At 38.2% G+C, this 72,089-nt stretch overlaps 1 protein-coding gene across 8 annotated transcripts; it reads right to left on the reverse strand.

Moving 5' to 3' along the window:
* Nucleotides 1-17,044: 17,044 nt before the first annotated feature.
* hnf4b (hepatic nuclear factor 4, beta) lies at nucleotides 17,045-34,710 on the reverse strand. Of its 8 annotated transcripts, none has more exons than XM_079866253.1 (12): nucleotides 34,482-34,616; nucleotides 33,883-34,022; nucleotides 30,260-30,443; nucleotides 27,510-27,604; nucleotides 26,529-26,629; nucleotides 25,169-25,318; nucleotides 24,985-25,072; nucleotides 23,662-23,814; nucleotides 21,520-21,783; nucleotides 20,083-20,202; nucleotides 18,075-18,181; nucleotides 17,051-17,830 (listed from the first exon to the last, which is right to left on the reverse strand). In XM_079866253.1, exons 2-11 carry the CDS (start codon nucleotides 33,995-33,997, stop codon nucleotides 18,081-18,083), a joined length of 1,371 nt encoding a protein of 456 aa, XP_079722379.1. In that variant the 5' UTR covers nucleotides 33,998-34,022; nucleotides 34,482-34,616; the 3' UTR covers nucleotides 17,051-17,830; nucleotides 18,075-18,080. The 8 variants fall into 8 exon arrangements, with proteins under 8 accessions (XP_079722377.1, XP_079722373.1, XP_079722376.1 ...); XM_079866248.1 differs by having other exon boundaries at nucleotides 34,477-34,616; XM_079866252.1 differs by having other exon boundaries at nucleotides 33,883-34,249; nucleotides 34,477-34,615.
* Between the last annotated feature and the right edge of the window lie 37,379 nt (nucleotides 34,711-72,089).

Here is a 72,089-nt window from a genome sequence, read left to right on the forward strand (position 1 = left end):
CATTTCATGATGAATTTAACATTGTCTCTCTGAAATATTAATTTAAACACAGAGAACTATCATGTTTAGTAAGGAGAAACAATTTATTGTTCATAAATAAAATAAAATAAAAAAATAATAAAATAAAATACAAAAAGATTCTAAATCAGTATTTCCATTCCAGTAAACAATTTAAGTCCAGCTATTAGTCTATAAATAAAAATGAATGATAACCAAAATCTCAAATTATTTTGTATTAATTAGTAATTTATTGATTTTTTTTTTTTTTTTAAATGTTATAATTATTTGGATGTTACTTTATTTCAGAACCAATGCCTATAACAAAGGACATTAAAAAAATAACTATACAAATATCTATAAAAATATTCTTCTGAATAAGAAATAAAGCAGCATAAAGATTTTAGTTTGAAAGAGGTAAGAAAGCGCTCAACTACAGTAAATGGGGGGGGGGGGATGTTTTCAACTACAGTTTTGCCCCTGTATCACCCTGACCATTTTGTTCTTACAGAGTTATTTTGATTTACACATGTTTCCCCTGACTGCCTTGTTTTTCCACAACAGTAAGTCATGGTTATCTCCTCTGGTCCTCTGAAGAGAGCATTTTACTCGGAAGAATCCTGCAGTTTAAGCCTTTTTCCTGGCTCTTGTACAGAGCATCTTATAGCATCCTGACACATTACTGTTGTCTTTTACTTTTTTCATGCAGTATACTGACCTACAGTTTGTTTGTTTAAACATCTTTAACATACAGTAGTAATTTAAAAATCTTTGAGTAATGGCTCCTATATTTTCAATGTCATTTTGAAAGTTTGGAGTTAAAAATTGTATTGCGTGGTCTGACGAAAGCAAAAGAGATACTTTTCACATATTGTACATTTTTCTCCTTTGGTAAAAGAGCCAATACCTGTTCACAAAAGTCTCAAGGACTTTGGGTTTCAAGTCAGTGTGTACAGACTCATCTGGCAAGGTTCTGTTGTAAACACGTTCCTCTAAGAGAGAAGGACACTTGTGGAGAGACAAGACGTGTTCTTCTTTTTTTTTTATAATAAGCCCAAGTTTTGTTCTTCCTCTTTTAAATCAAAATCATTCTTAGGAAGTTCCAACAAATGCTGCCAGATCTTTGCAACCCCTTAATTGAAACACAATGAACCACACAGCTACTGTAGTATTGACTAAGAAAGTCCCAATCCGTGACTGTTAGTCAGTTTAGCTACTGACTTAGCCTATATAAACCACTGCACAGTATTGAAGACATAAATAAATGTGCGCTGCTGTGAGTTGTAGTATTTGTTAATGGTTATTTACAGAACAGGGATCATCGGTCGACAGCTTCTGTACTCAGATTGACAGCTAGACACTGAGCTGTTGTGCTAGATGACAGATGATGTCACTCTTGTTTAGTCTCGGAATGTACTGTGAGATTTTTCTTCTTGCTCAACAACAGCAAGTATTTTTCTGAAACTTGAATGAGTACCAACACACTCCAGTACATGAGAGTTCAAAACTCATGTGCGCTACAAAACATTAGGGTATACTTATAAAGAACAAACTGGGTACTTTACATTAACTGTACTTTAGAAAGTACAAATTGAGCTTTAACCACAAGGCTACACTGCAGTTTTTATTCCTCTAAACCACTGGTTCACAACTTTTATGATTTGAAGAGCCACAATTGTCCAACACAATATTTAAAATCAATCCATAATGAGGTAAGGTATATTCCTCCTGTGTTAAGTTGCTTGTTTTAAAGGGGTGGTAAAATGCCCTTTTCACAAGATCTAAAATAAGTCTCTGATGTCCCCAGAGTGTGTGTGTGAAGTTTTAGCACAAAATACCCCACAGATATTTTTATATAGCATGTTAAAGTTGTCACTTTTTGAGGGTGAGCAAAAACACACCGTTTTGTGCTTGGCCCTTTAAATGCAAATGAGCTGCTGCAGAGGGTGGGGTTTCAAGAGCTCATGTGTGTTAACAGCTGCGATTACCTCACGCAGACACACTAAAATGACAGAAACTGTTCTGCCTTTAATGTTAAAACGGAGTCAGACAAAGATGGAGAGACTCAAGAAGAAGTGACAACAAGTAGAATGCAACAGGACGTCTCTGAATGGTTAATTGATGAATTTATGTTGCTGATGTGGAGTTAACTATCTTCAATTAGCATATTCTGTCATGGTAATCTATAAATCGCTCATATAGGAACTGTTGTGAGATGCACACAGAGACATGTGAAAAGACTGATGCTAAAGTTTGAGCTGACTCACAAATGTACTCTTATACAACTTTTCCTCTTCTCAACATGGACTGCGTGTTCCCGGGGGCGGGGTTTATGTAAATTTTAGGGTTAGTGATGTCACTAACCCTGGAGGAATGTTGTGTAGTCCCTACCAGCCGTTTGTTGTAGTCCTTTTCTTTAAAAGCAAATATCTCCCTTTGCTTTGAACTTTGAGCGTTGTAACTTTGCAGATGTTGTTTATGCTCAAACAGCAACATTACACACTAACTAAAGTTAGAAAAGTGAAATCATAATCAACCACCCCTTTAAACGTTTTATTAACATTGTGTTTATAATTAAGACAATACATTCAAATAATACGGTAAGAAATACCAGTTTGCAATATCAAGCAGCATAACGAGGAAGCGAATGACACCTGTAGCCAGACACATTACATTTACAAATGGCCAGGCGCCCGCTCTTATAGTTCCCGAGTTTACACGTTCATTAAATCAGATATAGTAAATTATGCTTATTTGGCATGCTGTCCGGGGGAGGGCTCCAAAGTCCGTACCAGACTAACCCCCTTTGACTGGGATAGGAACCAGTCAAGAGTGAGTCGACCTGAACGTGCACCTCACAAACTTTGTTAAATAAACTTAATTATGAGAAAAAATGGTGGATGTGTTTACATCACTTATTATCACCGATCCCAGATCTCTGAAATACTTATTGGTCAATTAGTGCCATTTATAAGTCCGCTCATCCGGATAATTGAACCGGTGCTACTTTCGGATCACACACCAAAGACTCTTGTGTTGCATAAACACATCTGGCACCATCTTCTGTCTCCGTTGTGGAGCAAAGGCTCATAGATGAAGGCTATCCCATCTGGTCCGAGCCAACAGAAGGTTACTGTGGTACATGTACTTTTTTTTTTTTAAATAATGGCAATGGGAGGAATGTGCCACAAAACTTTGCTGTGTAGCTGCGTAGGAAGAAGGATGCCTGGTCTGATGAGTCCCATTTTCATTTACATGACGTGGATGGCCTTGTATGTGTGTCATTTGCCTGGGGAAATGATGTCACCAGGTTGCACTGTGGGACGACGACAAGCCGGTGGAGGGAGTGTGATACTCTGGGCAATGTTCTGCTGGGAAACCCTGGGTCTGGCCATTCATGTGGATGTAAATTTGACACGTGCCCCTATCTAAACATTGATGCAGACCAGGTACACCCCTTCATGACAATGATGTTCCCTGGTGAAAGTGGTCTCTTTAAGCAGGATAATGCACCCTGCCACACTGCACACATTGTTCAAGAATGGTTTGAGGAACATGATGAAGAGTTCAAGGTGTTGGCCTGGCCTCCGAATTCCCCAGATCTCAATCCAATTGAGCATCTGTGGGATGTGCTGGACCAACAAGTTTGATCTACGGCGGCTCCACCTCGCAGCATAGAGGACTTGAAGGATATGCTGTCTTGGTGTCAGAGACCACAGGACATCTTCAGGGGTCTTGTAGAGTCCATGCCTTGACGGGTCGGTGCTGTTTTGGCAGCACGCGGAGGACCAACTGAATGTTAGGCAGGTGGTCACAGTGTTTTGGCTCATCTGTGTATTGTCACAGATGCCAGCCAATACTGTCTGTTATGACTTACATAACAATGAGAACATTTTTTAGAGCATTTATTAATATCATTAATAATGTTAAATAAGACTTTCAGATTTTCTTTCCAGTTCCGGATGATGTAAAAATGATGGAAACTAATCTAAATACAGTTACATAGTAATCAACTGCATTAGGTTAGATTATTTTTGACAGGTAATTCTGTACTAGAATACATCTAAAATGTAACCCTCCGAAACTGGCTTACAATTCACTGTTTGAGCTCTAAAACAAGCTTTCATGAGCTGCTGGGCAGAGGCAGCAATACAAATGTGACACGAGAAAGAAATGACAGATTTTATGTACTTTGCAAATGCCATTTGAGAGAAAAAAGCTTCTGTATTTAACTGGATTATTCTACATTAAGTAATGCTATTGCTTAATATTAGAAGTGGTCTTTCAGAATCAAGCAGACACAGTTATATCAGATGAGTGGAAAAGTACTCTCCCGCCTGTGGCCTCACTGCTTGTGCACATTTCTCCCTCTGGGGTCGCTCTGTATGTAATCAGGTGCGCTAGAGGCCTCAATTCAAGCCAAAGTACAAGGGCTGCCAAGACTTGCCCGTTTGCTCCTTATTTTCAATCAAATCTCAGCCTCGAGAGCCAGGCTCCATGTGTGAGTGTGCGGTTCAGGGTGAAAATGTGAGCTGGGGGTTGCAGGGAGGTTATTCATCTTCAGATTTTCTACACTGAAAGATCAGTGTCCGAATTGTACAATAAGCTTGAGAGAAAGCTACACAGATTTGGCATTGTACTGGGATGCTCCATCGTTCATTATAAGAGAGATTCATGCCATGCAAATACTGGTATTGTGAATGATCTAGCTAGACAATAAAGACAAGGCTGGACACACATTCTGGCTCTGTCAAATCAAACACAGCTGCCCATGTGCCCTAAATAACCCTGCTCCATTTTTGTAATTTATAGTGCCCCAGATCCTAGATTTCCTCTGGACAAACATAGGCAGAAAGACATACTATTAATTCAGGGAGCCATCCATAAACATAGTCAAAAGGGAAGTCCAAAGAGCTTCTCCTGTAAAACAACATTGACAATGACAACTCGAGGCATTCTGAGGAGGCTGTGATAGTTGCCCAGACCCTGTGAAATTTGGAGTTATGTGCTATAATGCCTGTATTGCCAGTTTCATTGCACAAAAACACTTCTCTAAAAGAGGTTTTTACAGAGATGCCACAGAAGAACCATTTTGGGTTCCCTATAGAACCTTTCAGTAAACAGTTCTTTAAAGAACCAATTTTGAAGAACATTTTATAATATAAAGAATTCACGATTAAAAATAAAGACATCAATGGTTTCAAGAAGAAACTCCGATCTCTATGAAGCCCATCTTTCCGAAAAGCGCAATCTGCTCCGATTGGTCGGCTGGACGAGTGTGCGTTGTGATTGGTCAACCACTTTAAATGTTTGGGAAATGTAACACCCCTTACCATAACCACGAGTTTCAACACACTACTAATGCAACTCAATCAGACCTCGTCCATTTATTTTGCGTATACCTTGGGCGGGAATATAGCCTGACAAGCCAGACCCACATCAAGATGTTGGGTCTGGGAACACACCATTGGTAGGGCTCAATCCGAGGGGCGGGATAAACGGTTGTCTTTCAAATTCCCTCTGCACTCAATAGGATAGCGCTACAACCAGAGAGTTTTCCCACCAGCAGAGCTAGTTGATAGATTAAACTTTTGCCGTATCCGGTCGGCAAAACTACGAACACATCTTCCTGTTTTAAGAATGACTTAAGTGCCGTTCTTTGTTCTTTTCTGAAAGAACAGCAGCATCTCTTCTTTGTTTTCAAGTAGCAGGGAACTCACGTGGAACCGTCACATCTCTGCCGTCATTATGTTAAGCCCACCCACCGACTCTATACACGATGTGATTGGCCTGACTAGAGTTTGTTTTTTCCAGTTTGTTGAACATGTAAAAGTTGAACATGTAAAAAAGCATAATAGGATCGCTTTAAAGATTTTTCATAGACCTACAGATACCAATAAAGAACCCTTAATTGAGGGTGATTCATAGTATGGATAGACGGCAAACAATAAAGTAAGAATATCACACCTATATAATTAGATAAAGCCACTTGTAGCTATCATGTACAAGAACTGGTAATGATGTGTGATGTACTGTACATTAAGGGAATGGCATGACAAGGGATTTAATTAAGATGATAAACTGTGACCACAACTGAAAGTCATTATGCATTACAAGTTAATCACATAGAGACTTTCAGTCTCTGATTCATAATGTCATAACCATATTTGGTTAACAAAAGATTGTTATTATACAAAGGCTTCTAAGACTTTACTGTTGAAACACTACTGAGAGGCCTAACGTACATCAAGATGTCAGACTTTGTTTTTATGACTAATCGCTGGCTCAGCATACTATTGTGCTTTGTTGATATACATCTTATTATAAAGACTGCAAACAGAAATGGGCTTTGTTTAAATCCAGAAGTTTTAAACATAGGCTTTGATGAATCTGCCTTGTCTTTTCATCACCAAATTCAAAGGTGCATTCAGCAGTTTGGTGCTAATTTAATTTTTTTTACACTTTAAGAAATGAATTGTGTTTTTTTTTGTGAAGAGTCATCTGAATGGTGTACACTCACATGAGAAGAAAACTACTATTATTTTCTATAAAAAGTGTTTTAATGTGGGCCTTACTTCAGAGCCTACATTTTAAATCTTTGTATTTTTAATAGCCTAATCTTTTGTTGTGCCTTAAAGAAGAACTCTAATTTTGATGTGTTGACAGTGTACGTTTACACGACAATGATGTACTAAAAATGGAAAAGTTCAAAATGATTCCTGTTCACACGAATCTGTGAAAACGAGTAAAAATGCTGTATAATGGTGCCAGGCCAGTAGTTGGCTATGTTACTCTGTAAAGAAAAACTATGCACCTATAGATTGAACACTTACAGTAACAGGCATGTGCATGACGTCACCATTTTCACAAATTCGCGGAGACGATAACAGTATCGTTTTCAAAAACGTTGAAATGCGTTCTCAAATGTTTGCGTTTTCAGGCCCCCAATATGGTCAAAACACATACAAATAAATTTTAAATGTCCGTTTTTAGCTGAAACCGGTATCATTTAAACGGTTTTAATTTTACATTTAAAGTCCATATATTTTAAAATTGCAACTTTATCATGACAAATGTGCAATTACAAATATATTTAAATACATGACTTGTAGATCTATTATATTAAAGTATTATATAAGGATATATTAAATTATTATATGCGTATATGTATCATAATACAATATACAATCATAATATATTAAGTTCTATTTTAAGAACTTTAAAGGGGACATATCATGAAAATCTGACTTTTTCTGTTTTTAAGTGCTATAATTGGGTTCCCAGTGCATCTACCAACACAGATGGTAAAATTTTGGTAAGTCTTTCTCTGCAAGCATTTAAAAAAATAAGCCGATCAGATTTCGCTCCCGTTCTGAAGTAGGAAGCAGATCTTGTTATAATATTACCACCCCTATATTTGCACCCACGGAGCCGCCATTTTGTTTTCACAAGCGACAACAGTGTAACCAGTTCTAACTCAATGGCAAAAGTTCGAGCTATGCAAACTGCTCTGTCGTCGGCTGCACAGACGAGCACTGAACACTATTTGACCAAAAAATGTAACAGCTGTCTTATAAAGACCTCAGGGAACTGTGTCAACTTGTGTAAAAGTTAAACATGAGGTAGCCTACATGCAAGTCCATGAGATGAATCTATAACTCCACAACAACTACATAAATGTATCCACTAACCATTCAGAAACGTCCAGGTGTGCCTAAAAGTTGCAACCTCTTCCTGAGTCTCTCCTGCACTCCGCTACTGGTTATTTGTGAGATTTTAGATGAGTATCCATTCCGTAGCTCGTGTAAAAGGATCGTCCGTCTTCTGAACTGAGGTGGGGAAAAGCAGCTCATTTGCATTTAAAGGGACACACACAAAAACGGCGCGTTTTTGCTCACACCCAAAAAGTGGCAACTTTGACAACCTATAATAAATTATCTGGATGGTATTTTGAGCTGAAATTTCACAGACACATTCTGGGGACACCAAAGATTTATAATACATCTTGTGAAAAGGGGCATACGTCACCTTTAACCTTATTTCAAAGACTTATGAAATAACATATAAAGATGTACTTAAAGCAACACTATGTAAAAAGTTTTCGTGGTCCAAAATCGTTTCAGTGGTTCACCAAGTCGTAACAGGGTGAAAGGCACAAATCCCTCCGCTTTGCAGTCCTTTATCTGCTATAACCACACTATGTAAGATTGCCAGATCGGGTCGCGTTTCTGTAGTTCTTATGAGACATAAGAAAACTACAAATTTGACTTGCTTTACGGCAAGCGTTACAATAGTCATTATTTTGTTTTTCTTCGTTTCTGATGTCGCAGTACATCATACTTTCATAAAATCATGCATCATACTCTACCTTGTCTGTGGACATCGTTCATTCCAAAGGATAAACAGTGGGCGTGCGTGCGACAGTAGGCTGCGGTAGGCTAAATGATTTACGACAGCGGTAATGGACAATTCCGCTTCCAACCTGTAGGGGGACCGCAGAGGAAAAGTTCCATAGTGTTGCTTTAAGTCCTACTTAATTTCAGTTCACACTTTAAGTATATTCTTTTAAAGTATATTATTTCTGCTCTTTTTAAAAGTATGCTAAAGTGTACTTCTTTTTCACAGGTACACAAGATGGAAAGATTTGCTGAAAGAAAAGTGATGCCCAAGTTGCTAATGCTTGCTTTAAATCTACAGAATGCAACATTAATCTGCAAACACATCACAGAAACCGGCACAGGCTGAGTTAGTAATTAGTACTAATATGTTTCCTTATTTCAACCCATTTTTGGCTTGATCGTTATTTATTTATCTATTATTAAGAGTAGCAATGACCTTTTAAGAAGTTTGAGGCCAATAGCTTTAGCGTCTGTGCAAATGCTTAATTTAAGGAGCCTGGTTTCCTGTCACAAATTCATAAATTAATTTGCACAGTGGAGGCTGCTGTAATTTATGACAGAGCAAAAACAGCTGACAGCTTGCAACTCCATTATAAACATATGGGCAGATGGGAGGTGCTTTTGTTTTGTGCTCTCGCTGCTGTTTTTATAGTGGCATATCTTAAGTGGGCGAAAAAATTAGGAATAACTGTGTGGTTTAAATGTACTGCTCTGCTGGTCCTTTTGCTTGTCATCTCATTCCATTGCTGTTGGGTAATTGCAGCTACATTAATTAGATGGAGACAGGGAACTGTATTTTATTTTTGAAGACTCGAAAGCTGACTTTCAGAACGTGATGGTTGTGTTATTGTGGGCACAGTGTCTGTGTGGAGAATATCTCCAGAGCAGAGCTGTTTATGACACGGATCAGCAGAGTTTAATGAAAATCAGGCCAGGCTACAGGCTGACCATTCTGTCTTTGTCTGTGTGCTCTGGTCCTTGTCTTTCCATGGCACCTGGGAATGCTTATGACAGGCGCCAATTCCACCATGGCTTCTGAGGTTTTGAGATGCTTGGCTTCAAGTGACAGGTCTGCACTTTACTTCTCCCCACTTCTCTCGTTCTTGGCTAGTAAATCAGCATCTCCTCCCATCTGTGATCACTATATTTTCAAGGTTGTGTCGTCATATTTGCGTTGATATTTTGAGCTTTTAACCAACAACTTTTCTTTGATTAAAGAATTACAGACAGAGACACAATAATTTTCCCACTGTGCTCAACCACAGTGTTGTCTTGACATTTGGGCTCTAGTTTTGATGCCCTCACATAAAGTCTGTATAGCACCAAAACACTATTCTTAGACGTATTCAACCGAAAGCAGGCTTTGCAGTGGGTAGTGATGTTAAGCTTTTTGGTTTTGGCTAAAGTAAGTGCAAACACAACACAAGTGCCAGCAGTCGTTTCTGAAGAAAAATATGGCCAAACCTCAATTTTGGAGAACAATATGGATTTTGTCACATTTTAGAAAGGTAATGCATGATGAAAAAGACTGGTAAACATTGGGTCTCGTTCACGTATAATTGCATGATTTAATATTTGTATGGGAGGATTTTTTTTAAATTTCCAACAATAGTAGCCAATTTCATAACAATAGTATGCACATGAATTTGTTCTTAACCTCGTTCTAATGTTAATGAATTTAGAGTATTCTAGTCACATGTCAAGTCAAGTCACCTTTATTTATACAGCGCCTTTTACAATACAGATTGTTTCAAAGCAGCTTTACAGAGATAACAGGAAAATAATGTAACAAAGTTACATAAAAATAGCGTCACAGTCCAGCTTAAGTAAGTTCAGCGATGTTTCATTGTTGTTGTAAAAAGTTACACTCATTCTAAATGAGTGACTGCATGCCAAAGCTTAATCATTTGCATAAACCACGCCCAAACAATATAAGGGTGTCCGTTTCCCACACAACTTTTTCTTGTATGAACATTTTCATGAACTAATTATGATTCACCATAAGTTTCTTACTAACATTTATTCTAAATTCAATGTAGAAAGAATGTAGGAACAACTGAAACCACACGTACTCAAAAAAAAGTAGCATCATACACCCAAAAGTTCTAAATAGAATCTTAAAGGGTTCTTTCAGGCGCTTTCAAACTACCTCATAGGCCTAACCAATCACGACAACTTGTGATTGTCAACTAGTGGATCTCTGAGCTCCTCATGGGGGTTGTCATGTCGAGATTACATGACCAGCTGCATATATTTAGTACTTTTATAGTACTTTTGCCTCTCACTTTTAACTCAGTAACCCTGTTATTGGACATTTTCAATAAATTAATCATGACAGACTGCTAGTATTTCTATATATGCTGCATCCACATCACTAGGTGTCGGTAGGTCCAAGATGACTGCAATATCTGTCAGCACTTTTAATCTTTCAATAGAAGTCGTGTAACATGTAATGTCACGTAGTCTAGTTTCAGTTTCGTGTTTTAATATATGCGTCTGTAGGTAATTTGAATTTTAATTTACTTTGTGACCATTAAAATTATATAGTATAAATATGTGTAGTATGAATGTAATCCGGACATACTACATCCACCATTTTGTCATTATCACATGACCTTCCAGCATCAGTTGCGTCGCTTCAACACCTATTACACGTAAAAACAATGTACTCAACAACTACCCATGAACCACCACATGTATTCAGCTGCATTTCACTGGAAAAGATTATAGGAGTAACGTCTCAAGGTAGAAGATGAAGTTCCAGGCAAAGATCCAAAATACTCAATATTTATTTAAACTGAAGAATATACAAAACAGTGTGCGTGCACAGACAGAAGAGTGCTAACACATACATTGACCGACAACTGAATGATGAACAGGGAGAACTAAAATACACAGACAGATGAACACAAGACAGGTGATGCAAATGATGATGATGAACAGGTGGGTAATTGAGGGAGTGAGTTCAGGTGTGGCGTGAAGTGTGGGCTCGGCTGGACTGGCGTGAAGTGCTGGGTTGGGTGGCATTCCTGACCGGGGCGCAACGCTCTCCAGACACCGGATTACCGTCTCTTTCCAGGATAATCCAGTGGTGTCTGGGAGGTTGAGGGGACGATGGAAAGTGGCCCCGATCAGGAATAGCGTGCAGAGGGTTTCATCCTCCAAAGAGCTTGTGAGGGCGAGCTGAAAAAACTTCTTGGAGAAGTCAAGGAGATCGTGGTTCTTCTGAGCCACGAGGATGAAGCTGAGGCGTTCATCCATTTGTTTGGTCGGTCAATCTGTAACGTCTCAAGGTAGAAGAAGATGAAGTCCCAGGCAAAGATCCAAAATACTCAATATTTATTTAAACTGAAGAATATACAAAACAGTGTGCGTGCACAGACAGAAGAGTGCTAACACATACATTGACCGACAACTGAATGATGAACAGGGAGAACTAAAATACACAGACAGATGAACACAAGACAGGTGATGCAAATGATGATGATGAACAGGTGGGTAATTGAGGGAGTGAGTTCAGGTGTGGAAACAAGGAGGATTCTGGGAACTGTAGTGAAGACAAGACGATGACGGACGGTGAATGTGACAAGGAGGGATTTGAGGCAAAAGTGATTTTTCTTTTTTTTTATTCTGATATCTCTGAAAACAGTCACTGGATTTAAGCTACTGTAAATCTTTATGTCATGATCCAACTGCAGACACCTGTACAGTACTGCAAAATCCAGGACAGATCACTAAATCCAGATATGGATAACATCTGTTCTGGATAGCAGTACGATTTTGAAGACGGGTTGTGGTTTGAAGTTTTCCACATGCTTTATTTATTGAGAAATGAGAGAATTTGGATTACCGTCTATGCATCAGTTTGCTTTGTGTTCATTTTGATTCATCATTGCCACTCTTGTTGTTCTTAAACGTGTACAGCTGTTTTCTGCCCTTTTGTTTATCTGAAGCATATGAGCATATTTATTCTCCAACAGTTTTTGGCTACTGTGCTGGAATTGCACGCTTAGACAAACTTATGGAAACTGGCTTTTAATACACTCAGATTGAGCTACAGTGACTGGAATGTAATGAATCACAGGGTTAGTCGAACTGTTATTTGCACAATCGCTGTAAAATCTGTTACAGAAGCAGTATGAGGAAGTATTTCATTTACTGAACATTCCCTAAAGCTATAGCAAAAATGGATAAAAAACTTTTTCTTTTTTTTTTTTACAGCAAATTGTCAAGGAATATTAAAACATAAACACCTTATGGCTGATATAATGGGAAACCACTCAAACTCTTATCAATCTACTGATGCCTTTTTTTAAGGCACTGAATCCAGTTCCCACTAATTTCTGACTGTGTCATCATCATTATGGTCATTGCCAGTATATGAAAACATGTACAGTGTGTTTCTTTTATTGAAAATGTATAAGACACATGGCAATTGTTGAGATTTTGTAAGTGCAAAAATAAGTGTACTTCAAAGCATGACAAAAAAGATCAATGTTATGTGTGGTTATTAAGCGCATAAAGACGAGTAATTCACAGAAACAGTCTTTAATCTACAAAACTCACTGGCAAACAGACATAACACACCTTAACATTGACGGAGACGGGACAAAGAGCAACTAGGGGAACTAATGAGCTAATTAACAAACCCGCTGAGAAGCTGGGTCACAGTGAAACAAAACAGAACATAACCCTGACATTTAATTAAAACAATGATTTTAAATGTAATTGAATGCAACATTTCATTTTAAAAGTGCACCTATGTGTGTTTTAAAAAAAAGTATACTTCTTTTTTACTTTTAGATATCTACATGAAATTAATATTAAAACTAATAAATAATGTCACTGACTTGCCAAAAGTAGTGGCAAAATCAAGTTATCCTTCCAGCAGAAACTCACAGGCTCTGCCAATAGTTACAGCAACATCCGAAAAACAAGAAACCTGGTTTTACAGGTTTAACAGAAGCAAGACTTCGGGTCAATAAGTCCAACAGCAATGCTGAAAGACCCGGTCTGTGCTAATGGGGAGTGTGCGGTTTGTCATTTATTCACCCTGTTTTCTGACGACAGCAAAGTCAGGACTGAAGCAGCATGGAAAAGCCCAGAGAAAGGGTTGTGAAAGGCAGCCAGCTGGAAATAAGTGGAGCTCCCAAAGTTCTTGGAGAATGTTGAACGTCTCTTCAACACCAGTCAGCAGCCCTGTACAGCCTTGAAGAAAGAGGTCTCTATCTGCTTGAATGAAACCTGTGGTTCATTCTTAGCAAAAAACAGAATAAACCTTTACAGTAAACGGAAAAACACTTTATTTTGCTGTTGTACTCAAAAGTGATGGCAGGGCGTGGAGAGAATGATACTGGGTGATATAAGGTGTCATATTAGATAGTTTGGATTGTTACAGCAAAAAATAGGAATATTTACTCTTGATTTGTTGAAGAAATTGGTAAAAACCAATGGGTCAAGATTTGGCAGGTAAGCATATTCAAGTTATCCCCTGCTTATGCTGTAACTACATCACTTGGTTAAAAAAGTTTCTTTCTCCATTGAGCGCTGCAGAGAGGACATGTTTGTAAGTCAAAACCCAGAAACGAGTTAGCATTTTAACACTTCCTGTTCCATCGTTCTGCAGTCAATGTTTTTTGTTTTTAATGGGCTTTTGGTTAAATGCCTGAAATAAGGTCTGCGGTTGACACAAGCTCAAGATATATTCACTTTTTTATTCTAAAACATTACATTTATTAGTAATACCCCATTGAGGTTATGTAAAGCTTTTACTTGTCTTGTAAAAGTCTGTTGCTAACAAGTGGCTAAATAGGAGGTTGTCGGGGACATTAAACTCATCACTCACTAGTCGGCTTTTACAGCATTGTTGAGTTTATAATGGTGCTCTTACAAACTATTCTAACTCAAACTTTCACAGAAAGTAAGGGTTGTTAGAGTAGTCAGAAGCTTAATGGTGGTGACGTTGAAGTTATGTGACCGTGCGGTGTAGTTTATTAGATTGTTGAGCTTTTTATTCTGGCAATTGTATTTAGGTTTCAAAATTCATAAAAGTTTGTGATGATTAAATGTTACATATTTTTATGATGAACAAAACTTGTAAGAAGCATACACTTTTGTTTGTCACAGTTTTACAGTCTTTTCTACAGTAACCCAAAAGCCAATGGAAAAATCATGGCCTAAAAATTAATCTTGACAGCCATTCTAGTTATGCATTCTGACCAGTGTTGGGTAAGTTACTCTAAATCCCATTTCAATCTTGACCAGTTCAAACAAAAATACAAGGATAGACATGAAACTGCTCTTTTAATTCTTTAAAATAAATATATAATTGCATAATTCTTGAACTGACCAAAGTATTTAAAGGGAGAAGGTTACATTTTAACATTAGATGTTAAATTTTAATGTTAAATCCACTATAGTTTTACATTGTTTTTAAGGACTACAGCTGGTAGGGACTACCCCGACATTCCTCCCAGGCTAGTGACATCACCAACCTTAAAATTTACATAAACCCCGCCCCCGGGAACACGCAGCCCATGTTGAGAAAAGGAAGAGTTGTTGTAGTAGAGCACATTTGTAAGTCTGTTCAAGCAGTCGCATCTGTCTTTTCACATGCAATACAGTACCTAACACAAATGCAATAGCATGTCACTCTATGCATCTTACAACAGTTCCCACACGAGCGATTTATAGATTATTATGACAGAATATGCTAATCAATGACTTGAAGATAGTTAACTCCACATCAGCAACATAAATGTATCAACTAACCATTCAGAAACCTCCTGTTGCATTCTACATGTTGTCACTTCTTCTTATGTCTCTCCATCATGGTCCGACTCCAGTTTAAACATTTTAGTGCGTGTCTGCGTGAAGTAATCAGAGCTGCTAACACGCACAAGCTCTTGAAGCTCCGCCCTCTGTGCCGGGAGCAGCAGCTCATTTGCATTTAAAGGCACACTTTTTACTGACACTTAAAAAGGGACAAAAACATGCTGTACAAAATGATCTGTGGGGTATTTTGAGCTATAACTTCGCATACACACTCTGGGGGCAACAGAGACTTATTTTACATATTGTAAAAAGGGGCATTATACCACTACCCTGGTAATCCAGAGTTCTCGCGAGAGCACAAGTTGAATTTGCTCAGCGAGTTACTCTGGTGTCGAGTAATGATGCTCATTAAATATGCCCCTCGATCTGAGCTGCACCAATCACATCGGGTTATCTGATATAGGTGTGCCAGAGGCGAGCTAAACAGATGACGACAGCGCTGTGACGTCGAAGTCATTAGTAAACATTGCAAGATGGCTATGGATGAACACCATTTGTTTGAAACGGCTTTGGCCGCTACAATGAACGAGTTAGACTTGGCTTTTTATCTAAAAGAGAAACAGAAGAAGAGTTCTAAAAGAGTTCCTTTGCAAGAAGGACGTTTTTTGCTGTTTTGCCGACCGGATACAGTAAGAGTATAATCAGAGAATGTCTAATAAGGTTAGCTCCGCTGGTAACTGGGGTTTATTGTTGTGATTGGTCGTAGTGTTATCCAATTGCGTGCAGTGAAATTTTCAAATGCACGCTTGGTGCCGCCCCTCGAGCTGGGCGATTTTCATTAGTCGACGCCAGACCATTAATCTTTTAGATTTAGGTCTGGATTCCAGGCTATTATACCACCCCTTTAATGATGGAACCCCAGACAGCAACATAGTGTCGGGCCAGATCCGGGCGGCATCTGGAACATGAGGATTCCATGCGTACCAGATGTGGGCCGAATCTGGGCCGAAACTATGTTGCTGTCTTGGACAGTATTCTAAAGTGCCACTTAATTACCTTATATTTTTTTTATGTTAAAAGCATGAAATTAATAATTATATCTGAATCTGAACTGGATTACAAACAGGCTCTCAAAAGGTTATTACTGCTCACTGACAAAATATGTGACCTACTTACTGCTGTGATAAAATATGTTTTCAGGGAATTCACAGACGTATTTTCCTGTCATGATTTATCATTCTATTATTGCATAAATGCATCTAATTCACAATGCCTACGGAAACACCATAGTAAAACAGTGGCAGTTTTTTTTGATAGCTGCATGGGGACATGTCTTCATAGGTAAGGACATTCTTTTTTTATTAAACTTGATGAAATGAAAACAATGAAAGAATTACTCATCCATTAGCTATGATTAGTTTTGCAAGTGTGTGTCTGTGTGTTTATGAAATCATTGGTTTGACAAAGAAGGTCCTATTGAATAACTGTTAACAAGTGTGGTTCTTACTTATTTGGACAGATCCTCACGTTGTGGCTACTGTTGCCAGGGGGGCAAATATTTCTTGTTCCATCTCTTTATTGATGTATAGCCGCCCACTAAGCCCCTCTGCTGCTGATGAGTCAGATTATCCCACCTGAAATCCTGACCAACACAACTTTAACTTGTTTCTAACCTACTGAGGAATGGAGAAATCCAGAGATTTGCTCTTAAATAACCCGTAACTTCATACACAGGCAATTCAAGAAGTGGAGTGATGGTAAAAATTATGGTAAAAGGCACCTTCTCTGTGATGATCTGAAATTACTTATCTAAAACTACTTAAATGTATTCACATACATTGTACAGTTTTTGTAAGTAAAGTTTTTTTTTTTTTGTATGGGTTAAACTCAATTCATAATTTGTTAAATTGCGAATACTTGATTTAATTGTATATTTGTGGAAAAAAATAAATAATACAATTTTAAAAATAAAACATGAAAGCATAACAATCACCCTTCCTGTCATGGGAAAAGCTTTTGAAAATAGTAAGCATTTGGCGCCCTCTGGTGAATATTTTTAAGTTGGATATTTTTAAGCTTGCTGTTTTTCTAACTTCGTCCTTTTAGTTCCAGTTTAACAATGTAAATTCAAATTTCAATTCAGTGTCATTACTTCAAATAGTAAATTATATGATAAAAATAGTCACTGATATTCACTAAACGTAAGTCTAAGCAAAAGTGCAAAACTTTTTTTTCTGCTAATTTTTAAAACAAATGAGAGACATGTACATGATATTATAACACAACATAGATGTTTAGGTCTAGAAAAAAAGTGATATTTTGAAGTGGAAACCAACCACACAGACCAACTCTCATGTGTTTGACATCTGGTATCTGATTGAACCATGAACCCATGAGAGTTGTTGAATTGTAATGTTTATGTACGCGCCCTGCCATGTCACCTTCCAATAAATTAGACAATCATTTACCAGTGATCTCAATACAAAATACAGCTTGGAGGCTTTTTATTGTCTGTTAATTTTTCACTCACATTAAAAAGTTAACACTGTTAGATTTTAACACAATTATTAAGCAGTTCTCGTTATATGTAAAATACAATGACTCCTCGTCCCCAATTTTAGTTTCTGTGTGCAATGCACATGTGTGTCAGAGGTGAAGGTCTTAAAGGGATGGTTCACCCAAAAATTTTAATTTTGTCATCATTTACAGTTTCTGGTCCCGATTGACTTCCATAGTTTGGTTACCCATATTTTTCAACATATCTTATTTTGTGTTCAGCAGAAGAAAGAAACTCATACAGATTTGGAACAACTTGAGGGAGAGTAAATGATGACAGAATTTTCATTTTTGGTGAACTATCCCTTTAAGTGTATAAAGTTAGTCATGTCTGGATAACCTTTATACATGTGGTTAAAGGCATGTGTGTACAGTTGGCATGTCTGCTGCTTGTCCATGTGTGAAGACCTCAGGTCCAGTGTGTGTGGGTATCAGGGGATCTTCAGACAGACCTGCTGCAGACAAAAGTCACATTAATAATGCAATTTATATGTAATGAAGTAACATTAAAACATGCATTTTCTGTGAAGCTGATTTAAAAACTATATGTATTGTGAAAAACACTATACAAATAAACTTGAACTGAATTAAAGTGAATAACTAATAAGAAGATGCCTATAAATCAGCATTCCATCACTTATTTTGACCAGAGACTAGATTTATTTATGGGAAATTATACAGTGCCAGATTCCACCTGTTCAAGTATACTTATCTGAAAACAAAGATTCTGTGATCGCACAGAGCTATTATACAGAATGACTTCAAAATACTTGTAATGTTGCTCACAAGTCATATTCACTATGTTTATGCACTGTAAGAAAAAATCAGTAGAAAAATGGAAAAGGTACAAGGCCTAAAATGTATGTGAAAGATATTGTATATTGTTTCATTTATACAGTGAAGACTTTGCTGTCATGGTTCATGGATTCATTGACTCATTCTCTCTCCCTGTGTGTGTGTGTGTGTGTGTGTGTGTCCTTGTGGGTGTGTCTGCTGATTGTGCTGATCAGCTCATTAGCGCCAGCTGCGGCTCGTCAGCTCAGCTTTTTAATATCTGTGTATTCCGTCCTGTGTTGTCAGATTGTTTGGTTTCTCTTGTGGTCGAGTCCTGGTCCCGGTCCCCTGTTTTCCTGTTTGGAGTTGTGTCCCTGGCTGCCTGCTCGTTCCTGCGGTGACCCACGGAGGATCGGTTTTGCCCATTGCGTCCCTGCGCTGCCTTGTGCCTGTGTTACGTGCCTCTGTTACCTGCCATCTCCTCGGATTCTGATCCATTCATTCACCACTGTTGTTATTGTTCAATACACAGTCTTTTAACTCGTTACTGAATCCGCCTCTACTTCCAGACATATGCAGTATTATTTTACATTTTATTTCTTTATTTAATTTCTGTATACAGAAATATACCTGAAAACTACTGTTAGACCGACAGTACTTACTACAGTACAGAAAAAAGTGTAAAGCACTGCATTTCATTTGTATTCTATTGTATTTACTTATTAACTCGATTTTCTGTTATTGTATTACTGTTCACTTGTCTTTAAATTATATATTAGTTAGGCTAGTAGGTTTAGCTGTGATATGGTAATTGGAATAGAGGTATTATATATTTTGGAGAATCTTTTGGTGTTATGCTGCCTGTTTTTTCAAAAACAAAACTGGTAAAAAATATTTATGGCCGGTAAATGTGCTTGGCAAAAAAAAGTTAGTCTTTTTTTTTTTAGGCCCTGAACTGGTAATTTTCCGCTATGACATTATCCATTAGATTTACAGACATTTCCTTTAACTCAGGGTTCCTCAAACTCGGTCCTGGAGGGCCGCTGTCCTGCAGAGTTTAGCGGCCCTGCCGGACAGAGTTTGGTGACCTCTGCTTTAACTAAAACACAATCAAAATACAGCTAAAATGCCTATAAAAAGTCCATATGGATAATTCCTTCATATTAACAGGATACTGGCCCCATATATTGGCAAATATAGTAAATAAATCTAACTTTGTGAATTTCACAATTATATATATATATATATATATATAAACCCCAGCTTGAAACACATTGAATTAAACATGAATTTTCAAAGTAGAAAGAAATTATATATATATATATATATATATATTATTATTATTATTTTATTTTTTTACAGTAAGCAGCACCTGATCACTGCTGTAATTGTATGGAAAAGTGCAGCATGGACATTGTGCAAATTATGTTCTTTTGTGTTCCAGAGGTACACAAATCCATCCAGGTTTGGAATGACATGATGCTGAGATGCTAAATGATCTCAGAATTTAGATTTTAGGGTGAACTATCCCTTTAAACTGTATAAGATTGACAGCTGGACTACTCGAGCTTGCAATACTCACAAGAGGGTACAGGAAGGATCACCGATGTGAAGTTATGCATTGGGATATGCTCCGTCAGTATTCCTCTGGAGAGGACAGACTCTGTAGCTGTGCTGAATATGAGTGGCTCAGGATTCGACTCTACAGAAAGACAGAAAAGTTACTGTTTTATTCCATTTCCAACACATTCATACTTTAACTGCAGGTAAGTCAGAAAGAGCCTCAACTCCCTCAGAGTGCTAATGGTGAGTCTTATCTTTAGCTCGAGAGCTTAGACTGAGACAGATGGACTCTGGATTGAGATCTCCTATGGAATCTTAACCAGCTCTGAGTTCAATGAAGTTTATGCTGGAAAAAGTTTACAGTAACTCTCTCCATAATGTCTCAGGACCAGCTCTGCTCACCTAAATCCAAGAGATTATATACAGATCCCAAATCAGCAGTATGGCAACCCTAGACTAGAGGAGAGTTTATGAAATTCTCAGATATCTTAGACTTTTGATTGAACTTTGTCTCAGATGTTTCTCCTAAAATTCCATGGGAGAAATAAACATTTAGGTTTAGGACCATTTCTGACATAGAATATGAGTATAGAGCTAGAAGTGGCATATTTTCAAAAAGAGTACTTAATATGGAAATAATACATATTCTTAAATGAATATATTTAAGTGTGAACAGGCTAAAGTTTTCGGACACTTAATTGCATGTTAATTGCAATCAAATGAACATGTATTATAGTAGTTTCAATTTATATTAAATGCAATTAGCTTCATAATTCTATTGTCTTAGAAATGTGGAATGTATTTATAGTAAACTAAAATATACTTGAATGTCATTTCCATTGAAACTTGTATGTGACTTTTTAAATATATTTGTATTTACACATATGCAATCATGAACTTAGAACATTTTAAATATATTAACTTTAAATGTACTATTGAATAACTCAGTACTTTAAATGTGCTTTAGTCTGCTGGTCAAATTAAAAAATGCACTTAAAAGTGCACTTAAGTGTGTTAAGAAACAGTCAGGCAGGTCTACTCTAAGTAGGCTACACTTAAATGGCTTTTTATTTCATTAATATTATATTATATGCAAGTACAATAAGTTTGAAAAAATAGACATTTAAGATTTGAAGTACACTACAAGTGCATTCAATACAATTAAGCACAAGAATTTGATGAGAAATGAGATCTTCGATTTGTAACTGCAGTCTTTGATCTCACGATAATCTGACCAGTGTCTGCGACATTAATGGAACTCTCTCAATGGAGACAAATCTGAGATTCCTGGTGTACTTTTGTCAGGAGAAAGATCTGGGACGCTTGAGACTTCAGCAAGTGTCTTAATTTGCTCTCCATTTATTCTCACTGCTGGCTAGAAGATATAATTTAGATATTAAAGAGATCTCACTTATGATTGTTCTTTCCTTCGGGACAAAGCCCATTGGTTTTGTACCTGAGGCCGGCAGTGCTTCAGGTCCTCTGGTTGCTTCTTCTCCCAGGAGCATCTCCATCAACAGGCTGTCCACATTGGCTTTGCCCAAGAGACGCATGAGCTGCAGCTGCTCCACCATCTGCCAGGCCACGCTCTGAAGTGTGGTCAGCAACAACAACAGCTCCCCAAACCGCCCTCGCTGCTCACTAGTGGACTCATCCAGCAGCACCTGGGCCTGGAATCGCAGTCGGCGCACTGCCTGAGCGCACTGCAGTCCAGGGCAATCTGAAACACAGATCGGTTGCAAAACAAAGCTCATTGAGAGATGTTTTGTGTTAAACAAAATGTTTAGAGCATGGAATGGATGACAGATTTTTTTATGTGCAGTGTTGGTATTTCTGTGAAAATGTCTTTTGTTATGAGCAACAAACTCAGACAAATTGTTAAAGTCTTTGGACAAATGGCTGGAACTGGTTTAAGGTGGGGAAATCATGCATTCCAACTCATGAATTGAAAGGAAGCCAAAACTTCTGTTCTGAATTCTGTCCAACTCTTTTATGCAGTTGTTTCCTAGCTAACAGGGAATGTGCTCAGAACGATCTGGCAAGGTTCTCTCAAAGTTATGAACAAATGTTCTTCCAGTGATGCTAATAGAACATCCGTTCAGAGTTATCTGGTCTTTAATAATGTTCTCAAAATATTGGCACAAAAACTTTACATCGTTCAAAATAGCAGTATTTTCTTTGCACTAAGTGTAAATATTCTATTTATATACAGTAGCAAATACTATTTGCAACTCAGCATATTGTAGTACATTGCAAAAGAGTATGCAATAACAACATATTCAGTGAATATGATTATATTTATTAACCCTAACCCATAAATGGATGCTAATGGTGGGCAGAGCTAGTGTAAATAGCTGTTGCTGGATATTTGCATTTAGTGCAAACAGACACCCTATTAAATTTTTTAAAGAAAATGTGTTTTGTTTAAAATACTTTTGAGTAGAGAAAGGAAAACAGGCCCCACTTTATATTGTGTCTTTAACTACTATGTACTAACAATTAAATTAATCATTTGGTACAGTGCACTTATTGTGTACATGTTTTTACATTGTGCTTATATTTAAAAATACCTGCACATAATTACATCTATAATCTACTGTATGTAAATCTATAATTACACTATTGACCCTTCCCTTACCCAATAACTCACTCTTAAACCTACCCATACCACCGCTAACCTTACCTGTATCCCACCTCAATAGCAGCACAAGTGTTTTGCAATACAACAAGAACACAATAAGTTCACTGTATCTAAATTTATTTTTTAAGTACAGAGTAAAGACACCTAATATAAAGTGTGACCAGAAAAAGAAGAGAAAATACCTGTAATACAGTATATCTTTAAAGTCCCCCTGTGGTGAAAATCAAGTTTTTAATGTTGTTTATATGCCTATATGGTGTTTTTAATATGGTTTAAGACAGACCATGTGCAAAGTCATAAGTCAATACCATTGCTAAATATTTTCTCCTTAAAACTGCAGTGAAAAAAAGACAAAAAATGCGGTTTGAAATCGCTGGTGTTTCTGACGTCACAAACTACCTTGTAACCAATCACATCAACTTCAACGAGTGGATCTCTGAGCTGGTGTGAGTGAGTGGAGGCGGGGCAAATTTGCATATTCATAGAACCGCGTATGCTAAATGAGGCAAGGGTGTAGAGTTACATTAAAGCTATTTTAAGGCACAAAGGAATTTTGTTTTCAAGGAAAAAATGCTTAAATATGTCATTTTGGTGATCAAAGATGAGTTTTAAGGGGTAAAAAGATTGACTACAGGGTGACTTTAAAAAATCAGGTTTTTAGATTTTTATGTTAAACACATGAAGATAAAAAATTGGCAACCTCTGCTCAAACCAAAGTAAATTAAACAAAGCAATTCTTACTGACCAACCTGGCTCCACTGTTATAATCAGACCTCCAGGCAGGAAAGTCTAGAACTCAACAATCCACACCAGCATGTCCCAGATATTAATAGATTCTCATAAAACATCATGAAACCAAAGACGTCAGTACAACAAATCAGTGCCAGGAACAAGCACAGAAGCTCCTGGCACAGACAGTGTGTTTGACTGGGAACAAAGCGATGATCCCTGACTAACCTGGGGCGAAGAAGACAATGGTTTTGAGACAGACAAATTCTGTGTCTGTGATGTTCAGCTCTTTCAGAGGTCTCACCAGCTCTTCCAAGATACGAGCTGCTACCTTGGACATCTCCTGCTCGGTGCCTCTAAAAGGTATGATGAAGTCGTTTCCTGTACAAACACAGTATAATGACAAATCATGCTCATGTACAAGGTAGCCATTTTTGGGTCATTCAAATGCATTACCTTGTGAGCTCTGTACCTTTTAAAAAATGTATATTCCTATGTTGTCATTAAAGCACATAGGTGTATATTTCAGAAATAGTTCTGGTACTGAAAATGTGTTGATTATAACTTGATCAATTATTTCTAACCCTTTTCCCAATATACACAATATGAATGGCACATTTACAAGTGACCACACACACACACACACACACACACACACACACACACACACACACACACACACACACACACACACACACACACACACACACACACACACACACACACACACACAGGGCCCTATTTTAACGATCTAAGCGTATGGTATAAAGCGCACGGCGCAAGTGCACTTAGGGTATGTCCAAATCCACTTTTGATAGTTTAACGACGGGAAAAATGGTTTTCCCTATTCTCTTAATGAGTAATGAGTGTGTTTTGGGTGTAACATGCAATAAACCAATCAGAGTCTCATCTCCAATTCCCTTTAAAAGCCAGTTGCGCTCGCGCCTTGTCGGATTCGCAATTTACATGGCAGAATGCAAGTGGAAAAACTGAACGATTCTCTAGCGAGGAAATGGATCTGCTTGTGTGCGAGGTTAAAGCGCGCGAGCAGACCATCTACAGGACAAGCCGGATTCCACCATATCTTTATGCACACAATATTAATCTTTTACATTGTAATACTTTTATTTTTAATGTTTGGCATGTTTATATGCTGCTGTACCTCCCTGTGTGTGTGATAAGCAGAGAGTACGCGTTGTGGACCCGCCTATATAGGCGCACATTACTAACGCGCCCTTTAAATACCCAAAAAATACTGTGCCATTGACTTTAGACCAGGATTTTGTTGGTCAATTGCACAGTCTATTTCAGTTGCCTCAAAATAGCAATGCGCCAACAATGCGCCCGATCACACCTCGTTTTCAGACCAGCACATCAATGGGTGCACTGATGGGTGCAAATACATTTGCTATTTAAACAACGGCACAGGATGTGAAAATGATAACTGCATCAGGCTGAAACTAGCAAAAAACACTTAAAAAACACACACACACACACACACACACACACACACACACACACACACACACACTCACTCACTCACTCACTCACCCAGCAGGATGATGTCATTGTAGGGAAGTGAACGTCGTGCCACCCCTAAGATGAGGTGCTCTGCAGAGTGAGCCCTCAACAGCGCCACCTGCACACACACGTCAACATACAAGACACTTGGTGCCTGCCATATACAAGAAGTGATAGCTCATGATCAAACAAACACAGTTGGGAACAGGCCTACCCTGTCATCCACCGATAGCTCACAGAATTCAGGGATACGCTTGGCCCACTCCACTAGGAGGAGGAGCTGCTGTTTCATGGACTCACACACATCACCCACGCAGGCGATCTTCTTGCTGTCGATGTCCCTCATGAGATTCTGGGAGGGGTTCTGTAGACAGCAGAATAAGTACAGTTAGTGGATAAAACCATAAACTGAAGCTGAAACAACTCAAGAAGCAAAATGTATGAGGTAAATAAGTGGTTCTCAACCTTTTTGGCCCGGTATACACCTGGTATTAAGATGCGTTTTGGTCGATCGGATCACAAGTGGACGATAAATAAATACAGGTGTAAACGGGGTCTAAAACGTTTTGAGCTTGTCCACTTTCGACCTCTTCCAGAGGTAGTGGAAAACGCATTCAACCGAATTGCTATTGTAGTGTAGACATGTGGTCGAATGTGTTAAATAGCCACAAAAGACCGTCTACTCTCCACCTACTGACCTAATGCATAAACCTTATGGGAAGCGCTCTAGCCAGATGGGATTTAAACTTTGTTGGTTTGGTTTGAAGATGGAAAACGTATCAAACACAATGTTCTCTCACCATTCCTGATTACACAGCGTTCAGTGTGGTCTTACGGCTGTCAGAGCAGAAACGAAAGCTGCTGCTCTCCGTGTGTTTTTCTGTTGTCTCTGGTCGTGTTCATATGTAAATTACGTGAGCTTATTTCGTCCATTAGATCGAAAGATCTGAAAAAGCCCATACCCGCACGCACATAGACCCTCCCCTCGAAGAAATCAGGACAGAAGTGGTTGAAAGTGGACAAAAGAGACGGATTAAAACACCAGGTATGTGTCTTTTCATCTACTTGTGATCCGATCGACCAAAACACATCTTAATACCAGGTGTAAACAGGGCCTTTGACTCAACTCTAGTTGCCTCAACTCAGGCACTCTAGTTCTAGTTTTGTTTTCAAATCTTATTTTAATCTGTGAACACTCCTCGTTTCTGTAAATTAAAATTAAATGAATTAAAAAATTTAAATAATTAAACTTCAGATTTCCAGATGGTTTAGGAGATGAATGGTCTTCAGTGTTCATACTCTTTTTAACCAATGTTACATCAAGACAGTTGTTGAGAAGTGATTTTTAGAAGTTTTAGCTTATTTTCATGCTTGTTTTGTCCATTTTAAGTCATGGGGTCACCTTGAAATGTTGTTGAGGCCTCCTAATCGTTGTCTCACTTAAATAGTGGTTAGGTTTTATCATTTTATTCAATACATATAAGGTATTGTAAGGTATTAAAGTGTGTTTTGAAAGAAAGGAATATTGTTCACAAATGTGAATGTTTTGAAAGTAAGTTGATCAGAAAGCTCACCTGAGTGAAAGCCTCTGCCTGCATCAGCACATCAATGGTGAGAGTGCCCATGGCTTGGCCTTCTCTACGACAGCTGATACGGTCGCGCTCATTCTGAACAGCTAAGAGACCAGTGAAAAATGATGATAGCAATTTACCAGTGTTTCCTTATAGAAAACAGATACTGTCACAGTGTAACACCGGAAAAGAACTTTGCATTTAATATTATTAAACTGCAATTAATATAATTGAATACATTTCATTTTATTGCACTTAACATGCAATTGAGTGTATGAAAACATTACATTCAGATTGTACTTAAATATATTATTTTAAAGTATGTGATTTCTGTAATAATTACTTTTTTTAAAACTATGAGACAAGGGCTTTTTACAAGGGCAGGTATTGTGTTTATACAGTTAACTATATACCTTTTTTCAATATTAATCTGAAGAACAGTCCTGCCCAAAACAAAAAGAGTAGTAAGTACTATTTATTAGATCTTTTCAGATACCATCAGGTAGATCACTCAATGTTACTGTATCTCTGGAGCTGTGTTACTTTTTTTTTTAAATGGATGCAGCTTCATCCTTCGGACAGTACATTCTCTATTCCAATAAATGGAAAGGACAAAGGACATTAGCCATCACTGTGAAACTTTAACAAGATGTCTTAGGCTCATGCATGGAGCAGACCAATACATTTCTAAAGATTTTAATCAGTGGCCCAGATACTTTTATATTGTTTCTTTGCTTTTCACCTTGACAGTATATTAAAATTTATATGATGGTTTTGGGAATTGCCTTATTGTAATAGTTTGAGCTCACCCAATAGTTCAATATCTTGAATTCACAGAGGTATGCAGACATTCATAAGTATTGGGATAAGTCCAAAAACTCAATTAGTTTATATGTAGGCCTAGTCCAGATCTGTGACCTTGAAGAAAGCCTTTAAACTCTGCATCATAAACTAAAATGAAATTGACTTTTCTCATACTTTTACCTTCTTTCCTCATGCCGGCTCTGAAACACTTTCGAAGTCTGCAATATCGACATTGGTTTCTTTTGTCTTTGTCCACCACACACTGCCTGCTGAACCTTCAAACAAAGAAAGACAGAAATACATAGGCTACTATAATTCTCACATTTGAAGAGATCCAATGAAACACTTCAGGTCATGCTCTTCCAGCTTCTGATGAAGGTGTTTTTTTAATATAAGACATAGACAATATGTGTCAGTCAACTCCTGTGGAGCTGTGAAATTACATTTGTGTTATAAGCTCTGACATCAACTTCTGTTGTATAGGATTGCATATATAGAGAAATTGTATATAATATACACTTCAGTAACGTTAAAACAAGGTCTTATTTGTGAGCTAAACAGAGAGCAATGTATTTACAAAAAATAATAATTTATTAATCTTTGTTAATGTTAAAAATACAATTGATCATTTGTACATGTAGTGCACAGTAACTAATATTAACAAATTATCCACCCGGTTTCACAGATGAGACTTAAGATAGTCTCAGACTAAAATGCATTATTGAGCTGTTTTAACTGAAAGCAACTTGCACTGACACATCTTAAAATATTAAAGTATTACAAGTAATTGTATTACAATTGTAAATATTACAATATTACAAGTATTGTTTGGTCTCAAGATGCACAACAGTAATGTTTCTAAGAAATGTTTATAAAAGCTACTTAAATGTCCAAAAAATTGACCTAAGGCCTAATCCTGGAAACTTAATCTAAGCCCTGTCTGTGAAACTGGGCCACAGTTTTTTTTATTTTTTATATTAAAAATATATTAGCACATGTTTAAGTTAAAATAAACTAATAGTAATATATGTTGTTGAAGGATTGTTCAGTACATGTTTACTAATGGAGTTAACAAAAAATAACAAATGAAACCTTATTGTAAGTGTTACCCCCATTTGTATTGGTTGTATTTCAACATTAATTTAATGCATAGCCTATATTATGTATAATCTGTATTATTGTAAATTATATTTTGTGAAGGAGAAAATGCTATTAATATTTTTATTGGTTGATTTTAATTCTGCTTTCTTAAATTATGAATTCTTTTCCTTATAAAGGTAGCCTACAACGTAACATTTTTGTTCAAAATTAACAACATTTAAATAAGGAGTCAATACATCATCAGTCATTTTTTAATCGTGTTTTCTGATTCATTAAGCCTATTATAAGTGTTTATTTTGCGTACATGCGTCATTCGCGTGTGTGTCTCGTCAGAAAGAAGTTGCTCAGGCTACTTTGACGCTTGTATGGTGTGGGAGTTGCATAGTTGTCACAACCAGCGAGAAGGTTGACATGAAGCACGCTAATTCTTAAACCTTCGGGAGATCACCTGTTTTAAACAAACGCCGAACAGGGGAGAGTCTGCTGGCAAAGAGAGAACGCGACAGAGCTCGAAATAAAACGAGAATCAATCAACAGTCGGCGCAATGGCTCGGCGAGAACTGAGGGATTTGAAATGTTGTAAAAGCGACGAGGAGATGACATTTCTATTACTCGACAGGTTAGTACGGCATTTTCTCAAACAGTGTTTGTTGTAAAGCATCATTGTGAAGGGCCATATCATTATGATTCTAGGTTACTGGTATTTTTTTAAGTACCTTGTTGTTTATTAATGGTACAGTAACATCTTCAGCTAGTCAGCTTGAGATCCTTTCCATAAACCTAGGACTTGTAAACATTTAATAATAATGAGCAGTAGGATAACCATATTCATCCGCACAGTCACGCAGAGCCGAAGCACAACCAAAACAACATTCTTTTTCAAAATACATGCATTTTTTTTTTAACTTCAAAAAGGGCCATAGTGTACCTTTAGTGGGGTGGTATAATGCCCTTTTCACAAGATGTAAAATAATTCTTTGATGTCCCCAGAGAGTGTGTGTGAAGTTTTAGCTCAAAATACCCCACAGATATAGCATGTTAAAGTTGTCCCTTTTTGAGGGTGAGCAAAAACACACTGTTTTTGTGTCTGTCTCTATAAATGCAAATGAGCTGCTGCTCCCGGCACAGAGGGCGGAGCTACAACAGCTTGTGTCCTTTTACCTCACACAGACATGCAGTGAAAATTTCAAAAACTTTTAGCCTTTTATGTTCAAACCGAAGTCAGAAAGATGGAGAGTCTCAAGAAGAAGTGACAACATGTAGACAACATTTCTGAATGGTTAGTTGGTGAATTTATGTAGCTTATGTGTAGTTATTTTCTAGTCATTGATTAGCATATTCTGTCTTGATAATCTACAAATTGCGTTTCCGGGGGCGGGGTTTATGTAAATTTTAGGGTTCATGATGTCACCCGGTCGTGTAGTCCCTACCAGCCGTTTGTTGTAGTCCTTAAAAAGCAATTTCTTTAAAATAAAATATCTCCCTTTGTTTTGAACTTTGAGCATTGTAACTTTGCAGATGTTGTTTATGCTCAAACAGCAACATTACACACTAACTTGAGTTAGAAAAGTGAAATCATATTCAACCACCCCTTTAAATTCAGTGAAGGCCTGGGTCACAGCCAATGTCTATGTGATCCACACTGGCTGGCTTTCATTGTGGTCTCAATAAGTAACAGATAACAAACAGTATCTGAAATCTTAATTCATCTCAAAAGTGGATTTTCAAACCCTTCTATTGGTTACTACACTAGCAGGTTTAGAGATGAATTAAAAATGAATGGTAAGTGTGTAAAGCGGACAGTTATGAATCTGAAGGTGAATTCTCACCTGCATGTGTAGGCATGGTTCTTGCGGACACTCCTTCTAAAGAAGCCCTTGCAGCCATCACAGCTGGAAGCACCATAATGTTTTCCTGTAGCTCTGTCTGCACAGATCGCACAGAGATTCATGCTGCTCTGCTGCGGCGCAGGCACTGCGACTGATGGAGGTGCATGGCCTGGTATTAGTGGATCTTCGTTGGAAAAAGAGTGGAGAAAACAGATTTTGATGTATGAAATATCAGCTTAACTACATTTAAAGTACTGTTCAAAAGTTTGGGTTCTGTAATTTTTTTGAAAGAAGTCGAAGCTTACCGAGGCTGCATTTGTTTGAGAAAAAACAAACAAAAAAACAGTAATATTGTGAAACATTAGGCTATAGCAATTTAAAATAACTGTTTTCTACTTTAATAGGCCTATATTCAAAAATGTGATGGTAAAGCTGAATTTTCTGCATTATTACTCCAGATAGTTCACCCAAAAATGACAATTCTGTCATACTCACCCTCATATCTTTTCAAACCCGTATACTTTCGTTCATCTTCGGAACACAAATGAAGATCTTTTTGATGAAATTGAGATCTTTCTGTCCCTCCATTGACAGCTACACAACTACCACTTTGACGCTTCAAAAAGTTCATAAAGAGATCGTAAAACTAATCCATATGAATAGTCCAAAATTTCTGAAGAGATGCCATCGCTTTATATGATGAACAGATTGGCTTTTATTTACATATAAACATTCATCAAGTCACACATCTGTTGTCATAAACGAAGCTCAAGCATGTTCGCTTGACACGCGAGAACCAATGAGGTTTGTTCTCGTGTTACGCAGCACGTTTGAGCTTCAGCAAGAACCAATGAGGTTTGTTCTCAAGCGTCAAGCAGGTTCAGTTGAGCTTCTGCTTATGTTCGCTGATCAATGTTTATATGTGAATAAAAGTTCAATTAAATCTGAATTAAAGCTGTTCATTGTAAGCGACTGAGTCTCTTCAGAAAATGTGGACTGAACTCCATTCACATGGATTAGTTTTACAATCTCTTCATGAACTTTTTGAAGTGGTAGTTGCGCAGCTGTCAACGGAGGGACAGAAAACTCTCAGATTTCATCAAAAAGATCTTCATTTGTGCTTCGAAGATGAACAACAGTCTTTAGAACAGGGTTTGGAACGACATGAGGGAGAGTAATTAATGACAGAATTTTCATTCTGGGGAAAAATATCCCTTTAATATATTTAATACTTTTAAACACTTTGCACACATTTTCTATCAGCTAAACAGCAAAATAGTGAATCTGGTTGTTGGAGGCTTTCTGTAGCAATTTCTGTGAAGTGGAAAACTGAATGGATCCAGTGGTCTAAATTTGACCGTCTAATTGAGTTTGTCTGTGTATAATCAGTAATTATCACAGAGCTCTTTACTCAAAGGCAAATCTATACAGATTAATCTTGTCTGTGTATTTCTTCATGTAACGCAGGGGTCTTTAACCTTTATTTATGCAAATTAAATATTCATTATTGATGTACAGTCACATATGCACATTTCATTTTAATTTTACTTAAAGTTGATGAAACCAAAGTTGTGATTGTCTTGCGTATTGTATTGTATTGTGACATATATCTGAGATAAATTGCTTCTCGAACATGAAAAAATGTGTGGGTCCATGGGAAATTGATTGGATGATTGGATGCTTGTGGTTTGCTATTGGTGGATCTCATGTGAGCGACAGGTTGTCCCGCACTCGTGCTATTAAACACATCATCAGAGAAGAGATAAAAAAATAAAACCTGTGTGATTTTCATAGTGACAATAACACTGAACTTATCTGAACTTTAGCCTCATAACTATATTTTTGGTTGTAGTTAACAATATTGCATTTTTTTTTTTTCTACATTTGAGACTGAGATTGAGATAATTGGCAGTCCCCTTGTACAGACACCTGATGTAAATGATTGCAATTTTTAATCAGCGGAGGAAATGTGTCCAATAACCCAGTGGGTCATCCGCTCCGAGTCAGAGTGTCTGTACTTATTACTTTGCGAAAGAGAAACTCCATTTAATTAAACGGGTCAGTGAAAAGACTCAGTCTACATCTATTTCCTAGGTAATTTCGCAGTGTTAGCTAAAATTTAATTCAATTCCCTCATGTGTTGCATTAAATCGGGCTCTGTATTTGATTGCCACCAGTTTGCATCCCAAGCCAGTGAACGTCACATCTTCACTTAGGCGATGCAGGAATAAAGCCTAATGTATGCAAATAATAACCTGCACTTTAAACCCACTCAGAGAGGTAATATCCTCTAACATACAGAACGCCTCTGGGTTCAAAGGCCAGTTATATTATATTAAGAGTCTGCAACGCTTCTGGCACCCACGCATGTGTGCTTTGGTAAGATGGATCCAGTATATCTGAATCAGCAGCGCTTCTAATGATTATAGAAAATGAGATTATAATGGAAAGCAGGAACAGGTTGAAGTGGTGTGTGTACAGGCTTTTGAAAAGTCCTCTTATGGCCAGCTAGTAATTGAAATAGCAGCATCTCATGCTATAGGGCCTAATGTCATTGTGAAGTTACTTTTAGTGCCCTGCTCTGTGAGCAAATGGCCTAAACACTCAAGTATGGAAGAGTTTAAAAATGAGAATGGTTAAACACATGCTCTACTTGGCTTGCATTACAGTTCTCCATGTTCATTGGCAGCAGACATGCATACAAACTGCTGACAGACCGCTTTTAAACATTTATCTTTGTGTTTATGTTTTAAGTCAGCCGTGCATGTAGTGTATATGCAACTCAAATGCAATATCAATCATATTCAAACAAGTCTCCCCTGCTGAAAAGGCCAACTTTGCTGGTCAACAGGATAAATTGTGTTTTGGAAGCTGGTCACGAGAATGGGATATGGTGCACCAGGATAAGTCAATGACAGGGCACTTATGTTTTTTTATCTATCAATTATTATTATTATTTTTTTTTTTCAAGAATGTCAGGGCAAATGTCCTGATATCATAATGAAGAAAATGCCTCATTAAAATAATTATATTCTAGTTTTTTTAATTTTTTATATTATAATGATGAATCCTAGAGAGAACCATTGAAGACCCTCATGACTGTATGTCAAGGACAATACGCCTTTTAATAAAATATAAATACAATATTTTAACTTTTTAACATGTCAAGGCAAGATTAGTTCAGGTATGAAAATGTCATGTGATGGCCAAAACCTTTATTGATATGATATTCATTAATAATCCATGATATTTATATAATAAATACATTTTACCTTGAAAAATGTCATTCAAAATACATTAAAATTGGTACAAAGGTTTTTCAAGACCATATAAAACCAACAGGAATACAAATAATACATTTCTAAAGAATTTTCTAAAGATATTTCCTTTACTTTGTCATGGACCCAACTAACTAAACCAGCTAGACTTCCTTGATTCATTAGAGAGACCATGCAGGTTTACATGGTTAAGCTGGTTCACCAGCACTAACCAGCATTAACTAGCACAGATGGCCTTTTCAACAGGGTCTTCAAGCATAGAACAAGACTTGTCTTCAGAATTCATCACTGTTATTTTGCGTCAATAACTGGGTAATGAGTCAGCAGACCAAAGGTTAGACGTACCTGTTTGTACAGGGAGAACACGAAGACCGTCAAACTCTAGCATGGTGAATGTAGGGTCCAGGGTTATTCCATAGTCGGTTACGCTCAGGTCGAGTGAAGTCCCAGAGATCTTCATGGTAAAGTCTGGATTCGGCCTGTATCTGAGAATCAACAGCACACTGTAAAGCTCACTAGACTTTCACTCAGCGGCTTTTTGAGTCCATCCGAGCTTGTAAGCACTTCAGCCTCAGCATATCATAGTGCTCTATTACTTTGCCCTTCCTTGTAAATGGACTTCAAATGTTGGAATCGCATAGATGTCTCCCAGAGATCATTGTTCAGCCATACGTTGCCCGCATCCGGGACTGAAGTGGAGCGCTTTGATTTACTGAGGAAACAGTAATTAATGTCCAAGACTCATCAGAGCTAGACTGATAGACAGGCTGAGATTTTGCCAAATGTCTATGTGTTTGCTGTTCTCTTATCAGTGTAGAGGGAATCATAAAGGGGAGGGTTCTAGTACACATGACTCACTTTTCAGTGGGAAATTATATCAAGCTCATATGTATCAGCATAGTGTTGATGGTTTATTTGCTTTGAGTATAAAAGACGCACCTTACCATGAGTAGAACAGAGGCCGACAGCAGGATCGCAGGCGTTGTGTGAACTTGTTAAGTGCGCGTAGTGTTTTGGTGGCCCGATGCCCATCTTCTTTCTTCAAGAGAAAAGAAGCCAGTAGCTTTTATTTTTAAACTTTGCCCTTTTGGTACATTTGCTATCAGGTCAATGGTGCTATTGATCAAAGGCAGCATGATAACATGTTATTGAGTTACATTCCTTCTCTTGTGCCACATTAAAATTGGATCACATTGCTGGTGATAAAATAAGATCAACTTGAGCTCTTTCACCATAATTGTATTAGGCCTAGCTATCAACTAAATCAATAAGAAAACTATTCAAAAGTATTTGGATATTTAAATGTGCAGTACGTTTTTGGTTATATTTATCTCTTATTCTTCTAAATGGGACCATTGGTTTTGGATTTATTCTGACACCTATTGGTCTTGTTTAATAGTTGCTGCTAGTGTTGCCAGGTTTTGCTAGAAAATAAGTGAACTGATCTGAGAAAAAAAAAAAAAAGCCCCAAATAAGCAACCCCTGGTTTGTGGGGGAAGTTTGTGGCATACACACATAACATAGTCTACACTATTGAAAGAAAAAGCCTTTTTTTCTTTGTGTGTAAAACCTCTTGTGGTGGATTCCATGGATATTCTATGTGTAACCATATATATATATATATATATATATATATATATATATATATATATATATATATAAACATGTTTAAGAGTGTAGGGAATCCATACACACCCCTTTGAAAGGAAGTGTGTTTTAGTTTTCTATGTTCTGCCAAAAACATTGTTTTTGTTCCTTTCAAAAAAGTCCTCCAACACCATAATGCAAGGTATTTCAGAACCAAGCGACCATCTCATCGTGACAAATGCACTGGATTAAAAATGGTGAATTTATTGTCCTCAAAACTCTTAAGACATAAATTTAGTCACTTTATTTTCAGCAATTTTTAGTGACTTCTTGAAAAAAGAATAATAATAAAAAAACAAGCCCCAAATCACTAATAATAAGCAGACTTGGCAACACTGGTTGCTGCCACTTCACATCGAAACGGTTTGTTAATCTTTTGTTTTATTTGTTTTATTTTTTCCCCATCTAAAGCTACACACGTCCATATTAATGTTGGATCATATCTCATCAGTATGAAGCAGCTGTCGAATGATTGGTCATCGAATGTACATGCTCTGTGATATGTTGCAGCATTAAGTTTGTAGTATTACGTTTGCTTGTTATATTGTTTGATTCTTTTCTTCTTCTTGTGAATGGCAGTGAAGTGGCACAGCTGACGCTGGTAGATCACATGCCCATATATGAAGTGTCATAGCAGAGGTGTAGTTCATCACATTAATCATGAATATGTTCCACAGACATTTGTAGTTACATCAGTGTGCAGTCAAAGAAACAACAACAACAAATGTGATTCTAAATGTTTTTCTGATGCGAGTCTTTAATTTTGAAAGACGTGCGTGAACGCTGTTGACTCTTCTGTCAGACGTAGTTTAAGTAAAACGTGTAGTCCTGATTCAGTATCTGCTGTCAAATTAGATTTTGTCAGGCTATGTCATTCACATTATTAACATTATTTTTTGTAGATTATTACGAAATAAAAGTCTCTCACCTCAGAAAAAACAAACTTTCCTGCCCTGTCAGACGTACACCAATTATCTATCCTCCGGTTTCACAGACAAGGCTTAAGCTAGTCCCAGACTAAAATGCATGTTTGAGCTGTTAGCAGCTTGTACTGACATATCTTAAAATATGTTGTTGTCATTGTTTTGTCTCAGGATGCACACCAGTAATGTTTTTTTTATAAGGCACGGTTAAAAAAGCTACTTAAATGTCATAATTTAACTAAGACCTAATCCTGGCTTAATCTAAACCCTGTCTGTGAAATCAGGGGCCTCATTTATAAATGTTGCGTACGCACAAAAGAAGGCGTACGCCGCTCTCTACGCAATAATTGGTATTTATAAAAAGCAAACTTGGCGGGAAAATGTGCGGTCCTTCACGCAAACTCTGACCCAGGCGTACGCACAAAACCGGGTGAAATGAGAAATGGCGACACCGTCGGCAGATGGAAGAAACAAGTGAAGGTGTGTGAAACAGACCGTTGTGTAAAAGAAATGGCAATACTGCCTCTAATAAATAACATGAAGACTTCACAAAGCAAGTCTTACAATTAACAGCCTTCATGAACACCCGTTTGATCAATCTGCAGTGCAAAACAAACAAAATCAAACGAAGATTACAACAGAAATGCAAATTAACACATATTTGCAAAAAGAAAAGTGAAATATGTTCTGCAGTAATATTGGCATGTCATGCAATTCATCCTCATAACACATCTGTAGCTTGTCAGATGCAATCAAATGGATGGTAATAAAATGCCATGATACCATCACAATGCGTAATGACGCACAATGGCTGATCTTGCGCTCTTAGTTGAGTGAAGTTATGTTTCTTGGTTTTCCTCTCTGTGTTTGCCATGATTTCGCAATCGATGAATATTAACTTGTGGGCGTTTCACGGACTATTTATGGGCAACTATGGGCGTGACATGAAGCCGCAAAAGCTGCGCTACATTTAGAATTGATTGTGATTTATTAAGGGAAAACTGCGTAGGATGTGCCTGCGCACGGTTTTATTCTCATCCTTGGGCGTCATATACTGACGCTTTTGACATTTCGTCTACATCGAACGCACATGGCACCCTTTAGCGTCAATATGACACGCACAGAGCTTTGTTCGGTTATGGGTAGGTTTAGGTCTGGGGTAGGGTTAGGGTTAGACCGCTAGGAGGCGCCTTCTGGCCCATATCTATCTGCGTCTCATATTGACGATAAAGGGTGCCATGTGCGTTCGATGTAGACGAAATGTCAAAAGCATCAGTATATGACGCCTTGGGATGAGAACGGGCTGGTTTGTGCGTACACACGTCCTATGTTTCATCCGTACGCCACTTCTGATGCAAATCCTACGCAAAGTTTTATAAATGAGGCCCCAGGCCTTTATATAAAGAGTAAAGGAAATGACGAGCATGCAACGTTGTAGTTACATGTCAATTAGTAAGTTACGAAATTACCAAAAAGTAACTGGTACATCGTGTGTTAGCTGGAAAGAATTACCATGCACAGGATCAGTCCATGTGTTTTATTAACCGTTCTTGTTAGTATTGTGCATTTTAAAAAGTAACTGTAGTTTCTGTAACCTTTACCCAAATTACCACTTTGCTTTTTTTCTGTATTTTTCATGACTTTTGTGGCTCATACCAACTTACCTTTATTGTATTAACAAAAACTAGTTTGGGACTGCAGGGCTCCAGACTAACTTTTTTTATTAGGAGCGCTAGCCCCTGACTTAAAATTTTAGGAGCGCAAGCAGAAAATTTAGGGGCACACCTTCACATTTCCCCCCTAAATAACTATTACAGACAAATGCTTTGATAATAAATAGACTTAACGTACAGAAATTATGGTGCAGTTTTATTTTAAAATCACAGGGCTCCAGACTAACATCTGAGGGCAGCGGCACTAAGTTCTACAGAAAGTGTTTGGTAGCACTGTGGGATGACAAACACTGAGCTTAATTTGAGGTTTATAGATAAAGTTAACTTTAATTATCATTCATAATGTCTTAATATTAATTCAAAAGCAAAATGAGTGACAAAATAGATATTAGGGAGTAAAAATAGCCAATAAGCGCCCTCAGCAGCTATGTTTACAATGGTAATTTAATTTTATGGTAGCCTAATTTTAAATAAGTGTGAGTTTTCCTACTTCTTGAATCTTTCAGTTTTATAGAGACAATCTTTAAAGGATGAACAAAAATGTTTTGGTCAACACATTAAAAATAACATTTAAATATGATATAGTTTTGAAGTGCTGGAAAAAGATGTACGCTACTTTTATAACCATAGTATAGGCTATAGTTATAGTTATGCCTTGTTCAGATTACACAATTTTTTTGTATGTTACGATAGATTACACGATTTTTGACTCCTAAAAATATAGTCATGTCGTGGACAAGAAACATGTCAGACTACACGTTGCTTTACGATCAGTCATAACGAGCCGTCTCACACAAACATTCACTCGCACATATACACGTACACACGCACTCACTCACACACACACACACACACTCACCACGCTCTCTCTCTCACTCACTCACTCACTCGCGCCCGCGCGCTCGCACGCACACACACACACACACACGCACACACACACTCATTCACTCTTGACGGAACCTGTCATGGAGGACCGTTAAAAAATTAAACATGCTAGTCTTTTTGTCATGATGTCGTAAAGCATCGCAGACGCGACGTCGGTTGTCGCCCACTATGACACACTATAGCCTACGAGATGAAATGTACTGGTCGCACATGTGCGACTGGATGTAAAATTCAGTCGCACATTCTCAAATTTTGGTCGCAAAATGCGACCATTTGGTCGCAGTCTGGAGCCCTGGACTGCCTTACCTTATAGAGCTGGTAACCCTTCCGCTAACCCCACTGGACCTCTAGGTTGAATAATCGTCAATGCAATTGGGAGAAAATAATTATTTTCTGGTCCCGTTTGAATTGTGCCATGAATGTGAACATATGTTGTCTGTGAATTTTTTATATAATTTTTCATGTGAAGAATGCTACAATTTAGCGGGTAGAAGTTTGATACGGTTAGACTTTGTGTGAGAGCACTTTGTGGACTACAACTCCTCGCTGCTTTCGATGCGTTTGAAACGTCACCACCACTCGCACACGGACACTAGCTCACGGATCCCGCTAAACATGGCTGTGTCTTTGGTGCACTTCACCGCCTTCTTTCAGGGAGAGGACAAAATTGTTGAGGTTGGCGAAAACCACGGGTAAGTCAACTTTATGGGGTGACGTCACATAGGCGACATGTAGTCTTTCTCGTTATGTCTTTTCCACAACTGCTAGCCGAAGAATCATACCATATACTGTCAAACTCGTAACATGAAAAATTATATCAAAAATTCACAGACAACATATGTTCACATTCATGGCACAATTCAAACGGGACCAGAAAATTATTATTTTCTCACATTCACTTGCATTGACGATTTTTCAACCTAGAGGTCCAGCGGGGTTTTACGGATGGGAGGGACTTACCAGCTCTATAGGCCTACTGTTTATTCATCAGTGTTAGTAATAATCTTACAATTTATGTCTATATTAAGTAAAGAGGGAAGGTACTTGTGTGCATGTGCGTGTGTGTGTGTGTGTGTGTGTGTGTGTGTGTGTGTGAAATATTTTTGTTCAAATTTAAAAAAATTTGTGTCAAGGCTTAATGACCATAGTAAAATGCAGGTCCCATGGGTAATTTTCTTGAGTTATAAAGCAGTGATTTCTGAAAGGTGTGGGGGTCTGTGCTATCCAAAATTGCAAGACATTTTTATTAAATTTCCATAATTATGTATTTTAAATATTGTGCTCTATACAATATATTTTTTAAGAACAATTTTTCTATTAAATCCCTTCGCGAAATGATAATAATTCTCCACTGATGATAGCTTACAGATAATTTATTACTGAAATTTGTACAATATTACACTACAATAGTACACTGTTCAGCTCAATAAGCAAAAAGAACTATTTAAAACGGAAAAGATTATAAAATAAAAATAAATTGGAGTAGGATAGAACATAGTCATTTTATTTTGACAAATTATTACAAATTATATGTCAGGCTGCACATTACATTTTTAGTAAAAAAAAAATAGAAAGATCCATCATGCTTTGCTGTAATAGGATTTCCATGGTGAGCATCGCTCCTTCTCTAAATGTCACGCTAGGCCGTGGGTCAGACCTCCCTCAGCACACAACAACACACACAGACCACGCTTTAGATGATTGATAGCTCATAAAAACCTGTCAGTCACAGCACAGCTGAGAAGTGTGCCATAGTCCCCAAGTTATCGCTGCTTCGCACTTAAAAATGATTTCAGAACAGGTTATTGGCTTGACATTTTTATTTATTTATGCTATTTATTTATTTAATTCTGAACAATCATGCATTTTATTTTCATTTTAATTTTAATTTTTTAAAAGTAATGAACACTGACCAGAAATTGTTTCTGCATTTCATCGCTAGGTGGAGACAAAGTACAGAGTATACATCAATGCCTCACTTAGATTTTTGAAGAGCATTCACAGACCAAATGCCAGACCTAAAACCACATGCACCTTTTTATGAAGGAACAGCACGAAAACATGTCTTACCATTACAAGAAAAGGTTCAGATTGCTGTGCTCTCTTCTATGCATTAAGTGACTAAAATAAGTGGCTCACCTGTCTTAAATCTGAATGCGTCCAGCCAGTGTAAGGCTCTGTCAGTGCACCAGAATTTACTCCTCACAGGTGCACTCGAGGCAGCTCTACCTGTCTGCATGTGTGGACTGAAGAATGATTGATGTGCGAGAGCAGCTGTATTTCAGAGTCAGTGCCTGTGCAGTTTGGAAAGGTAAAGTGTAGAGAGCAGCAAAATCGCACTTGGCTGTTGCTCAGTGCTGTCACAACCTTGCCTGTAATGCGGCTAGGGCTATTAACCAAACATAAATTATATCTCTGGTGCTTAATATAGCAGCCTAGCATCTAAAAACTCTTACTTTTTCAAATCGTTTGTTTGGTGGAGTCAAATGAAGTTATGCTTTTAGGTAAATACAGGCTTAGAATTCTATATTTATGTATGTGTACTATTCACAAAGCTCAGGTTCATGCAAACAATTGGAATGAGCAGAACTTGAGGTAATAAGGCAGTAGAGAGTATGATTACATCCTCTATGGAGATGCATCATATCCATGCTACATATTTTATACAGACCTCAGTTAATTCTGCAAAAGCAATAGCTGAAATAATGCACTGTATCATTACTGAGGCAGTTTGCTAATGGGAAAAAATCTGAGCATAAAAATACATGACCAGGAGGTGTAGAATGTGAATTACTTTGTGGTATACAGGACGATGATGCATTGCACCATTTAGTCATTAAGCTCTGCACAATTGAATTATCTACAAAATTGAACCACTCCAAATATTCACTTTATTAGTTAGAGCATCAAGACTTTTAGTTGAAGGGACTTAATGGTTTTTGTGAGTTCCATTTGCTACCATTTCAGTAATGAAGTTGCAGATTTTTCAGACGGATCGTGTTTTGAGGCCCACTAATATCCACAGACAATTCCGACCGCACCTTACCATGAAAGTGAATGTGGGCACATACTTATTGGATGTTTGTAGAAGAGAATCTGCATAAGTGCATTAGAAGACTGCAAACTTCATGCAAAAAGTATGCATGTTCCTCGTTAGAAAAAAAAAACGAGACGTCTGTAGTTTAATTCCAAAAAATGGAGGAGGGATAAAAAAAAGCAGCAAAAATGGGTTATAAACACATGGCAGTTGTATGATTTAGTGGAGCAATAAAGAATAGAAAGGTGGCCATTCATCATGGGAGCAAGCTCACCAGGAGAGGACCTGTCACGGACACCGCCAAGTCCGGGAGGCAGTTCAGAGCGCACACTCCAAAAATGGGCTCGGACCAATGGCTTTTCCAGACATCTTCAGATGCAGACGAGCATGCTGAGCGTTCAGCGCTGTCCGCCATTTCTAAGCAGACACAAGGGGAAGATTCCGGGCAGATGGACAAAAGCATAGTATGGACAGTATTCCAGTGCAAAGCCATGACCTGCATGAAGAAAAGGCCCTGCTTACATCAATGGATTGATATGATGACTGGAAATTTTGAGAAATAACATGTGATCGAAGTGATTACATTTTGATTACGTGAGACTTTCAGAAATGATTTTGTAGAATTAGCCACAAGTACAGCCATAGATGATGTGATGGATAGTGCAAAGTGAAGGTTCATGGATCTAGTTTTTAAATTGCTGAAAATGGAGATGGAAAATATCCACTCGGTTCTCACTACACTTCTTTCACTGCAAAAGATAGTAATAAAAATCAATTAAATAAACGTATTAAAACACTAATTGTATCTAATATAAGTAAAATAACAAAAATATGGTATTATAATATTCAGTGTTGGGGAAAGTTACTTTTAAAAGTAATGTGTTACAGTATTGCGTTACTCCATAAAAACTAATTTTATTACTTAGTTGCTTTTTATAAAAAGTAGGGCTGCACGATAAATCGCAGTTAACATGAAATCGCGCTTAAACCAATTGGGCCTAGTGCGATTATGAAATTATTTTTTTTAATGCGCAGTTTGTCAGTGAAGCACGGCTCTATGCACCATCTGAAAGCATTGCGAGCTTGAGAATATAACGTGCATTTGAAAAAGCAACATGCGTCAAACATGAGAAGCATTTACAAACCTCTTGTCCAACAAAAGACAACATTTAATAACATATTTTTTCATAGTATTCAATACTGTGATAAAGGCTATGTCGATTAGCATTGAAGTCTAAATATACTTTTATTATCATGAAAATACCCGAGAAGGCTTGAGCAACTCAGATAAACCAACGCTATCACAACCAATTCGTACGAATTCGTACGGGTGAGTACGAGCTGGCTAATTAGTACGACCTCATTCGTACGAATTTGTATGATTTGTCTAAACCCCAGTGATGGGTAGGTTTAGGGGCGGGGTCAGGGGTAGCTTATTCTTGCGAATTCATACAAATTGGGGAACTCGTAAAATATGTACGATTTAGCAAAAATAAGGTCGTATGAATTCATACGAATTAGCCACCTCGTAAAATATGTACGAATTGCCGTGAGATCGGGTTGGATAAACCATATATTGTCGCAGTTGTCTGTTTATTAGTCATGTTTAATCAATCAAAGCGTTCTGTTTATTCAGCTACAGATAGTATGATGCCCATAGGGATTTCCTGGAATGACTTGTGTGACATATTTGGAGTTTCTGCGTGAGAGTGTCCTCTTGCTTTCAGATGGAGCAGCATTTACTACTGATCACAGAGCCATGCTTCACTGAGAAGCTGCGCATAAAATAATCACAGCCTTTGCCAAATCGGATGCGGTTTCATTTCGATTAATCGTGTAGCCCCACTAGAAAGTAATCCGTTACGTTACTTTTTCGTTACTTTTTCTCACCTGGACTGGGCTTTCTTGTGTGGAAAATTTATGACAAATAATTTTTTTTTTTGGAAAATGAACATTTTCACGCCAAAAGTTAAATGAATAAGCCTCAGGCTGAAGGAAATGCGAATTCACGCCTGTGCATTAGAGGGCGCAGCTCAAACCAATCTTACAGTTGTGCTGCCAATCTGGAATAGGAAGCAGTGGAAAAAAAGTTCTACACTCTTACTTCAGCAATAAAAATAATAATTGAACAAATGTGATGTTTATCTAAACTCATTTTTGCTCATTAGTATGGTTGAATTTGATCATTGGTCAGCAGAAAAAAACATTGGTTCATAAATGTATTTGTTTTATTCAACATATATAATTATTGCAGATTTGCATAATATTCTGAGTTTGCATTTCACAGGTTTTTTTTTTTTTTTTTTTCATTTTGAGGAATACTGGACTAAATCTGTTTTTGTGCTCAAATTTAGGGCCAGATTTACTTAACGGCAAATATCAATTCCAAAAAGAGCCTATGGGAATGGAAAATTCTGTGCATGATCTACTAAAGATGCACAAATTAAAGAACACAGACGCAGCCGGATCATTTCCATAATGACCAACGCAATCTAAGAGCAGCGCAAATTACCGTGTGGTTTAAGACAGGCTTTTTAAAATAATTTTGAATAATAAAATAGCCGTTAAATAATGGTGCAAATACTGGTAAATTAACTGGCGCAAAGTCGCAAACCTTTGTAAATCACCTCGTGTGATTCTTTTAAATACTCTCCTCCCGTGAGTTTTGCGTCTGAAAGAGAAACTCCTACAAATGCATATGCAATAAGGTCAGCTGCAAAAATAACTGTCTACACCTGTTCAGCTCCAATTTTTCACTGCGTGTCTTTAGTAAATCCTGACAGTAGTTTTTAACGCCAAAAGAGGGTTAGCGCTGGCGCAAGCTTTTAGTAAATCTGGCCCTTAGTCTAGAACTACAATAACCATCATGTTCACACAGCACACAACACCTCTGAACTTACTCACGATTTCTCTCAATATGGGGACAAGAGAGCTGTCAGTCAATAAATGGGAAAACAAAGAAACTTGCATTACTTATTTAAAACAGTAACTCAGATATGATGTCGTTACTTGAAAAAAAGTAATTTGATTACGTAACTGATTATGTTACCCGTTTTATTTAGCCTATGTTTTGTATTACTATTCAAAATCTCCTTACTTAAAGTATATGTATAAAGTATTTACAATAAAAATGGCTTGTAGAATCACAGTTGTAACACAAAATATAATGCTGTTATCAACTAAAATAGTTTCATAGCCAAATCCAGTCCAATCAAACAGCATCCCCAGTGATTAAAGTTAAAGGCGATCCTCTTTCATATGCAATCTGTGGGATTTTAAGGCCATGACACGTAGTATAGGCCATGATCTGCTTGTGTGATTACACCCATATGCAGACTACCATGCTTTTATAATGTGGGGTCAAAGTGTCACACACTCACACTGAAAACTGCTATGGCAGTAGTGTTCATTAACTCTTATAAACTTGAGTTCACTACATGTGGGTGGAACAAACTGCTGTCAGCACAAGGTCATGAATGTTTCCCATGAAGATTCCAGCAGAGATCTAACTATTTCCTCTGTCGGAAGCAGTAAAATATTTTTTTTTGCTGTTGTTTTATTTCTTTTTTACTCCCATATCCATCCGATGTGCCACTCAGCATGTTTTAACCATTTGTTTAGTCTTCACCCACAAGATGTTCTCTTTTCTAAATATGGCTATTTGAACTCGGCTCCATCTTCATTCCATTTGCACCAGCATTTACATCAGCTTTCCCCTTCAGTCATTCTTCACTTTTTAGTCGCTAAGGAAATATGGTTTAGATAGCAATGCTTAGCTTTTAAGTTTCTGCAGACAATGTGCAAAACCTTGTGTGGACCGAGTATGTCCATAACTGCTAATAAAAGGGAAAACACATGCTGGCCCCTCTGAAGAATTATAAAAAAAACTAAAAAAAAAAAACTCCAGCCATTCAAGGCCTCTATGAAGCAGCTTTTAATTAAAACCACTTGTTCCTGAACTTGTACTTAATGTTTCCCATTAGTCATGTTTGAGGGATTACAGACAGCTCCAATGAAAGTCAAGGATTAAATGGAAAATGCAGATGTGCGAACAATGCAGCTTGTTTTATTGTGATCACCGTCGTTTAGTAAGGATAAAAGATTAACCGGGTTTGACAAGGTTTCCTAATTTCCTTACAATTAATGTTGACTTTGCTTTTTGAGGGGATTGCTCAGGTTTGCGAGAAGGGGGCTCAGGGTCAAAAGTACTTTCATGTAATGTCTTATTTCTTTTTATTTTATATATTCAGTTATTTTATAGGCCTGTTTTAACTTAATAGCTGTGATTTTAACTGAAATTAAAATATTTCTTGATGTTTTTATTTGTAAGACAAAGTTCTTCTATCTTGTTTTATGTAATAAAATTGAATTATTATTTTATAAATAAAAATTATTAACAAATAAATTACAAAAAAAAAAAAACACAGTCCAATACTCTTAAAAATAAAGATTCCAAAAGGTGTCTGTGTTTTTTTTTTTTTTTTTTGCAGTGATGCTATAGAAGAATCTCTAGCATTTTAATAAACAAAATAACTTTTTCCCCACTATAAAGAACCTCTAATATCGGAAAGCTTCCATGGATGTTAAAGGTTCTTCATGGAACCGTAGATGCCAATAAAGAACCTTTATTTTTAAGAGTGAATGGAAATGGTTTTGAATTGCGCTGGGGCTCGAATTCCATTCCTACTCTATTCACATTTGAGATGCTTGGTGACCTTTGACACTTGGGGTTTCCCTGTCGTGCGGAGATCCCTGTTGCTCGGCAAATGTTTAAAGGGCAAGGTGAGTCTTGGAGGATGTCTTTGCTCCGTCCATCATTACGCCAGTGCCCTTGGCTGGAGCATCATGTCCACACATGCTGAACTTGGCAGAGGATCAGTGAGTTGGAAGTGCATGCCTGTACATTAATTATGCCTTTCACGTACCCACCACTGCGCTAGGTGTATGTCTTTAATTATATACCCGGAGTTTGACCTCTCAGCAACAGAGTACTTGTTTTCTTCAAAATTTTTGAGCGGCTCCTCTGAGATTCATAGAACGCGCGTGAAGTGATGCATCAACAGTGTGTTTTGCTGATTAAAATGCGGAGAGGTATTATTCAACATAAGCACGTTGGATGAACTCATCTCAGGAGTTTTTCCTCAAAGGGAAAGTGAGTAAAATAAGTTGGCGATGAGCTGTAATTCATTTTTAGACTAGACTCTCTGCCAGGCATATGAGTAAAAATCCAAGTGATGTGTAATGGGTTACTTGTAAGCCTGGTATTATTATTATTATTATTATTATTATTATGAAACTTTACAGAAACCTTACAGAGAAATCTATGAGCAATTTCATTGCGCTGACAGTTCTAATTAATGTGTTGTTTGTGCTCTTTAAAGCACCCCAACCCTGCATTCGGAGGAGGCTGATTTGTGAGGCTAGAAAAGAAAAGTGTGTGCTGTTGGGAAGAGAAATGAATCTGTGCAACGGCCTCAGAACAAGGTATGAAAGTAATTATTTTTGCTTTTCGAGATTTGGGCATATTTATGGGGCATTACCGTAGAAGCGGGCTGTTTAAAGTTATTTGCAGAGAGCACACATTGTTTTCATCAAGCGCATGAGGAGCGGAGGGCACGGCCGAGAGAGATGTGACCTCAGCGATATAGTGTGCAGCTTGACTCATCCGATGGGGCCTCAACAGTTGTTATGCAAGCTACACATAATTAATAATGGAAGCAGGTTTGAAAGTTGACAACTCCTTGAATCGCCGCTTGTCTGGAGTCTCTTTTGCGAAAGGCAGCAGGAGGCACGAGTACAATCCAGGGTTATTATCGTTAACTAAAACTGAAACCATAAAAAATAAAATCTTTCAAATAAAGGTTCTTTATTGGCATCAATGGTTGTATGAGAAAAAACGTTTAACATTCATGGAATCTTTCTAATGCACAAAAGGTTCTTAATTTAATAAATCAACTATAAAGCAATAAAGATGTTCTTTATAAGAAAAAATGGTTATTTTAAGAATTGTTGGCTGAAAGGTTCTTCTATGGCATCGCTACAAAAAAACGTAAAAAAAAACCTTTATTTATTTATTTTTATATAAAAATAAACTAAAATTTTATAATAATAATAATAATGCTTATTTTATTTCAACTAGTTGCCAAAGCAACATTTCAAGCTAATTAAACTAAAACTAAAAGTTAATAAAAAACGATATACACATATTTAAAAAAACTACAAATACAAAATGTAAAAAATAGAAAAAACTCTCAACAACATTATAAAAACTTTAACTTATATGAAAATGAAAATATTCAAATAATGTCTAATTCAAAATATTAAGAAACTATAATATTTCAATGATACTAAAACAACACTGGTTGATTCTGTATGAGCGACATAACCACTGTCTGACATTAAGAAAGAAAGAAAGCAGTGGTTACGCCATGCTGCAGCAGACAATGGATCGTCTGGAATGAAAAGTAAACTTGGTCGTACAATAAAAACAATTATTCCACAGCTCTTACGGAGCCAAGGCGTGCTGAGCGTTTGCAAAATGAGTGTGTCTATTCACATCAGTGACTCGTAAATTATTTAAATGCATTCTTCAAGAAGAATTTTGGAATGTATCATTAGATACTCGGCTCAGGGTAAAGGGGTTAGGTGTGTGGAACAGATTCGGATCCTTTAAAAAAAAAAAAAAATCGTATCATGTTATATTGGTCTGTACAATAGGCTGTGTAGATGACAGGGGTGGAAAAGCCGGGTTTCTTTTTTACCGGCTTGACTCCAGAGCAAAGAGTAAGTGCTGACTCGCGGGACCCACTTACAACTAAGACATGGTGTGCTTTCATCCCATCTGGCTGAATGGCGAAATAAATAAAAAGAATGGAAAATGGCTGCTCTCTGGGTTGTACCCCTGCTCCCCGGCTCTTTGTTAAAACCCTATCTCTACTGCTCCATTGCCCCCAGCTACATTAAATCCCATTAAATTCACCTTCATTAAAGCAGCCCCTCTCTCCTCCTCGCTGCGGCCCCTAATGTGGGCCCTCTCAAGGACAGAGCCGTAATGAGGGTAGACTGGATTTAACCTTGAAGAGTACAGGTTTTCATTTCAAAATCAATAACTTATGCTTCAAACCACTACTAGATCCAGGCTATAATTTTCAGGCATTAATTGCACAGATTATGTTTCTCCTCCAAAACTGTAATGCCAAAAATGCCATTTAACTTTAAACTGCACTGTGTTTGTGCTTTTTTTTCTCTCTCTCTTACAAAATCCCACCGTCTCGCTCGTGACCGATGGCAATTGACAGCTCGCACGTTTTCTTTATCAGCGAGTCTTTGTGCGTACACACAGCGTGCTTGTTCTGCCTGGACATCGGGGCAGATGAGATTTCAAAGGGTCGCTACACTATGTATAAACAATAGGCGACAGGAACGCTTTTCCAAAGCTAAGCCGGAAAAGTTGCAGCACGGACTTTACTCAGGTCCTCGTGAAATTGCAGGGCAGTGTCGTCATACGTGGCAAATAGGTAAAAATTGACTTCCATTTGAGTAATTTGATTCGGACTCAGTCAGTCGTCCCATGGTGAGGGAGGAAGTGGAAAATGGGGAATTATGAGAGGAGATTTGAACATGGAGCATGATGGGAAAGACAAGAGCGGAAAAAAGGCGGAACACCTGAGATAAAGGAAGAAGTTCACACTTAGATTTCCTTTTCTTTAACTTTCTATACATTCGTCTCCTCCGCATGGGGACGCGTGTCATCGCAGAGGTCCCGTGAAATTTATTAATTTGTCCTGCGGTGATAATTTCTGCTCGACATATTCATAATGTGAAATATTGGATCTCATCCTAAGTTGGGGTGGGGGGAAGGGGTGATCGTGGCAGCTTAATTTTTTAATCAAATCCTCGCTTTAATGGAGCTTTATTAAATTACATAGCTCATACTTGGGGAGTGGAGTGGCGGCGGTGCTGCTATGGTGTAAAAAGGGCTTTTTTAGGATAATTAAATAAAATTAATAAAAACCCAAAGCCGAGTGGGAAGTAAAAAGAATGGGAAGGAGGGAAACCCAGCGGCCATATCTACGCTCAGATCCATTCTGTCTCGTTCGGGTCCTTGGGAATGCACCATGACATATTAGCAGAGTGGGGGATGCTTTTTGAATTAAGAATATGTCACTTTTTCCATCATAAGAGTGAGCGATGTGTACGCCTATGCAAATCAGGGTTAGATTTTATACAGTATGCAAATGGCAGGCTGATGTATTGATATCTAAGATTTCATCGTGAATCATATCATTGGGTCGATGTTAAATGGTTATCAATCTTATTTTTCGAAATCTTGATTATTGTATACTTATGTCAAAGACCTGTAATGTTGCCTCGAGGCAAAACAGCAGAGAATTCTGGATCTTTTTATTGTCACTGAAAAGCACTGTGACACTACCATAAATATTGTTGTACTGAATGCCGCCATAATGTGCACTAATGTAATGTTTTAAAAGTCATTATGTGCTGTTTTATCCAAGTACATGTGTTGACGGATATTTGGCACAGATGATGCATGTGAACAGCTTAATTGAGCATGTAATAGGGCTAATTGGAGCAGTGATGTATTGCTATTGTTATAAAAGTCCCACAGGCCCTCTTTTTGTCCTCTTTGGCATGGCAGTAGATTGGCCTTTCCTCGCTTTATGAAAAAAGGATTCTTTTTTTTTACTTTAGTGAGATCCTGTCCTTCGTGTAGGCCTACTAATAATAATAAAAAAAGAAAATTCAAGTAACTGAAACTAAACAAAAATAAAGTAAATCCTGAAAACATATAGTGAACCTGAATTTCATTTAATTAGGAAACAGGCTCATTGGAAAAACGTGCCTCTACCACACCAAAAACATTCCTATACAGTTCCCTGCAGGTTACGGTTTAAACACAGACTAGTGGCAGCAAAACACCAACAACTTTTATTCCTTTTCACATAAATGTTATGATTTATGAAAGTTTTATTACAGCACAATTCTTTGCATAATAGTGTGTTATTACTTCAATACGCTAATACCATTAAGTGTGATTTCTATACTAATACATTTTGATGTTTGCATCACATAACCAGCTCTATATGTGTGGCTTTTCTGACATAGGCCACAGCAACATAATACGGTTGCCAGTCCTGTATTTGAGTCCTTAAAATGGTTACGTTCACACACAGTTAGGTCATTCACGGGAGTGACACCGCATTGCATAACCAAACTCACACCCGTAAATTTTCAGGACTCGCAATCGCATTCTTGGAAAACACGCGCTGTGTTAACGGACCTGGACTGGACAACTAGAGCGATGTTCACACTGTCAGTTTTTGGGATTCACAACTGCATTTATTACAGGTGTGAGTCTCGAAATGTCCTGTTCAAACTAGGACTGGAACAAATGATTCAATCGATTAATCTATCGATTATTTTCCGATTAATCGAATAATTCAAGATTTTTTTCCCCCTTCCCCATTAATTTAGTGCTTTTATTTCTGAATAGTTAATTAACCCTTTGGTTAATTTGCCGATAAATAATAACCAAGAATTTACCAATTAATGATAAACGTAACTAATCTATGTATGAACTTTTACCCAATTATGTTATTTATCACAAAAGATAAGGTTTATGCAGTGTAGGTCTAATTAGGAGAGGTGTTTACTTTGGCTGCGTTGAGTGTTCACAGTCACATTTTTGGGATTTACAGCAGCAACTGCTTACAAGTGTGAATCCTGAAATGTTTTGTTCAGTCAGAAGATTAAAGCTCTGCTTAATTATGAGCATGGCGTTATCCTTAAAACTGTGAAGTTTTACCACGATTGACAGCACGTAATAAAATAAACAAGTTCATCCATTAGATACCAACAACCACGTTTAAAGGATTAGTTCACTTAATTTACTCACCCCCATGTCTTTCTTTCTTCAGTCAAAAAGAAATGAAGGTTTTTGAGGAAAACATTCCACATTCCATTATTTTTCTAGATGACTTGCTAGTTAAAACAGAAGTCGTGCAAACCCTACTGTGACATGACAACTGCTCTCTCTGGCTCTGCGGAAGCAGAGTGAGAATGAGATTGCGTGGGTGTTTGAATCGAGATCGCAATCTTTTAACGATTAATCATGCAGCTCTATGTGACATTGGTTGAATTCTATTCTATAGGGCTTCAAGAACTGGCCATTGTTAAATTTAATGCCCCTAGATGAAACTTATATGGGTGAGAAATGGTGAAAAACCCAAGAGGGGCTTTGATTATGTTGTGGGGATCTTGTGTTATTGCCAATGATCACATCATCCCTGGTGATTAGGGCTGGAAGGCCAACGCGTTACACGTTACACACACAAATGGATGTGGCTGGCATCTGTGTGCTTACGATGTGTGCCAACTGGTTCTCAATTTCTCTCTCACTGGGATACGGGCTGCAGTGGGGTTTTGTTTTGAATTAGTTTACAGGCGGTATAAAATTAAGAGCACCCCGCTGTGATGTGTAGTACCTGGCCTGAAGGCCCTCTCAGGCTATCTCAGGTTGAAAGGCACATTTAAACCTTCCAGAGCAGTAAATAATTAAGCATGGCTAATGGCTATAATAGGCTACTAGTGTTGCTTGGGCTGTGTGTTTCATACATGGTCTGTCTTGCCCTAGACTACATAAACTGCAATTAAAACAGATTCAATTGAGGAAAAACAGGCACTAGATGATCATTGCAGAACATAAGGCCTTTTTTTAAATTGTTTTTATGAACTCCTTTAAAGGGATAGTTCACCCAAAAATGAAAATTCTGTCATTAATTACTCAACCTCATGTCGTTCCAAATCTGTGAGACTTTCGTTCATCTTCGGAACACAAATGAAGATCTTTTTGATGAAATCTGAGAGATTTCTGTTCCTCCATTGACAGCTAAGCAACTACCACTTTGACGCTTCAAAAAATTAAGAGATCGTAAAAATAATCCATATGAATTGAGTGGTTTAGTCCAAATTTTCTGAAGAGACTCGATCGATTTATATGATGAACAGAATGAATTAGGCTTTTATTCTTTTTTAACTAACCATAATGTCATGCACTGTGAAAATTAAAAAAATAAAATAAATCAACTTTAATCAGGTTGCATGACATGCCTTTATCCTTGAACTAATCTAACGTAAACTACAACATCTCAAATTGCGTTTGTATTGTGTTGTGACGCCACTTGATATTCAATGCGAAGTCTGGGTCCTGAAGCAAAACCAGTTGAAAAGCGTTGATCTGTTCATGACCTCTTTTTACTGACTAACCTTCAGTACATTATGTTAAAGTATTCTTTGCACAGCTCAGTGTCCCCAGGTTTGGATGAATCAACCTGAGGGTGTTTTGTTCATCTGTTTCTGTGGTAAACGTTATCACTGGATGAACTAAAGTATTTTAAGTGTAATAACATTAAACCTTAGCGCAGCTGAGATCATCTTCCCCCTCTCTCAAAAAGACACGTTACGCTCATATTTCAGATCTCTGAGGATAATGTCAAGGATTAGCGTGAAACTCAACTGATCCTCCCTCAACTCAAGATGTTGCATCAAGTTATAGAGTTTCAATGGCTCTCAAAGCTGGAGAAAGGATTTTATGCATCCCTTTTTCTTGAATGATGGAAAACCAAAGCACCCTGTGCTTGTTTAAAGTGTTATGTGACTTTTAAAGGCAGTTAAATAACACTGGAAGTTTCATGTTGGATGAATTTGTAACCAGCAGTGCTGTAAATGGGTGTACGGTTACAGAAATCGCAATGCTGTACAGACCCTCTATATTCTTGATGATTTTTGGTCTGGGTTTCTTGTTGCCTTGATGTACCTGACTATCCACTGCTTGTCATTCCTGGTAAGAGCTGTAAAGTTACAGATAGTGAACTTGATGATGGCTTTGGAGAAGAGTGCCAGACACTTTTATGTCTCTCTATCCATTGAACTTTTTAATGCACTGATATTTTTTTCTCGCCACTACCCCACTGGCTGTGTGCTTTAATTAGATTACACTCAAGGAATCACTGTGGTTCAGAATGCCAATTTGTGTCCCAGACTGTGTAAAATTTGCTTTTCCACTTGCTGCCAAACAGAGCAGGTGAGAGCAGATGAGGTCCTCAGGCAGGAAGAAGAACAGACGATTCTTTACACGTTTTACTCTCGTTTTTTCAATCTCTGTCTCTCTCTCTTACTCATTTCTTTGGTCTGTTTGCTCTGTCCTTCTCTAACAACTTTCTACATATGAAAGGTTAAACTTATGCAGAAGTCTAAAATACAAATCAAGCAAAAACAGAATACTGCAGATTTGATAAAAAAAACACACTTCAACTGTGAGAGACAGAATCTAAAAAAAAATCCAGAAAATCACATTGTATGATTTTTAAATAATTAATTTGCATTTTATTGCATGACATAAGTTTTTGATCACCTACCAACCAGTAAGAATTCCGGCTCTCACAGACCTGTTAGTTTTTCTTTAAGAAGCCACCCTGTTCTCCACTCATTACCTGTATTAACTGCACCTGTTTGAACTCGTTACCTGTATAAAAGACACCTGTCCACACACTCAATCAAACAGACTCCAACCTCTCCACAATGGCCAAGACCAGAGAGCTGTGTAAGGACATCAGGGATAAATTGTAGACCTGCACAAGGCTGGGATGGGCTACAGGACAATAGGCAAGCAGCTTGGTGAGAAGGCAACAACTGTTGGCGCAATTATTAGAAAATGGAAGAAGTTCAAGATGGCGGTCAATCTCCCTCGGCCTGGGGCACCATGCAAGATCTCACCTTGTGGGGCATCAATGATCATGACGAAGGTGAGGGATCAGCCCAGAACTACACGGCAGGACCTGGTCAATAACCTGAAGAGAGCTGGGACCACAGTCTCAAAGAAAACCATTAGTAACACACTACGCCGTCATGGATTAAAATCCTGCAGCGCACGCAAGGTCCTCCTGCTCAAGCCAGCGCATGTCCAGGCCTGTCTGAAGTTTGCCAATGACCATCTGGATGATCCAGGGGTGGGAGAAGGTCATGTGGTCTGATGAGACAAAAATAGAGTTTTTTGGTCTAAACTCCACTCGCCGTGTTTGGAGGAAGAAGAAGGATGAGTACAACCCCAAGAACACCATCCCAACCGTGAAGCATGGAGGTGGAAACATCATTCTTTGGGGATGCTTTCCTGCAAAGGGGACAGGACGACTGCACCATATTGAGGGGAGGATGGATGGGGCCATGTATCGCGAGATCTTGGCCAACAACCTCCTTCCCTCAGTAAGAGCATTGAAGATGGGTCGTGGCTGGGTCTTCCAACATGACAATGACCCGAAACACACAGCCAGGACAACTAAGGAGTGGCTCCGTAAGAAGCATCTCAAGGTCCTGGAGTGGCCTAGCCAGTCTCCAGACCTGAACCCAATAGAAAATCTTTGGAGGGAGCTGAAAGTCCGTATTGCCCAGCGACAGCCCCGAAACCTGAAGGATCTGGAGAAGGTCTGTATGGAGGAGTGGGCCAAAATCCCTGCTGCAGTGTGTGCAAACCTGGTCAAGAATTACAGGAAACGTATGATCTCTGTAATTGCAAACAAAGGTTTCTGTACCAAATATTAAGTTCTGCTTTTCTGATGTATCAAATACTTATGTCATGCAATAAAATGCTAATTAATTACTTAAAAATTATACAATGTGATTTTCTAGATTTTTGTTTTAGATTCCGTCACTCACAGTTGAAGTGTACCTGTGATAAAAATTACAGACTTCTACATGCTTTGTAAGTGGGAAAACCTGCAAAATCGGCAGTGTATCAAATACTTGTTCTCTCCACTGTATGTATGTATGTATGTATGTATGTATGTGTATATATATATGTACTGAGTATTTGTATATATATCCAAAATAAATCTGAATCGTAATTGAATGATTCGATGACTCACCCATAACTGACTGGATTATTGCCACATTTGGTTTGGTACGTCAACAGTGTCGCCATTGTGGAGCATTTAACAGAATGGAAGTCAATGGAGATGTTTTGGTGATAAACTGTTTTGTTGAAACACAGGAAAGTTCATCATACAATTGCTTGGTCTCTAATTTTATTTGGAATTTACTATGAAAAAAACTTTGCCATTTTATAAGTGAAGTCAGAAATTTATGTTACCTACATTTTTTTAATTGGTTGCCACAATCTCCGGAAAGCGTTTCATATAGGCCTACTGTGTATTGTTGAACAGATAATCAACTCATTTTGAATTATGAAAAAGACACTGTAACTGTTTATTATCTCCGTTTATAGTCACCGTTTTTGCGGTAGCTCTGTATATTTCTGTCATCGCTGTCGAAGAGTAATTAGCTTTTGAAGTGGATTTAATGAAAATGGATTTAATCACGCGCGCGCATTGTAATGTTTGAAGCGGATGTCATAACAAATTTTAAAATGAGCGGTTCATTCATAAATTCATACTATCTTATCTTCATGCTGTGGAAATACAAACTGGAAGATGGAACACAACTAGCGCAGCGATGAAAAGGGGCGGGGCTACAGAGGTCAATAGCTTTATAGTAGAGAGAGAGAGAGAGAGAGAGAGAGATAACATATTTGCTATCTGCCTTGAGTGTTCACCACAATACTTCTCAGAGTGGTGCACAACATTCAAATAAAGCTGCCATTGTATTTTGGACAGATGCCAGGGAAAAAAATGTCCCGAAAAACATGAAATATCATTATTACTGTAGGACATGTTGCTTCCAATAACAATCTGACTTTTTATTTAGTCTGTCACAAATCTATAATTTACATTGAAAATATAGTCTGTGTTTGAAGAGATGGGCCAAGGAAAGCAAAGGAGAAGTGAACAGCTGTGGGTGATTAGAGGAGGCCTTGAAATGGCCAGGGATTCAAAGTAAACATGGACCTTTTCCACAGTCAACAACATTTACAAATGTAGAAGAAGGAAGCTACTGAATTTGTGAAGAATGTGCGGCAGAAATGGAAAGCATGGAGGCATGAAGGCAACAGATGGTGAAAATTAAATCCATGCAGCGGAGCGGCTAACAGGACTGAGAGTTTATTCTTCTGACGGTGGACCTTTGCCGTGCTTTCAGGGCAAGAGAAGACCGTCCCGGGTCAACACTCACAGGTTTACATCCATCCTTTCCGCTGTTCTCTTCACATTCCACCAGGGAAGAAAAAAGAATTCTTAAATGGGCATCCTGCTCGCCTCTGTAGACATGTACATAAAGCGTATTATAGCAAAAAACATAATATTGATATTATTTTTCAATTTAAATCTGTCTTTTATTTGTGTCACTGAATTTTGAACTTGTGTATAAATTATATTTGTTATACATTTTGACAATATCAAATTTGCACAAACTATATATATACATACGATAAATAATGAATATTTAAAACAGTTTATTATTTACAAGATTAACATATTTTATCTAATTAATCACATGCTGATTAAGTAATCAAATTGCTTGCAATTAATCACACATATTTGCATTTGGTGAGAAAGGCCCCAAATATGTTTTGAATATATTATTCAAGAAAGATAATTAAATTATTACATTATTGTGCAGGCGAGAATATCATTGAATAGTCAAAAAGTGGTTTTAGAAGTCAATATATAGAGAGAGACAGTATTAATATATAATAGTATAAATTAATTAATATTAAGTAATAATATAAATTTAAAATGTAGCTTTGAAGCATAACATGCTCTGAATTATTTAATTTTAAAGTCAATTTTTATTATTATTATTATTATTATTTTAAATATGTCTCTTGAAATTTCTCCCCCTACATTTTTGAGGACAATTTTTTATGTGATTTGCTGGCTCAAAATAAGATTTTAAGAGGCAAAAGTTTGCTGTCTAAATCCTGGTTAGAACTGTAGCTCATGCCCTGTTTAAGCAGTGAGTAAGTCTTAAATCTATCAAAGCTCTTTCATGCCTGACATAGCCTTGCACAAAGAAGAGTGGTATGTGGATGACACATGTGGAAAATTCACAGTGAGGGTTTGAACGGTCAGAAGCAGTTCCTGGCGCGCTTTGTCTGTTTCTCACCATGTTCCTAGGGCACTGGCACTTGGAAAGCTAAACATTTGGTGTTTTTTGCCCGTTTACTCAAAAGATAAAGGTGTGGAATTAGATTTTCAGTGGATGAACTATTTCGTCTTCATGGATTGTCTTTATCCATGATGCTACAACAAGAAAAAACTGGCATAAATGTCACAAATTATGTGTTCTGATTTGAGAAGGCATTTGATTTGACTTGTAAAATGGTGGGTTAGTCTGGGTGAGAGGAGTTGGGTATTGGTTTTCAAAGCCAGGAACAACTTCAGAAGATCGGGGCTTAACATTTGCTTTTTGTTTAACCCCACTGCTTGAAGAAACGAAATACTGCCTTTCACAAGAGACCGAAACACCTCGTTGATCAGATTTAAAAAAAGCATGGCACACCATTCACTGTCGGTTCATTTCACTCTCAATATTTCAACATCTTACTAATATGCATACGTCGGTCTTTATAGCGAGTTCAGAGGCGGTTCTGGCGTGCTGTGCCACACATGTTATCTTAATGCTTGCCTGAGTTCCTTGGATTCATACTTTGAAATATTTAGGGATTATTATCATTCAAGCAAATGTGAAAGGCATTTTGGAGCTTTTCTGAATATCTGATGTGATTAATCACTGTTTTTCAAGAACCGCAGACAATGTAGCCTTGTAACTTTTATTTTGTCTTATAAATTTACATTTTATAACAATATGGTTAGAAATCGCTCTTCTCCAAGGTAGAGTTTAACGTAAAGTTACACTAGAAGCTTGATAACTAGCTAGTTTCGAACTAATGGGTGGTTTGCAATGCATGACACCGTTTTCAACTTATAACGAAAAACTATGCATGCATTTTGGCCGTTCATTTACACGACAATGGCGTTTTGGGGGCCTGAAAATGCAAATTTTTGAAAACTGGTTTCAAAGTGCACGTTTTTGAAAACGATACTGTTATCAGCTCTGTGTATATACATGCATATACGTGTTCAGTCTAAATGCACGTAGTGTTTCTTTATAGTTACATCGCCTACAACTGGCCTAGTATGCATAATACAGCGTTTTTATCCGTTTTCTCGGATCCATGTGAACAGGGAAAATAATTTATTCACAATGTTGTGTAAATGTCAACATCATGTCTAAAGGATTAAAGTCTGTTTGTTAAAACAATAGTTTATTGATGCAATTCAGTCAATCTGCTAATTTTATTCCACCCGTTACTCCTGGTTGGAGGCTTCTGTAAGTATTTTGTTTATATGTAGAGTCAAGTTAACTAAGTTAAAGGGCTGCAAAAACGTGTAGCGCATAAACTTGCCTTTAAGTCAAAACTAGGCTGAGTTGTAACTTGCGCAGATCTGGTGCAACCGGCTCCAGCCCGTGTTATGCTGATTATCTAAGAACAAAAATTTAGTTTCTTTCAAAACAGCCTGTCCATCCTAAGACCATGACGGCTGTTATGATACTTGATGTTTTGTATTTTTCAGTTTTGTCCAGATGCATAATTCACCTGTGCTTTAGATATGTCGTCCTCAATACTCTGAACCTCCAGTACAAGGCTCTCCCTCAGACTCGCTGGGAAAAGAGGGGTCGACATGGACCTCCCTCTCTTCTCCGAGTGGCTGTTCTCTTCTCCTTTTGCTCATCTGGAGAGTGGGAGTTTCTGTAGTTTTTATGACTTAATGACTCCTGTCGGCTCTGATCAGGGAGCTGAGATGAATGTTGCCAGCTGTTGTAACCCTTCTTTCCTCTTCTCACGTGCACCCTCTCTCTCTGCTCTGCTTTTTCTGGCCTCACGGTGGAGATGGAGCCTCATTTTTAGAGGGGTTTCGAAAGTTTAACGTGCTTTGGGATGGTTGTCACCCATGGCAAACCTAGAGCTTTGCCCTGGCGGTGCGATTCCACACCTTGGGTGTGCAGAGGTGATAATGATTGGATGGACATAGTGAAAATCAGTCATGAATAGATGCATCAGATTAGAACCTTGTTTCTGTTCTGGGACTGAAAGAAAGTGGTAAAATGTCGTGTCAGTTTCTTATTCTGTATTCTGTGTTAAAGACCAGAGTCAAGGGAACAGTTAAAATCTTCATTTAAAGACTGAAATCTTAGCTGGCCAGGATCTGAGGCTGGAACGACATTCCCTGGAGGTGGGCTGGGGTCATTAGTTTTAGTTTTTGAAGTGTTCGCCCTTTTGATGTTGAGCGTTCTCTTAAGGCGGCCTGGCCTGAAGGATATTTAATTTTGCTCCAGCAAATTTCCAGTTAGGAATAATTTGAACTGAGCATCTGTCAAAGGAGCAACCGTTTAAATACATTGGTCTCGGTTAAAGAGGCAGAAAATGAAGCAGATTAGTCCGAGTACCTTTCCCCAGCGCGAACGGGGCCCGGTCGGGGCCGGTATCAAGGCTGCCGTGCGGAGGGCAGAGAAAAAACCGCTCCCACTCCCATCTTATTAACATCCATGCCCAGCACCTCTGGAGTTCAATCACGCGTCTGCTGCCCACCTCCCTTTCCCGAGCTGTGCCGTACACCCCGGTGCATGCCGCTGCAGTTGAAGAGGGATTGTTTCAGGATTCTCCATGCCTTGATATTTTATTTACAAATCTTCAAGGAGAGAAAAGGCCAGTACATTGCTTTCTCAGACGCCCATAGTAACTTGGGAACGCAGCATCCCTGGTGTCTCTACATCAAAGATCTCCTTGTGTTCCTACAGGGTGAGCAGAGGGAACTTTTATCAGGGTACACAATCTGAGGCGATGTTTTATCACTAGGAGAGTGTTGAAAGAGCATGCATTAGAGTGTCTGACAGCTGCTGTCAGGCTTTATTGGAACTGACTGGGCCGGTCTGTTGGAAATCATCTTGGCTTGTCTTTTTGTCCAACAACAGTAAAGGGGTTTGTGTCGGAGCTCAAATCATCATGTGTACCCATCATCTATTCATTCGATAGAAGACTGGAAGTAACATGGCGTTGACACAGATGACACAGTAGGTCTGACTGTCCTGTCACCTGTCGTTTTGCATATTCTCTATGCAGGTTTTATTATTGTTTCCTGTCAGATGACAAGTCTTTCATATTGATTTTGGGACTCATTTTATCACTCGCCACGTATAAGGAAGGTGTGTAACGACAGTGAACCAGAGCTAAAATAGCTTGTGCGTTTTATGAGTGTGTGGGTCAATGCCATGATGCATTTTTATGTCAGAATCTATTCATTTAAAATAAAAGCCATTCATACATGCAATGCTTGAAAACTCCACTGCTATGATAAGAATTTTCATTTCTGAATTAAAATTGGTTTTGTTATTTTTCCTGGGGAGCATAAAGTCAAAAATGTCAGGGTTATACAACTGTCCTCATATAATGACATTCTTGAAAATTGAGTAGATAGCCATAAATACTTATTATTTCTTAGAAAAAATTAAATCATGACAACACTCTGAATAGTTTTACCATGTTAATGGATATGACAGTGTTAATGTATCTTGTCTTGGTAGACTAAATCTCCTGTATGCTGCTACAGACAGAGCGAATATGGACTTGCTACTGCCAGTAGATACACAGACACACTGCTGTGAGCATGTAAGATGTGATGCTGCTGCATCAATAGGCATACAGTACATAAATCCCATAGCAGATCTAGACGGGTGGAGCTGGGGGAAGTGGAGGGTTTCAAAAGAACTCTTATAGCGCACTGCATGACCAGCTTACAGCGAACACTGAACCAGACTATTAAATGTTGAGCTAGAAATCTAATTGGCTACAGATTCAGCAGAGGCCAATCAGCTTGTGGTAAATGATTGCTAGCAAATTGCATGTAAAGGACCTATCAGCCTGAGACATCTCTGAAAGGTGCAATTAACAAACATAACACAGGAAATCATGATATCATAAAGATGACCTCTGCAGACCATGTCAATGTCAGTAGGCCTCTTTAAACATGTGACAATCTGGCCTTTTTATGATGTTTATTTATTCATGATATTTGTAAAAAATAAATAAAACGCACCTGGAAAATATATTTGAAAAAGTTTCCAAATAATGATTAAGATGTTCATGCATGTATTCAGGTTGTATGGAAAATGTATAATTTTTTGCTTAAAAATTACACCACATGACATTAATTATTATATTGAAACTTCTTAAAAATGTTACGAGTTTTCAAAACTGTATGAAACCAAAATGAATACAGAGAATACATTTAGAAAAACTCAAGAAAGACCTATATTAGTTTCTGCTTATATAGAATTTCTATAATATATATATTCAGAAATTCAGCGTTTTGAATTCAGAAAAGTTTTGCATAAGATTTGTTTGAGGCTGATCTCTATGAGGAAATGTATTGCTTTAACATTCTGCAAATTCAATCATGTACACTAGATATTTTCTTTCAGCTCAAAAATTGGCCAAGCAAAAGGTGTCATCAGAAACTGACATATTATCATCATTAACTTTTGCAAGACACTGATTTCAGCACCTTCACTCGCATATAACTTTATAGGGGACAGCGATGATCTAAAAATATTTAAATCCAACAAGCAACACAAGTATCCATCTAAATCCTATTCCTTTTCCATCTCCCCATGTCATTTTCTCTCTCTCCATCCACCTGTGGGTGGATAAAGACAGGTTGCGTGAGCTGAGCAGCCCAGACGCTATCTTCTGGGAAAAATAAACAGCACATTAGTTCCAGATCATCTTGGAAGAATATGAAACAGAGGAGAGCAGTGGAGGGGTTAGTGGAAGTCCACTCCAGGGGGGAGGCCGGGGATTATTAGGGAGCTGGGAATCGTATTAAACTCAGAGCTTTGCCTTTCTCTCTTGCCTTCTTTCCATCCTCACTTCTCTGTTTTTGCCATGTGCTGTAAATTAACAGCACCCTTCAACTCAAAGTCCACCACTTTCTCTCTTCATTTTAGTAAGGCAGTGAAATATGTTTAAGGGCCAGGTTCACAAGCATTTTCCGCTTGGTTCCTCTGTCTAAAATGTCCTGCTGGCGTGATTCTCCCAGAGGTTGTGAAAAGGAATCCGTAAATCTTGCTCCGTTAGTACTTTCTCCTCCCCTGTGAGATTTCATTGTTGCGTGTAAAACTAGAGGAGTCGCACAATGATCCACACAATTAACCTTAAAGGCGCCATTCATTAGTATCAAAGATTAACTAGTCTTTAGTGTTAATCCTCTACAAATTACAACTATAGAAAGGTTATTATGTTGAAAATACTCTGCTATCTCTAGAGTCTGTAGTACGTTGATTAAACCATTTGCTTTCACTCAGGCCAGTACGTTTCCAGATGTACAGTGTAACGTTCCCCTCCCTATCCTAATCTCCCTAAGAACAGCTATTAGTCAGTATGCTAATGCCAGCATGTACGGTATCACTCTGTGCCCCTGGTACAAGTGATGGGTTGTTAGTGCTGAATTTTCATTGCAGGGATGAAGCCTCAAGCCCTGGTTGTAGGAACTAATTGTGCCACCTGAGAGCAGGATTGAATTAGAGCGAGAGGCAGTTATTGAATGAGTGAAAGTGGGAGAGGAAGATCGGGAAGCGAGTGTGTTTGATGTTTCAGAGTCGTGTTGCTATTACAGGCTTTGAATTGAGATTGGGTGTTAAATAAGCAGGAAATGGGCAGCAGTTAGTTTCTCTAAAGTTCTTCCATTCCCTGTGCTCGTCGAGCGAAGCCGAGCCGGGGGCGTTGGCGACTGCATCCGCATCCGGGCGGAATCTTCTCCTGTGCGGAGTTGCTCTGGAATGGGCTGTCAGGCTTCATTAGCTAAACTTGTCTCCCTTCGGAGCTGAGCAACTCGGCCAGTGATTTAAAACCAATCTCCAGTACCTGGCCTCTCTTTTATGAACTTCCGTGCCATTACCACCGACTCCTCCACAGTGTTTCACCGCTAAGAATTCCTCTGGAGTGAGGTAGAGGGAGATCATCTCCCGTTTAATGAACTCTCGTGAGTCAAATGTACTTTTCTAAGCTAAGTTTGATTGAATATTTATATGTTTGTGAAAGTTATGAGATGCACCGTTTAACATAAAGAAAAGAGTCTTTATGTTATACTTAATTTTAAAATGAAGTGTGCACTTTTAGTGTACTTCAAATATTAAAAGTAGATATATAAAAAAACTACTTGCTGATGATATAATATTAAAGGCCCACTGAAGTGCCTTGAAACATACCACACAAAATTTTCCACTGAAACAGGAAGACATGGCAGGACATATTGAACCGCTCCTCCCCTTTTTGAAAATAGCCAATAGCGTTTAGTTTATATCACAGCTTGGCCAGAGCCGTTGAGCTCAGTAAAGCTGCAGTTTCCTCCTAATCTCTCACCGTTTCTCTTCCTAATCTTCTCCATATCGCTTTGAAAAATAGCATTCTGTACAGAATTAGATAATTAGAAAACAGTATGGCTAACATATTCATGGGGACTTTAATGAAATAAAAGGCCACTTAAGTGTACTTAAAGAGAGTACACTTTCTTGACTACGTTTCTTAATACACTTGGGGATACTTTTAAAAAGTGCACATTATAATGTCAAATTAAAAGTTATTAATTTAAATTACATTTAAATCATTGTTTAAATAATCTGTTTTTATGCTTTAAAAAGAAGTGACTAACATATTAAAGCACATGAAAAGTAATTTATTATAAAGTTAAACTAATTGCATTTTAATACACATTGAAAGTAAATACATTTTCATTTAAATAGCAGTTTAAAAACATTACATTCAGTTCGCACTTAAGTATATTAAGTATATTATTTCCATATAAAGTACTCTGTTTAAAAGTTTGATAAATTATTTTTCTCAAGGGTTATAGATATTTTAATTATGCTTTTTATTATTATAATTTTTTTTACCAGTGGTACTTTTAACTAGTTTTAGCTTTTAGTCTGTTTGCATGGTACTGTAGAAGTCTCTCAGGAAGAAAGTTGCATCTGCATTAGTAGCCTTTTTTCAACAGGTTTTAACTAAACAATACAATAGTGCATACACTAAACGGTATATATTAAAAAAGTATTTCAATGCAAAAATAGCCATGCATACAGATGGATGTCAACTAGTATTTATAGGCAACCTAAAACTAGTTGACTTTCAAAATATGTAGTTTTGCACATTATTGCATTATATGGAGTCAGAGAGATATATAGAATATTTTTCTAAAGTCATGTGCATCTTGGTTGGCTTGATGGTGAGTAAACGATGAGAGAATTTTCGTTTTTGCCTGGAGTATCTCTTTAACTGATATATCAACTGGTCTGCTTTTTATAGCTGATTTTATGAGTTAAGCGTCACAATCGTGCCACCATTCAAATACAGACCAACATTAAAACTGGCCGGGGTTTCACTGTCCTCCTTTCAGATGAAGTACTGCCTTCCTCTGTGTTAACTGCCCTGTGAATGCGGGACAGAATAGCTGTGCTCTGCAGTCCTCTTATGGCGCCCGAGCTGCAGTTTGACTCCATCTGTGAAGTCGGCTCAGCGGGCAAAACGGCCAAGAGCGTTTCACTGCCTCACTTGAGTACCAGGAGGTGGAGAACACAGGGTGAAAGGGCAGGTGTCTGCCGTAGAATATAATTAGATAGAAGAAAAGCTTTGTCCTCAATATTGTTGCTTTGGGCATTCTTTAATTGCCCCCCTCCCCCTTTTCTTTTCCGACTTCCCTTCAGTCTCTCGAAAGCTCGTTTGCATTAATTCTGAAGGACTTTCACAATGATCACGGATGCATTCGACGACTTCTCGCACACACTTAAGCATGCGCACATTATCCGTGCCACCTGGTCACCCTGATTTCCTCTCGTTTGCACACAAACGTTGTGGTTGTAGAGTGAACATTGGATTGTTATGAACTCTAAGTGATCTAAGCACCTTCAGAAGATGATTCATCTTTATCCCTGATTGCTTTTTCAAATGGCTTCGCTCTTTTCTTATGCAAGTGCTTTCAGTGCATGTTCACGGGCCTCAGAAAAGTGCTTGCCCCACGTGGCAGTACATGCTGCTTTAGCCTGGCACAGCAGGAGATAAAGTGTCGAGTCTTTGCCCCCTCCCGAGGCTCTACGGCTCCACACCCCCGGCTCACGCACAGAGTACATGTGTAATAAACAGGAAGTGGCCTTAGGCTGTCCCGCTGTGTCTTAGGAGCTCAGTCATATCAATATGTATTCAAAAGAGCTACCTCTCCAGGGATCAGCTCTATGGCATGCCAGGCTCACACACAAAGAGGTGGATTTCATCGTGGATTTTACCTACTGCACCAGGGAACATGGTGCTTATGATAGATGCCTTTCATCTGTTTTTATCCAAGCTGTTACCTGAAATAAGATAACGGCTAAAATATGAATCGACAAAATAGTCTGACATAAATATTCCTGCGAGGAGTTGAAAATTGTATCATTCAGAGGGCGCAGTGACTTATATTTTAAAAATGAACTTTGTTTAGAATGTTTCTGCTTGTTTCTGTAAAATTTCAATGTTATATTTGTTTATTTCCATTTGACTATTATTCATATATTCAATAAATAAACATTTTTCTTCTCTGAACTGCTTAAAGTGTAAAAGACATTTGCTTTATATGCTGCCAGTACGTTGATTATGTATGTTTCAGTGTCAATGCAAATGTACAAAAATGTATTCAAATGAAAAAGAAGGTTCTCTGCGCTTCTGCAATCCACAACAATCCGGTGCAACCAGGGCAGGACAAAACAAAGCAGAAAAACACAGATGTCTTCTTATAAATTTATTTATTTAAGTTGCATAACAATGACTAACGTTTCGATGTAAAGTTACATATTCATCAGAGTCCTAGCAGAGTCAGAGCATACAAAAATGTATGCTAGAATCACACGTTACATGCAAATACCTATGATTACAGTGGACATGTTGGATGCTGGTTGCATGGATTACAAAAATGTTCCAGAACCTTTCTTTATACCCCTGAGAATGTTTGTCAGTGGAATCAACCACACACTGGGTCTACTAAATAACAGATATGATTTAGTTTAGAAAATTTGTTCAGTTTGCTTCGGCTGAAGAAAGTGGATGTGTTTTATAGCTTGAGTGTACTGTACCATTTTTGAATGGGTTTTAAAGCCGATTGGTGTTTTCAAAGGAAGGCAATCTTAAATCTGTGAATGGAACAGGAGCTGTCATGTCCAGCTGGATGTCTCTGATGTTTGTGAGAACCTAGCAAACAGCATCGAGCTCAGGCGTGCAAAGAACAGCACCTTATGTGAGAACTTCAGATCAATAGTAAATTGATGCATGATTTATTGTAATTCAAGGAGGAAATTTATTATTGTGATAAATCTCACTCTTTGCAATTACAACCCAGGCTAACTGGAAATTGTACATGTGAGGACATTTCTGCAAAATGATATTACGTTGCTTCATGTTTCGCGACACTTTGAAAGTGAAATCTGCACGAGTGGTGCTAAATGTGCGTTCAGTTTTATTAAAAACTCAATAACGTGTTTCAAAGTTTTATTACATTGGTTGTTGTACGTACTGCGGCAGTTCAGATATGTATGGGATGTGGTGGTAAAAGGTTAATTTTCTAACGTGTTTGAAAAAAAACATACCACCTACACTAAACCCTACCCGAAACCTAACCAATAGTGTTGATAAAAATGCATTTGCTGATGCAACGTGCCATATTAGCTTGCTTTTACAAGTGTCTTTTATTATGACTCGTGTTTCACTGGATTTGTACACGAGTGCTTTGCATTGCAAGTGCAGTGTTGTACCAGTTGAACTACCGAGCAAGTTTACTATGTCAGAAAAGCCATACACACATATGGAGCTGGTTATGTGATGAAAACGTCAAATATATTAGTTTACATATGATGCACTATAGTAAAAGTATTTTGAGGTCATAACATATTGTGCAAGGAAGTCTTTATTAAAGGGTCATTTCACCCGTGGAGACATGAATGTGTATTGAAAGTGGGTCATTTATGTAGAAGAAATGTGAAATTATTTTTGAATTTGGAGCTTTCTAGACTGAGAAAAGCCATAAAATGTATTTTTGGCTTATGTGGATGAAAGACAACAACTCCCAGAATGCACTTGCTTCGCTGCCCTACAAGGCCACTCCCAAGCCACGCCTACCGGTAAGACAGCGCATTTGAAAACAAAAACATCAAGGCAAGGCTAGGCTACGAGTGAGTCTCCGTGACGAGTTTGCCCAAAATGTCCGGGATTCGGCTTTTGCGTTCTACAGTCGCCATTCATCATGTTTACTGTGGCGAGCAGGACGAGGCTGAGGGGCGCGGGAGAACGGCGCGAGGCCGGTGGCGTGATTACTGACGACCGACACCTGTGAGGCACTGTTCTCGTATCTCGCACGGAGGAGCAGGTATTTTCTTAGCAATGGTAAAACACACATCAACCGATCACGCCACCGGCCTCGCGTCTTTCAACCGATCACGCCACCGGCCTCGCGTCTTTCTCCCGCGGCGCTAGCCTCGTCCTGCTCCCTGTATTACTGTGATTACTGATGAGCGCGCCTGTGAGATGCACCGGTCTCATGGGCTATCTCTCACGGAGGTGCGGGTATTTTCTTAGCAATGTTAAAACGCAAATCAACCGATCACTTGTTTAGCATTCATGTAAACATTACATTCAGATTCACCAATCGGGGTGAATTCAGTTAGATTGAAACAAAAGGTGAGCATGTAAACAATGGATGGCGACCGCAGAAAGCAAAAGCCGAATCCCGGACATTTTTGTCGATCTCGACGGCCGGACATGTCCGGGAAATAGAGTATGGTAACCCCTACTACTCAGCTTTCTTCGTCCCTGTTTTCTGCAGGTTTCTGCCGTTGAAATCAAACGCACTCGCACTGATCTGTGATAGGTCTGTTAGCGCATTAGGTCCAACCCCCTATGGGCGGGTTTGAAAGGGTGGATCTAGTGCTTGTAGTCTTAACAGAAATCCCCCCCTCTTACACTTCCTCCTACAATGACGCAAAATGACGATTTTTGCGTCATTGTAGGAGGAAGTGTAAAGAGGTAAATACAGATTTCTCTCGTCTCGGGGGAAAATGAAAAAATGTTGCATGACCATTCAATAGTATGACTGGGTTTCTAACAATGCAAAGCTTAATGCAAATGGGTGAAGTGTCCCTTTAATTGATAACCTGCAACTGTAAACAAAACTTCTGTGAAAAGGAATAAAAGTTGTACTGTTGCTGTTTTACTGCCATTAGTGTTCAGTTCAACTGCTAAATTCAGTGAATTGTTAGCCTGGATGCCAGCCGAACTTAGCCCCGCCCACAACATTTGAGGTCGGGAAGCTCGGTCTGGACCAAGCGGCAACCTCCCTGTCTCTCTTGAAACCAACACGGAAGTGAATTAAACGGCAATTCATCAACTGGCCAATCAATTATTGATCAATTAACATAATTTCTGCATAATTAAGGGTGTCCACTTTTGAGTGACAGGTGAATTCCCACCGCTGTGGTCATTAGTCATCATTAGCCGTTTGTCTGCTGTCTGTTAACTGTCACGTTAGCTCAGCTAATTGTCTGACTGTAAAAATAAATAAATTATGGAGTGACGCGCTGCCAAGATGGCGACGGTCAGCTACGCCCACTTTAGACTTCAAAAACGGTCTTCAGAAATGGGTGACGTCACGGACACTACGTCCATATTTTTTTATAGTCTATGGTCTGGACTTGATCCGTTGTGGAACAACTATGCTCGAACCAGAGCTGTTCGGACCAATCAAATTGTCAGGGCTGGCTTTATACGATGATAGACAGTAGCGTAATCATCCACATCACCAAAGAGCGCTTGGGTTGAATTCGTTTACAACAAAGATGACTGCCGCTGGAGAATTGAGATGTGTAGATTCCGCCATCGCGTCTGTTATAGAAGATATCGACGACAGCGCATTCATTTTAAAAGAGGAACAGAGAACCACAATCAAGGCATTTGTCGATCGGAAAGATGAATGAAGAACATACGTCACTTACTCTGTTGCTCTGATTGGTTGTAGGTCTATCCAATTGAGTGCAGAGGCATTTTCTTTCCTGGTTCGGTTGAAACACGGCCCTTAATCACAGCCCAATGGAGCAGTATCAGACTCACATTCTGACTAGAATATGAGTATGACGACGTCAGGCTAGTGAATTGTAGGTAAATACACATTTTTCTAATGAGCCTATGTTGCATATTCACATCACAATCTGGTTACCTAAGTCAAGGTTTATTCAAAAAAGCTAGGATCAAACATAAGGTTCTGTCACAGAACAGCAGATACAGATCGACACATAAAAAAGGAAATTCATTTGAAAATGTGTCCTTCTCGATGTCTGTTGTGGTTATGCACCTGACATAAGTGTTATGTTGCCAAATACATCAGGGGAAACATATTACTTTTCCTCTAAAAACACATTTGTTAAAATCCAGGCTTTAGCTTTATCAGCTCTGTTTAGGCTAGCTAGCAGCACTGAAGAATAGGTTGTCTAGATTAAACCCAGCATTAATGCTGCCCATCTCTCATTAAAACCTTAATCGTGCGTAAAATGAGATTGATGGAAATTTATCCAAAAGGTCAGGGAGAAGGGATTTCTAACGCCTACAGAGGATTTAATGGACAGGATTTTAATTTAGCCGCCTCTCCAAACACCAGAAGCTGCAAAAGATCTTACAAAACCCCTTTCCAGTGGCTGTCTCTCTCTACATGATATGCATGTCTCCTCCCCTTTCCTCTCATCCCCTCGTTCTCACTCCTCTGAATGTCTGATGAACAGATGAAAGACGAAAGAGTCGGCTGGGTAGCTCTGTTTTAGTCATAAGGGCAGGAAGGGGCAGCACATTGCTGTGCCAATAGCTCCTCGATGAAACACGAGGTCTGTGGCCTTTATTGCCCCCTCTCAGAGTTACTTTCTTAGTTGTGCAAAGTAGACGCTGGGCAGAAGATACTCTTCTAGGATTAACATATATTCCATATGCCAAGCAATGCTTATGTAAGGGATAATGTGCGTTCAGCCGGTCATTATCACAAAATAAATCCTGACAGGGCGCTCAGGTCTTGTAACACCCTGAAAGGCTTTATTTTGCAGTAATGACCGGCTGAATGTACATTATCCTGCTTATTACACGGTAATAAAAAATGTGCGCAAAATGTAGATTGGCTTAAAAATGAGCTTCTTTGGGCTAAGAAATATAGTCCATTACAATGTAGAAAACAATCAGCCGATACAAATTTTTAATTTATATATTAATAACCCTATAAAGCCTTTTTAAAAACGCCCCACCTTCGTGTTTTTATAATGTAAATATAAGAATGACATATAGCCTATTGTTAGTAATTATTCAGAATGGACACTTACTGGACTGAAGCAACTTAGGTTTAATTGATTATTCATACATTGTTTTTATAGAAAAATCATGTCAAAATGTATCAAATTTGAAACATCAGGTTTTTAAGAAAGGTTTATTTGTTCATCTCTCGATTATCACTATATTGCACTGCATTATTTGTTTTCCCCCCACAATAAAAACTACAGAGCTTTAAATAGCATTTTACTAAGGTGCTTTCACACCTGCCTCATTTAGTTCAGTTGAATCGCACTAGAGTTCGTTTTCCCCATTGGTGTGGTTTGTTTGGGCAGGTGTGAATGCGGCAATCGCACTCGGGTGCGCACCAAAAGCGCACCAAACAAGCGTACCGAGACCTCCTCGAAGAGGTGCTTTGAAACGAACTCTGGAGCGGTTCGTTTGTGGTGAGTACGTGATCCGACCTCGAACAGAACCAACTGCCAAAGAACTGCGCATTTTTGGACTAAAACAGTTGCCGTAGTCAGCTTCGCTGTGCATTATGGGATGAGGAGAAATGTTTGTTGACAGTTTGCACTTTAAGCATGGCAGCTCGCGGACAAACTTGGAGTTGTGAGGAGGTGCGGAGCCTGATAGAAATTATTAACATTATTTTCGAGCCGTATCCTCGATTCATTCTCAAATATTATTGTTTGTCTAAAGTGGTGTAGACAAACTATATAATAAAATATGACCAAGGATACAATCAGCCCACGCAGTCGTCTCTCCATAGTAAACAGTGGCGTGTTGTCTGCCGGATTTTCCACCTCTTTGTTTACTTCCGGGAGTTCTGTTGGAATTTTCCCGCACGTTAATTCTGACCAAACGAAGTGCAGTTATGGAAATGTGTTCAAGACGCAGGCCAACGAGTGATGTGGATGTTGTCACGTGACTGCATTTTGGTTCGTTTTATCAACTCATAAACTGATTCGGACCAGAGCGATCAGTGTGGTGTGAAAAGGAACCAACAAAGTATCATTTTTCACCCTTGATCCGGACCAAAT

Source organism: Squalius cephalus (assembly GCF_949319135.1).
Source record: "Squalius cephalus genome assembly, chromosome: 3".
In the NCBI taxonomy this organism is placed as follows: domain Eukaryota; kingdom Metazoa; phylum Chordata; class Actinopteri; order Cypriniformes; family Leuciscidae; genus Squalius; species Squalius cephalus.

Excerpts from the sequence above, each read along its gene's own strand:
- hnf4b (XM_079866247.1), bottom strand. Across the intron at positions 26,630-27,509 it reads AGCCGGCATGAGGAAAGAAG|CTGTTCAGAATGAGCGCGAC; the intron begins GTAAAAGTATGA and ends CTGGTCTCTTAG. Across the intron at positions 25,073-25,168 it reads AGCTATCGGTGGATGACAGG|GTGGCGCTGTTGAGGGCTCA; the intron begins GTAGGCCTGTTC and ends GTGTGTGTGCAG.